We start from the raw sequence: 72,089 nt of genomic DNA on the forward strand, positions 1-72,089 counted from the left end.
ATAAATGGAGGCTGATAAGGATCTACATTCTGCTTCCATAAAAACCTATAGATGCTGTATCTGATGTCTAAATAGTTTCTCACAAGAACACATAAGTCACTCATTCTTCTGCATAAAAGCCGGAAAAGACTGCCTGGATCAGCTGTTGTAGTTAATGTTTGGGAGGGAGGCCTTTGCGCTTTCATTATCAGCAGTCACCATGAAGTGTTGGACAGGGAGGGCTCAGCGGCACAGCAGGAAAAGGGTTTCATATCTGGAAATAATCTTGCAGAAGTCTCTCCTAAGGCTGGAATTCTTGGCAGGAGCCTTTCATCCAAATCCCCTGAGAGAACAAGGCAACAGGCTCTCGTCTTTTGGTAAACTCTGGCAGTTTTTACACATTTTACCGTACTTTTTTTAAAAAGGCATTTCTGATGTTTTTTAAACTCCAAAGACAGTAACCATAAAAATAATAAATACATCTAGACCTTCTTTATTCTTTATGATGAACATAAAGCAGCATATTCCACAAGTGGCGTCTTGAATATTCTTCCTAGAGACAGGTCTGCCTCACATCTTTAGAGTACCTGAAGATTAGAGCTTTAGATACCTAGTTTCCACTCAGTGTGGTCTAATTAGCTACTTAAATATCTCTTCAAATCAAGCCTATTTTGCCTGGATATGTTAATACATTTAAGCTCACAAAATCTCTATGAAGAAGGGATATATTTCAAGGGTTGGGGAACATGGAAAGAGTAACTGAAGGCCACACTTTCTGAAAAGTTTGGAGTGAATCACAGCAGTTTGAAAATCCAGCCCCTGCAATTTGTCCAAACTTCTAGAGAGGTCTGGGGATAAACTCTTATCTCTACCCTCACAGCTTTGACTTCACAGGGCCAAACAGGCATCAGTTAGAGTTTGTTAGTTCAGGAGTCTTTTAATTTTCTATTATTACATGTATTTTTTTCTATTATAAATTTGTCAGGCATTGGGGATGGTTGGGTGGAGAAGACTTACATGCTTCAAACAGGGCTTCACAAAAGGGCTAAAAAAATCCCACAGAACGCCCAAGATAACATTGTCATCCATAATATCAGTAACGTGCCCAAAATGGAACACATTCTTGCTGAGAAACTCTCTGGTTGCTGTTTTGTTTGCTCCTTAATAAGAATTAACAAACAAAACTGTTTGGGTTAATTTTATCATGTGTACTGTGAGTTGCTAAGTAACATGGCTCCACTCTGCCTGAAGTCTGTGTAGTGAGACAACTGAGAGAGACATTAAAGTGCTATAAAATAAATGGGGTGGATCACATCATAGTGTACCAGACCCTGATTTGGTATTTGGAGTATGGATTTTTCTTTCTTTCTTTCTTTGTCTTAAGTGGAGAAAAACTAAAGATACAGAGTCCATTTGATTTCTGAAGAGTGAAGCAAAGCAAAGGCTTTGCTTTTCCCGAGTGGGGAGGTTGTGTGGCTCTTGCTGGGAGCAAATGCTTGCAGATTTCTACCCTTGGCTGAGGTCAGTACTGGGCTCGGGGTGATGTGCAGCAGGACAGCAGACACCAAAAGGGCTGAGAAGCAGAATGAGGAAATTGCCTCTGTTGTCACAAGATCAAGGAGATTTATGCCTGAGATTTATGATCAGAAATAGGCTAGGGGCTAGATGTCTCTGAAAGGGCCTACATGGTGTCCCATCGTACCAGGAATACCACACAACATGGTGTCCTAACCCTGTCAGATGTCCCTACTGCTTTCCCAAGAATATGCACTCCCAGGCAGGTAGGAAAGGAGTCACTAACAAGGCTGACAGAACGCAAGCCAGATTAGACAAGCCTTTAAGAGGAGGACTGGGAGAAGAGAAGAGCTGTATTAAATGGTGACACCATATGACATTCAGAGAAGGAACCACTGATCTTTGAGGGATGACGGAAAGGCAGTGATTTTGGCACAACTGTCAAACGCACGATCCTCTCTTTAAAATGACAAATATCCCTTTCATATGAATGTAAATTGAGGATTATTTCCCGTAGACAGCTACAAAAAGAGGTACTGTGCATAAGGTCTAATTTGATACCAAGCTCAACTAGCAGAGTACAAGACACCTGTCTGAATGCTATAGAGATGGAACATGCGTCTGGGCTGGGAATTACTGGAGAACACTCTCTTAACGGTTTTATCAGGTCTTTTTTGTTTCATTTACAAACATTGTTCAGTCTCTGAAGGAAACCTAACTTGGAGATGAGGATTTCTGTCTTTCAAAGGGATGTTAATTAGCAACAGAGTTTGTCTCTGCTTCAGTCTCTTTCTAAGACAGGCTGCACTCAAGAAAGAGGCATTTGTGTTCTGGTTGATGATCCTAAATGAAGGATCACATACATGCTGCTTAGGACCACTTCTGCTCAAGGACTGGAGTTGCAGTCTGAATATAGCAAATTATTTTAAGAAAGTCTTGCACTAGTCCATTAGGATGGTGAGCCACAATTTTTCAGGGTCTGTCACAGCTTTGGGAGTTATTATTTTGGTGCAAGGACTAGTGATTTCAAGATGCAGTTTTTCAAATGTGAAATTTTCTCTTGAATTCTGTGACTTTAAATAGCAGCAATTGTTTACAAAAGTAAGCAGTGTTGGGGAAAAGGGGAAAGAAACAAAATCCAGGAATATCAATCAGTCAAAGCAGATGCTGGAGGAATGTGAACATTGCAAGTATCAAAGTTCTGGGCTTCACAGATTTCTCAGAGCTAAACTAATACTTGTCAATGTGGTAACAAAAAAAAAAAAAAAGGGGGGGGCACCTCAAAACTGTCTGGTCTTTGATGAAGTGCGGGCAGTAACTGCTGGGGATAGCAATCATATGAGCTCTTCCAGGACATAACTAAAGCTATTTCCTTACAATAACCAGCCAGACTCCAAACCCCTGCAGACAAGGTTTCAGAGCTGGCTGGGGTTCTGGTTAAAAGAAGCAGGTTGGCAATTCCCAAGATCCTAAAAAGAATGTTTTAAAGATAAATGGAGTTCATTTATGACTTCTTCAAGCAAAAGGAGGGTAGGAGGCATTTCATACAGCTTACGTGTAAAACACATACAGATCATGCATATGCATTCTATTTTATTTTGTCTGCAGTGCCTGACATAGTACTGTCTGGCAATGAATCATGCAGATTCAAACAGTTCATAATGCGCTGCAGATTTAAACAAGTAAGTGCCATTTCCTATTGTCCCCGGTCCAAGGGGTTGTTGGAACATCATGTTAAATAATAGGGCTGCTATTAATAAAGCCTGCAGAGTCTGTATTTAGCACCATTACATGACAAAACACATCAGTGATGCAGAAGTTCTCATCTATTGATACAGTGTTGAACAGAAAGCTAAATTCAGGAATGCCTGAGCTACCAACATGATTCTCAGACTTACTGGAGGCTTGTGGAAATGAGACAGAGAAGACAAGACAGAACAATGCAACTAGTGTGAACCAGGAACTGACAAGGCTTCTTAGTAATGCTGTTGTGTGTGTTCCTACTGGTGGAAAGCAGTCTAAATCACTGGCAGTATGTCAGCTAGTTGCCTTAACTTGTATGATGTTGTTATACCAAAGGGATGCCTGCTCTAGGGAATACATAGACACCTTCTTCAAATCCCAGAAGGAGGGGAAATGGGGGACACTGTGATAGTTATTTTGAACAGAAGTGTCTCAGAAAAGTATCAACCACAGCAGGTTGAGACTGTGTGGTGTCAGGGCGTGGACAGCTGACCTGTCACTTCCTGACAGAAGTAGGAAGTGTAAGTGACAAAATGCAGCTCATGAAAATGATTATTTGAACGTTGTTAGTCAAATGAAGGTGTGAGATGGATTGTAGATATTTGCAATTGCGTGTCGTATGAATGCTTTAAAACTAATTATGTTCAGACCTGGAAGAGAAGATTTGGTGTCATGGATTGTGTCTGCCAGGGCTGAGCTTCCCTGAGAGACTCTAGCTATGTGACTGTCAAGCACTTGCTGCTACCAGAAAAAAACCCGAGAACCTGGGACCCAGATTCATTTCCCCATCTATAAGCCAGCTTAGGCACTTAAGTGCCTAATCACCACAGCTTCTTCCAGAGAGAGGTATTTGGAGACATTTAATACCATCTGAATTGTGCTTTGGAGAGATCTGTCTCCTTCTGGACTGACTTAAGCTGTTTAGCATAGGGTGGAATGAATCCAGGCCTTAGTAACCTCTGAGCCCATCATCAGAAAACCTCCTCTCCTCCTCTGGGGAATGAAGTCTTTTCCTCAGCAGTCTTCCTCTGCTACTTTTCTACTCATCTTTATTTTCACTGCATCCTAACCCTGCTGTTTGCTGGAACTCCTCAGCACCCAATCTCCCTCTGAAAATGCAGACTCAGGAATATTAACGCCAAACATTTAAAACTCTGACACTTTGAGATTAGTTTTTCCATCCATGCCCACCACAGAGAAAGAATGAGGAGCTGTCATAGCCCTCTGATTATTCATTTCTCAAGAAAGATAAGCAATCTCCTAGCATTGCTGATCTGCTTGTTCACTCTGTCTTCATCTTTGCTTCTCTCTGCAGGTGGTCCCAGCCTTCTAGTGCAGGTAGGTCACCTAGGCACAAGTCTCTTAAATTAGGGCTTGAACAGTTTTTTAAGTGACATGTAGGCCTCTCAAGGGCCCTTCTGAGCCAAACTGAATTTCAGTTCATTGAGAGAAAAGTTTCTTTCTGAGAAAACAAGAGAGAATTGAATGGAGCTGCGCTCTGCTACAAGGCACTTAGGTTGATATGGCAACAAAGGTTCTAAAAAAGATGAAACTCAAATGATATTCTCCAGCTATATAAATAACTGTGTCAAGTTGTTATGGAAACTGTCAAGTAAACTGGGTTAAGAAGGGCTACATTTTCTCCTCTCTCTTGTCAGGGGATTCTGATACAGTCTGTACCAGCACAGTACAAGAGTGAGGAGCTATGATAACTGGACAATGCATTGATTAGATAGCTTGAAAGTATTAGGTGCAGTAGCGTTACAGTCTCTTGAAAGGCCAGTACTTCAAATGAAGTGCTGTACCTGCTCCATTCCTACAATATACCTGCAGAAGTCATAGTGTGATCTCATAAGCATCCTCAAGATCCAAGGCATAGTGCTTTGTGGAGAAACTTTTGATTCAAGACAGGAGTGGATAGACATCTTTCTGAAGGCCCAGAGCAAACACCTACATAGGTAAATGCCAAGTGGAATTGTAGTCACAGCTGAGCATGCAGCAAAGAGCTTTTGGGGCAGACTGGTGGAAGAGGCTTCTATCATGATTAAAAGTGTAATTCTGTAGGCTTTGAAACCAACATGCCAGCTGTGAATTAAGGGGGGCAACATGTATCCTTTGATGAGAATATGAAAAAGGCGAATATCAAAGCAAAAATGTTGAATTGCAACTTGGGCACTGATCTTTTCTCTTAAAGATCTTCCAAGAGTAGATAGACCCAAAACATCCAAATCCTCTGTGAAGGATTCTGCTATTCTTCAGCAGAGAGAAAATGCTTTGACATCTTGTTTTCAATTCCAGTACCCTTCATGAGATGCACAAAGGCATCACTTAAATTAACCTCTCCTTGAGAGATGCCCACTGTGTTGTATTGTCAGGTAGGCGATTTTGAGATGTGTGCTTGTTCTTGATTCATTTCATATCCTTAGGAATTTTTCAGTAATGAAATGCAACTTGATCTTTTTGAAAGGCAGGTAAATTAACCACTTACTCTGTAATTGCTGTCTTGTTATTGTCACTACTGCTGTCCAAGAACATAAGTCAGGCAATATAACTGTTTATGGTATGCACAGCTTTCTTATCTTTGTTTCCACTGATACAGTTATCTGGCACCCTATCCTTCTCAACACAATCAAGATTAGAGTCAGATGGAATGAGGTTGTTGAAAGGTTTTCCTTTCATATTTCCAAAGACATGACAGCAAAGAAAATTTTAAAAGGGTATTACTGTGTTGAGGTACAGTGGGTATTCAATCCCTATAGAAAGCTCTCTGTCACATATTTGATTCACCTTTCTAGGGCTTAGCAGTCTGCATGCAGAGTTATGCCACAAGGGGTTAGTGGAATGCGCTTTGTTCCCGTATATAAATAGATACCTTTTAATAACAAGCATTCCAAAGTATGCAGAAGTGAACAGGATGTTAAGACTGAGAGATCCTTTTCCTCTGGAGCTGAGTTAAAAAAAAAAAAAAAAAAAAAAGTTTTATGGGTACAGAGTAAGAAAGTAAAACTCACCAGTTTGGCTTGCTGCCAGCATTACAAAAAAGGGGCAAGAAAGGTTGGTAAAAGTGCAACTTTCTCTCTGGGAGCAAATTTTTGCCTTTATCCCTTCAGCCAAGAAAAACTGCCATTTGCTTTGCAAAAGAATAGTATGTATGCACAATGGGGAAAGGCTGCGACCCAGGGGTCAATGGCAAAAATTGTGTCCTGCACATCGGTTCTGAAGATAGAATAGGTACCACCGTGCTCATGCTGGGATGCAGCTCCCATGGCGAAGGAAGTGACTCCTGTGCCGTGCCAGGAGGACAGTGCTGAGGTCAGGCTAGGGAAAGGACTCCTCTGCCTTCTTGGTGCTTGCTTATAAAGTGAGAGATGCTGTTAATGTCACACTCCCTTACATTAAAATAGGCAGAGGAAACCACAGTCAGGGGTAAGCAGGACAATCCTGTGCTCCAGGGGAGGGGTACAGGTGTGGTGTTCAGTGCACCTGCATCCCAGATCTCCATCTACCTTGGCTATTTTGACTGTAAACTCCTCAGAGGATGGGCTATCTCTCTCTATGGGCCTGGCACCATGTTGATACCTTTCTGATTGGGATCTCTGAGCCCTATATCATATAGGTACATAAATAAGTAGTAAAAAGAAAAAGTGATAAGGAAGAGGATCAGATGCAGTGGTGATGGGGCAGCAGTAAAAAGAGCTGAGACAGATTAGTAATGCAAGTATTTCTACTGAGTGGTACATGCCTCAGATGCCAGGAGGAGAGGATAAAACAGGAAAATCAGTCAAGCCACAGAAATGGGAGAAGGAAGGACTCTTGATAAATGGCTCCCAGCTAAGAGAATGTTATGGCAAAGAAAGGAAGAGAATGGTGGTCAGTCACAGGTGGAGCAGTGCTAGGTGACTTTTATATGACAGAATTAGGGGCCTAAGGAAATCAACAGAAGAATTATCAGTCTTTCCATTTTTTGGAAAATGCAGTGTCTGACCTCTTCAGAGGGCTATGGCACTGGCAGGGAGCAGGAGAATTAATGCTTCTCACTGCACCAAGCCTGAAAGGTTTATGGTCACCCTTCTATGGATTTCCAAGGCTGATGGCTGTTCCCTTGTGTCCTGGAAGTAGGATCTGTTTCCCCTCCACTGTGCCTGAGCACAACAGGCTTGTGGCACAGGGCAAGGAGATGAGCATCACACAGCTGCAGCAAAGGACTACATTAAATAGTGTATCAATTTATTCTGTATTTCTTTTGATTTGATTAATGGGCTAGGACAATGATTCTGGATCCAACCCTTACTGACGCTACTATATGACTTCATATTTATCTGCCTTACTTTTCTAGGCTTAGTTCCATGTGGGAATATGGGTGCAAGTGACTCACAACATAAAAAAGCTGGTTTCTTAGCATTTCTAACCTGGTCTTAGAGTGGGAACTGGCAGAAATGAGCTAGGTGATCTTATGCTTCTGAGACCTGAAGAGCCAGGATGAGCTTTGGACTGGGGATCTGCTCTCAGGAGTAGTTATGCTGATTATATGAAGTACCTGCAGGGTTCTGCCCAAAAGATGGGCACTCAGAAGCTCTGTATACCAAGGTTACAATTCCTTTCCATTTCGAAGGAGTCTCACAGTTTGAGAGCTATACCTATCAAAATGTGAAAGACTTAGCAATATCTGCAGATGGAGCAACCTTACTAAGTGCAAAGCAAAGGCAGAACTATTGAATCAAACTGAACACTCATGTTCCATGTGTTTTTCAGCTTGTTTGAGGGATACCTCAGTGGAAGAAGAACTCAGTGACAATTCCTTGGATTTCATTTAGCTCTTAAGGAGCTCCCAGGAAAAGAAACAAACGAAACCCCCTGCATCGTAGGACATGTGCAATGGTTTTCCAGTCCTTTCTAATTGCTTCACATTGTGTGGGCTGAGCAGTGATTGCTCTTGCATTTTGATTGGAAGCTCTTACACTTTGATGCCAAGTTTCAGAAAGATCTTTCTCGATGTCTACTCCACCTTTGTTTCCTCTTTTCCTTGTGGTTTGGGTCCACCCAAACTCAGAAGCCAAAGAAAAGTGGATGGGCTGATTCAATAGACTTTGCACTTGAATGGCTTCAGACATTTTTCATTCATTCCAATCCTCCTTGGAGGCATTTGTAATATTTCTGCTATTTTTTTCCACATCATTACATGTATATACATTGCACCAGGATTCCACTATCAGATAGGATTATAATAAGCATTAAAGAAGGACTGTGCTTGTTCACTTCTTCTAAGACAGAAGCGTAGCCCTCAGCTCACTTCTCCATAGCACAGCAGCTGCTCAGTGACTGCCCATGGCAACATGTCTCTCCTGTTCCCTGGGCTCTGTCCATTTCTTAATTTCATATTCTTTCTGGTATCGTTATTTCTACTTGAGATCTGGATGCATGTCTCAGTTTTGTGCTGCTTTTATTCCCATTCAGCTTGCCTCATTTTAGCATTTTATTTCTGAACTGAAACCATTATTGGGTATGTTCTCAGTGTCATCCCTGAAAATGTGGTGTCCTCTCCTGTAAACCTAGGGAGAGTTGGCCTTAGAGAGTAGAGCCATAATCCTTGCTGTATTATTGCCCGGTGGGAGCAAACATTTCTAGTAAAATCCTCCCAGGAGATACAATACCTTTCAGAAATCTCCTCCCCTTTTTCTTTTACCCAACACTGGAAATGCTTTGCATAGTTTGCAGATGTGTAAGGCTGTTACGTAAAACATCGCGAAGCACATCTTGCAAATAATAAAACTACAGGCCAGTTGAAACTGGCCCCCTTATTTCGTTTTCCTTAATGAAATGTAAATCTACACCCACACAAGCTATGTGTGCTTGGAGCAAAACAGTATTCCACATTCTGCAGCAGGGAGGGAGCCAGCGTCGCTGATGGGCAACTGCCTTGCCACGCGCTTTCTCCATTGAAACACACTTTTGCCATGCCTCATTTCCATATGAGATTTGATCAGCCTGGGCATTGGTACAGGTGCCGGCAGAAGCACTGAGGTGAGGAAGTGGCTTGCCAGTCTGTAACTCATAGGGCAGCCTTCCTTGAGCATCTGGTTGCCTTGGCATCCCTATGAGCCTTGCAGATGTAGGCTGGAAAGCTTTTGGCTTTTTTTTTTTTTTTTTTTTTTTGCCTCGGGCACTCTCTCCTGTGTCCAGGCAAATCTCCTGCTGGATGAACAAATGCTGACATAGGCATCAGTGCAAGGAATAAGAGAAGAGCCTTCGTCCAGCTAACATGTAGCTGGACTGCCTCCATTTCAGCAGCCCAGGCCTTTTGCTCTCCCTGCTAGCACTCACTGGAGTTGTCCCACTTTCATGCTAGGTTGCTTTTCCACTACCCTTGGGTCTAGTTTAAATATAGAATAAGGTAATAATCCTCATACACACACCCAAATAAGGCCTGGCAGTCCAGAAGGAATACCTCAGTGGATATCTCAAAATCACTGCCAAAGTAGTAACAGAGTAACGGGGCAACCTGCAGTATGAGACATTTTTCAATATGATATTCTAAGAAACTGTTTAATGTGACTGACTTAAATCAAATTAATTGTCTATTATTCAATTAAAAATAAGGAAGTAATGAGACAAAGCCTTATTTAAGTTCTTTCTATCATCAGTCTAAGTAATCTGCAGTATAATGAACCTGATGGGTTGTCTTCACATGAATAAAGAATTTTTCCTCAGGCCACCTAATCCAGTCATCACTGAGGGATGGGGAAATCTCAACCCCATTAACAAAAAAGTCCAAAGGTGCTGCTCTGCAGATGGGACAGAACAATTCCCCATTGCTATTAAAGTGTTTTAACTGGAAAAAGCACATTTGGGCTTGCAGAGGGATGGAATACCCTATTTCCTAAGACCAGCAACTTGCTTTTCTTATATATCTTTTGTAACAGTTAATTTCCCCTTCTGTTCCCAAAGGTGACCTCCTTTATATGCAGTCATTTCATAACTTAGTGGAAAGTCTCAGGAACTGCAATGTGGACAAGGTCACATACTAGTGAGAAAACCCTTCCACTGAACACCAAGGCAAAAGGGAAGTCACAGCGTCAACAGACTCCAGTGCTCCCAGACCTGACAGCCACAGCCTTTGTGGGAATCTGTGCTCTCTTCTGCCTTCATTAGCCTTATATAATGTTACCATTGAACTGCAGCTAATGTGACACTAGGTTCTTTGTACAATTATAAGACTTTGACATGTCAGCCGAAATGCAACACTAAGCCAATCAGGATAATAAGCGGCCAACTGTTAACATGCAGTTTCCAAAAGGGGGCTGTATAATATTTCATAAGTTATTAAAAGTGTCTGTTTGTGGCTAGGGTAAGTTAGAGGCAAGGTGGGCTCATCTTGGGGCCAGATGTTCTGCTCACTGGATGCACAGCACTGGCCATACAGCACTGTGAGGAATCAGTGGAGAATTCTCACTTGCCAGCAGGCAGCCTTATACTGGTGGATGATGAGAACTGGTTGCTATAGTTTCTGTTTCCTATGCCTTTACCATCCCCTGTAGCAACCCTGCCTGACTTGATCAATGAGAACCACCATTTTTAGTGGGATATTTTGTAAAGGGGAAGCAGAAGCTGTGGTGATTCAGAGACCTGCTTTTCCCAGGCAAGATATTCAGGTGGGATTTAAAAGCTCCTTTCCCTTGGCAGAAGTCTCCTCCACCACTGTGACTCCCAGAAGGGTAGATCTCTTTTCTGCTGGAGCCTGGGAAGTGCTTCCACTTGAACTTTCAGGATGAGCCTGACCTGATGCATTTAGGGCAGTTGGAGGGAATGGGCTTTTCATATCCCTGATTCAAAAAATAAAACAGAAATAAGACAAAACAAGCAAACAAAAAAAAAAATGGAGGTGAGTGAGGGTTGCTAGTGAGGCCAAGCTCCATATCCTAGGAAAGAGGTCAGAAGATTCCCTGTGAAGCAATCAGAAATTGAGGTAGCAGATGATAAATTGGCCAGTGTTCCTTTAAATCAATGTCCAGGTTCACCCGGCCTCTCAGCCAGCTCTCCGACATTTGAAGCACTGTGCAAATAAAGATAATGTAACATGACATCCTGTTAGGAAACTCACTAATTGGTCGAGGAGCAATCGTAATGAAAAACTGGAAGGGAATTTTTGCATTGGAAGTATGATCAGTGAAGGTAGTCAGCACTGGAGGTGCAGGGTGTCTCAACCTTAGCTTCACTTGCCAAAGATTCAGGTTTTATAGCAGCTGCTGTTGGGGTAGGAAAGCCCTGTCTTTCCACTTGGCCTTCCTGGAGTATTTGTTGTGTGGCTGAGAGGGAGGCACAGCCAAGTCACAGGGAGTGCAGAGGTCTGGGGCTGCTGCAGGAGCAACTGGCGGCTGCTGAGCTGGCCGCTGCCTGGCCACGGAGACTAAGAGGCATATTTCAGTGCAGAACAGCCCGGGATTCGGAGACTTCCTGCTATCCAAGAACAAAACACATTCCCCACAGCCTCTTGCTGTTGATGGTGGCAGCAGTGATTAGGGCTGCAAACTCCTCTGCACATCTGCTGTTGTGTACATCTCTTTTCCAACAGTAGAGTCCCAATTCAGAAACTAGTCTATTTTTAAAGAAAATAGGTATTTAGTCAGAAGCTGAGTTCTCTCAATCCTTTCTGGCACTACATCAAGATGTAACTGATGGGTTCCTCTGTGTGGTGGTGAACAGAATTTTTTGTTTTAAGGCACCTGAGAAACTATTCCCTCATCTTTCAACCAAAAGGGCAGGCTGGTATAAAACTGTAGGTCAAGAAACGCAGCTCCAAACATATGAAACCCTGAAAAAGTTCAATTATTATACCTGACTCCACTGTCAGTCCTCAGCCAAACTTGACACCCAGATTGCAGTACCCCAAGTGGTAGAGTTGAACCAGATATAGGCTGTGCCAAGTCAGATTATTTCTACTTCTTTCCAGTGTGGTATGACTGCAACTACCTACTCTAGCAACCATCTGACTATTGTATTTTGATCTCTAGCATATGACTCCAATTATCTTCTTTGAGTTAAGGTGAGTATTGTAAAATCACAAAATTTTTCTGCATGGGCTAAAAAAAAACATTCTTGATTAGGTATGATTTGACACTTTCTGAATAGAGAGACTACTTGTCTCTTAGTTTGCCCGGTAAGAAATGTACATTATCAGTAAGGCAGCATGACATGTTAAATTATGTTCCATGAGTGGAGCATATTAAAATGCCATTTTTACATCCTAAATTGTATTTCATTATGCAGTCAGTTACAATTTTGACAGTAGCCATGCACAGAGTACATTTCATATGCTAACTAAAATAGATTTTTTTTTTGCTAATTTACTGCAAAAATATTTTAGCATGTCCAGGACATAGTGTTTCTTGGAGAGAAAAGAACTACAGTATCAGGAATGTAGTCTGTGATCTTTGTTTTGGGCACTGATAGTAATCGTATACTACTCTAAAGACCAATTGACAGACATTTTTCTGGGTATTGCTAAAGAAACCTCCCATTTTATGAAATTTTGTCTAATTCCAAGAATTTATACACAACTCAACAAAAATATTTGCTTATCTAGCTTTCACCATAAAAGCAATTTACTAATTTAATAGGTTATTCTCCTAGAAGGTGACACATTTTTTTCCATATGGCTTTTAAAATTCCTAAAAATTTCTTTCAAGAAGGAGAAGACAAGGTGAAACTAGGGTTATAGACTACTCCAAATAGTAAAGAAATGCTTTCTGTCTGGAGAGATAGATGTAGGGCTTAGAAAATGCCATAGCAGAGAACATTTCTCTTGATGAGCACTGGCAAATATGAAACATTGCATTAACTTTATTGTTCTTGAGCTGGACTCATGGCCTATGTTGTTTACTTACTTAGGGAAGGAGGGGTGGACTGCATGGTACGGGCAGCTGTATGGCAAGCTATGGCAGCCGGGAAGTGATCTGTAATTGCCACTTAGTTTATGACCCTGCATTTGCAGTGTGCCAACCAACTCTGCTGCAAGCAGGAATAACTTGCATCCAAATCCAGCACATACTACTTCCCACCTTCGTAAGGGACAAATATCTGGAGCCAGATTGTGCTTCAGATGCTCCCAGATTCTTGTTTCCAATACCATGATCAAACTGCCCTCTAGACCTTCCAGTTAACCAGTTCTGCCTTGACTCTGTCAGAAATGGTTTCCCTGTGCCACCTTAGTGGCCACCAGTCCCTAACTGGCATGAAGACCCTCCAGCATGAACTGGTGTGTCTGTTTTGGGTATACATCAAGCAGTGAATTCCTTGAGCTATTATGTCTCCCAGTGACCTTCTGCTCCCGTTTTTTCAGCAGTGTTTGATCACCTATCAGTAGTGCTGAATGTAGCAAGGCATGGATCAAATCTAGACTTAGTCGTTTAATAAACAGTGGTATATTAACATTTGCCTGACAGGGATGATATGTAGAGTGTAGGGTGTATAATGTGTGTGCTGAGGCTTGGAGAACACCGAAACCCCTGATCTCATCTGTCCACATTCTGCAGCAGAGCGCAGAGATCCCTTCTTCTTGGATATCCGTGCAGCACCTATCAGCAGTGCTGCATTAATATTAGCTCACATTAGGCCAGTAAAACATGATAAGAGATAATTATTAAATTGCAATATTTTATCTTGGTAAGCAGCAATTTCTTCTTTGTATGCTACCTGTGTTGACAATGAGCATTCAGGACAATCTGAACAAAAGTGTTTGCTTTGCTCATGAACAAAAATCTAGACAAAGCTTCCCAGTCCTTAGGCGAGGCAGGATGGGAGATTCTGGCAGCCCTTCAGTTCAGCAGCCCCTGGAAATCTCCCTGGTGAGAAGTTTTGCAGGAAATGGATGCACGCCCTGATTTATCTGCTTTAATCAGGACTGCGCATCAGCAGAGGGCAGTAGCTTAACATGATGCTTCCCCTACTGCAGGCAAATGCTTTTCCCCTCACACCTGTAGCTTTTTCTACAGGTTTTTGTAGCCTCCAGGTAGTTGTTCATGCTATTAATGTCAATCATACATTTTTAAAATAAATCCAAATTTCCTCTGCAGGAGAAGAGTGCTTGCTTGTACCCCATCCTCTTGCAAGGCGCCCACAGGCAGTGGGGAGCTCTGAATGCATTCAGCTGACTCACTGCCACAGGTGGTTTACTGCCTCTCCTACCAGTGAGAGCGGTGGAGGTGGCACAGAGGGATTTAAAGCATGATGTGGGGTGCGTAGGGTGGAGTGGGTATCCTGGGAATTGAGTCTGAGGAGTCAGACTGGCTGTTGTTGCTCATTAGATGCTTTTCTTCAATGAATTTTAATCCTATATGAGAGGCCAACAGGCTGTCTGCACAATGCAAAGAAGGCTTTTGGCAGAACTTATGTGATGGCCCTATGTCCTTGGCCAGTGCTGGCTTCTACAGAGGCCTGGGTATCAGTCTTCAGAATAAAATTAAATGGCTATTTAAAGGTAGTTTCTGACATAGTACACAGCACCCAGACAGTGTTAGAAAACACTAGCAGTGTTAGAAAATACAGTTACAATTCTTTTCCTTGTGGATACTACAGGATGACCCTAAAGCCAAAAACACTTAGGAAGTAGCCTCAGCTAGAAAAATATGTAAAGAAACAAAAATATGTTTTCCCCTGCCAGTGTCAAAAGTCTCCTCAGAGGCTTCAGAAACTCCAGTGAAAAGGAGGGAAATAAATCATGGAAACCTACTATGAACCCCACCCTGAAAATACCAGCAATATACACTGTTGGGGCAGAGAGTAATAAAACCAGTGCACATGCAGCAACATGGCAAGCGGGTGCTCATAGCTACGTTTTGCACAATCTAATGCAGGTATGCAAGCTATTGCCTAGTGCCCTTCTTCCTCTCCGAAATGTATTCAAAGAGCTGCACAAACACGTTGAGGGAGCTGCAGGTTATATCTTTACCTGCTTTGGCAAGCTCAGCTCATCCATTTGCTGGGTGAAAGCTCTGCCCTACAGCTGGTCCTGGGAGCTACAGCTGTCCCAGGCAGGCCTGGTTTGTGTACGCTGGCGCGTAGACTGTTTCCTAACACACTGCTGTAAGCTGTAGCTCGCTCCTACTGCTCCTTGATCTCTGCTGGTGCAAAGCCATGGTACGTGGATGCTGAGGACTGCCACGTTATGCAGGAGTGAGACTCATGAAGAGGGACGGGAGTCTGCAGCACAGAGCAAATCTACACACTGTTCTCAGGAGTAGTTTGTTCCTCTTAAACTCTGCAGCGTCTGGTTACCCTACACAGGCAGCCAGACCCTGACAGGGATGGCACTTCTTGTTAAGTCTCGCGTTTGCCTTGGGGCTGGAGAAATCATGGACTGTTTGTTGTAGCCTCCCAAGAGTCTTGCTTTTCCAGGTCTACAAATGTCTTTACTTTGGTGCCCTGCCACATGTCTGCACACTGAACCTATAACCTTCCACCAGACCTTGGTCTTTCCTGCCCACTGCCATCCAAGGGAGCAAACATAACAGGAAGGAGAAGGCCATCATGCTGGAGTGCTTCCTTCTAACTCCCGCAGGGAAAGACCCGTTAACAGCCTTATCCCAGTGACAAACTTTCCTGTGTTACAATTCCCTCTGCAGCCTAGTTCATACAGTTTGCATGCAGATTTTCCATCTTCACTACATCTTGCACTACATACAGAAATGCAGCATTTATTTTTAACCTAAAGGGAGTCACCAAGGATAGAGTTTCATACAGAGACCCTCAGAGCATTCAGGCTGGATCAGATTTTTAGAGATGTTAGCACGTTATAAATCAATACATTCCCAGTCTGCTTTGTCCAGTTCTGTTAAAAGAGAAGGTCCATCTAGCACTTGAGGTTCCAGACACAGTTTAAATACCATCAGGATTTGTTAAAGGAAAGTTTTTGCAATGTCTACAACACAAGAAGTAAATGAGTTCCTGTCAGTCTCATTGTCTCAAGGGATTTCTTCTCCACCTGTTGGGCCCTAGGCCTGCAAACAGGCACAGGTACATTGTTGTGTGCCCGTCTACTGAAATAGATAGAAAGATTTTGAATCACCCCATAACCTTAACAGGAGAATGGTACAGCTCAACCTTGTCTCAGAAGGCCACTGAGGTGAAGTGACATGGCCAAGAGCATGCAGCAGCTCAATGGCAGAGACTCCAGTTCCCACATGCCATGCTAGGAGCTCTGATGGGTAGAAAAATGTTCCTAGGCAGGTCACTGCTGACACCACAGGAGTATTTTGGTATCTAATGTGGCTGAAAGAGAGAACAGATGAAGCAGGACTATTGTCCAGGTTCAGAGACTGAAAGCGCTAGAGTCTGTGTCTGGAGGATCCTTTATGTGCCATTGGTAAAGCAGAGAACAAGCAATCATTCTCACTAATTCAGTAAGCCAAAGTGAAGATAGACACTGAAGTGATATTGTATCAACAGCAATAGTGACCCTGGTATAGACAGGATTCTGGCATTTTCCCTATGGTGGCCCACAACCCTTCAACTAATTCAAAGAAAAATCAGAGAATCTCCATACTCTGCTTAGGCTATTGCTTTATAACTGCTCCCATAGGCCTGGTACATATCTAAGACACAGGTGGCTGGTGTAGGTGAAGGAGAAGAGTCAAAATATGAAGTGAGAGTGAGGAAGGAAGAGATTCCCTTGCTAGATGACCTAGAAGCTCCTAGTGATGAGACCTTACTCTTGATCTCTGATCAGAAAGCTGGAGATTTGAATCTCCCTTGTATTGAAGCACTGTGACACAGACCTCCAGCAAAGCCATCTGGACAGCCAGCCCTACAGTGATGACTTCAAGGACAGTCTTGGGAGAGAAAACCAGCAGTCTCAGCTGCCAGCAGTTCTTATCTATTGAGCTGGAGAAGATACTGATAACAAGGATTTGAGGAGGAGGATATGGAATTAACTAGCTGTTAATAAGCCCCAGGCATTACCCGTTGTATGCTCTGTAGATGGCAGCACAAGGAAACCAACTAACTTCATGAACTCAGTGCAAGGCAAGTATGTAGATCTGTCATTAATAGGGTCAGTGGAGGGAGTTATTTTATCTGAGACAACAACTGCTTTCATTTTTTTAAAAGCAAGGGTTAGGAAAACAAACAACAACTCAGGGCTGAAAACAAGTAGCAGAAGTACCTTGCAAAGAAAGACAGGTCCTGTGTCATGCAGTGATAGTTTTAAGATCACAAAGAAACCACAATCATTACTACGTAAGTGCAGATCAAGAGAAGAAAGCGACCTGAAGAGACTATGATATTTTGGGCACAAAACTAGTGTTTATTCTACACTTAGATAGTGCCTAGCAAATAGGGACTTGTAGTCCAATATCCAAACATTTCTGCAAAAAAAGACTGGTATGGCAAAATTTATCAAAACACAACATGTTCTGAAGTGCTTGGAATTTCCATTTGAAAAATGTGGGAGGTTAATAGCTCTCGATCATCTTCCTCTGTGTATTTACCCTGAAATCGTTCGATTGCCTTGTGATAAAGCTTGGTTGTGCAATTTAAAACCATAAATATGCTCTCACGTAAAAAACAACAACCAAAAAACAGCTCTTTTGCTTTCCTTTCCATGGGGCACATTTGAGATGGAGCCTAGAGAGACCTTCATCTCTTGAACTCCCAGGGCTGCTATTTCTGAGCACCGATTTCCGACTTGGAATGTAGATCTTGACCTCCATGCCCCCAGCCTACTGGTTTGCATAAACAAAAAAGCATCGCAAAGAAGTTAAAGCCGGATGTACCTACAGCAAATAAATCTCTTCCTTTCTGACAAACAGAGAATGAATTGACCTCTTGCACGTCATGTCTGGTTGTCTGACCAAAACTGTCAGTCACAACTTTCCCTCTGGAAGCCTTGTATGAGACAAGGGATAAAAGGGACATAAAAGTGACATCAGTAAGACTAAAACAATGAATGACAGGATTTCCTCTACCATCTCCATTACTTGACTCCTACAAGTTTTCCAATCACCGCTGGTCTTATCCCAGACAGTATCTGTGAGCATTTGATTAAATCAAAAAGAACCAATAAACCATTGCATGTCACTCCCTCTGTGTTCCAGCTCCATTTTTGCATTCACTTTCTGGAAAGAGTCCAGCCAAAAGGTCACCAGTGTGAACTTTTGTGTTGAACTGAATTTTAAAGCAAACATCAGGAATTTCTGCAAAAAGGAAATCCACTGCACTTCTAGGCTGGAAACATTTGTAGCTGAAAACCAAGTGCTTTTTATGCTCAGGCCATAAGATCCCTGGAAGACACTGTGTGATACACAGATCCAATCAAACCTTTGCAGTTCTCCTCAAATTTCAAATGGTGAATCCTAGAAGCACAACACATAGGAGTCATACCTCAGATTACGACAGAAATTATTATAACATGAGTCATGGGAAATTAATCTGTCAGTGCTGGACATTGCGCCTGGATAATTTGGCTGTGTCTAGACTATGGGGCACATGAACTCTAAGGCAGTGCTAGTCTCCTTTCTGGCTTGTGGAGGCCGCTTTCCCCAGGGAGCTTATCTGTGGAGAAAGCAGAAGGGGAATCATTCATGGCCAGGTCTTGTCCCAGCACAGATTTGGGGCTCAGAAGAAGAGCACTTCTTGGTCCCATGTTGACTTTGTGAGCAAAAATGTGGCTGTGTTTGTTGACTGGATTATTTAGTGCAGGTTATTTACTCAGGTTTACTGACAGAGAGACATACTGCAAAATGTGAAAGACAGCTCCTTCCCAGGAAGATTTTCAGCCTTGCTGCAGAAAGCCATGTTTTCTGATTTACATCTGCTGACCCTGTTGGACCTGCATATATTTTTGCCACCTTAGATATTGGCCCAGTAATCTCAGTAAGCTATACATGTAATATTAATCATATATTTGCTAGAAAGATTTTCAGTTTATAGGGTCAAGATACAGGGCAGTCTGTAATGAGAAGCATCGTCACATGGGTCATGAAATCATTATGTGTATAGAGTTAGAAGCTGCATGTTATCCTGAATACAAGTGCTGTGCTTTGGATATTGGCCAGTCTAGGTGGTTAGAGCACGGGTGAATAGCCCCTCTCCCAGCATTGCCAGTAGTCTTTGAGATGTGAAAATACAGGATAACCTCTTCCATTTAGGCAAACCATAGGACTAGCATCTCCTTGCCAAAGCCTCCTTCCATCGTCACTGCTTGGGCCAGAGTAGAGGGTGGGGGGACGCAGGCATCAGATTGGCTTGGAAAAGTAATACTGCATGTGCTTTTAATAAGGTTCACCGTTTTGAGAGCATAATTTAGAAAAGCCCTAAGTATACAAGACCTCAGTCAACCCTAGCTGACAACATAACTTTTCATCAACACTTTTGAGCACATAAGTCATTGGGGACAGGAAAGCCTTTCAAGAGCGGCCTACACATCATGTGAGTTCAGGCAGGCTATAAAGGAAGAGACTGCCCGATCTGGAGGGATTAATGGTGCAGAAAGGTGACGTAGATGTGTGCAGGCACACAGGCAGGCAGTCACAGACAGAAGGTGGAGGTGGCAGCATCTGCATTTGCGTTGGCCATGGGAGTAACTTTGGTGGTTAAACTTAGCCCAAGAAGAAGTGCTGCTTCCAGACAGTGGGTGTGGTGTGAGGCCGGGGGAGCAGGCTGGCTACTCACACTAGCGGGGAGCGTGAGTGGGCCCTGGGAGGAGAAGAAACTGAGACAACTGATGCTACTGCAGAGCAAAGCGTGGCAGTGGCGCTTCTCCAAGATCTCTTCCTTTCTCTCTTTTATGCTGGGCTATTCCGAGAGGGAGAAGCAGAGTAGCAGAGCAGTGGAGCCCGGCTCCTGGGTATACTCTGAGCTCAGTTTTCACATCTGGGCTGACCTACCACTCTGGGTGTAAATCTAGGCTAATTTTAGCCCTGTCAGTTAATGTGGGAATGATACGTGGAATGCACATCTGCACTGTTTCTGTTTTTGTTTTTTTTTTTTTTTTAAATCTTGTTAAATTCCAGGCTTATGAAGAAATGGCATGTGGGGCAGAAAAGCTCAGCTCTCATCAACCAAAGCAATCAGAAAGTCAGGATGCTGCTGGAGACTAAATTTTCTTCATTTTTCAGATGGCAGTTCAATGCATCCTAGAAAGGAAGGCGCTTTGCTCAGACCTCATGTTTAAACTGAGAACTCCACCTGAAGTTCCTCAGCTCACATCTGAAAACCTCTGTGCCTATGTCTTGAAAGCATATGCCCTTCTGTTTCAGAAGGATTGTTATTCAGATTAGAAGCCGTAAAGACAATGAGACAAGTTAATTCTGATGAACTCAGCTGCTTTATATCAAAGAAGAATGATTGGAGCCCATCCATTTATTTTCACCCTTCCCATTCACCGTGTGCTTCCAAAGGGCCAGTATTTTTCCTTTGGAAACACTGCATGCAAAGCAAACCAAAGCGGTATTCCCTGCAGTGCCTGGTATGGATCTCCAGGGAATTTGAAAAGGAGAGAGGTGCAGGTTGCCATTGAGTTGGTTGCCGAGCATCCCTCCATTTCAGATCTGGAAAAGTGAGAGACGCTCATTAGGAGCAGAACTGAGTATTGCATATAGATGACCCTATAGGCTGCAGTTCTCTAGGCATGTCCAAGGTGCATCCTTTTCACTTGCTTCCTCACATGCAGACTGGTCTCACTCCTTCTGTATTCCAGCCCCTGCTAGGACTTGCTGAAATGGGAGGTGGGGGGGGGGGGATGAGAGGAGGAAAAGAAGGGAAAAATGTAAAGGGATGACAAACACTCCACCCTAATTCCAGCTCAGCTATGTCATCAGTCTTCCATTTTTACGGACCTTGAAAACAAAAATCTGCTCCACCATAAAGGAGGTTTCTGATGCAGCACAACAATACAACAATACAAAGGCTGAACGAGGAACATGGCAAAGAAAGTCTCCTTGTTCCTCTATTTGATCAGTTCAGTGCTCCCATGGAAACTTTCTCTGACAACTATTAGCTCTGGGTAAGAATAAGGAATGCTTCAGATGATCTGGAAGTGTTTTGTTTATGTGGTCGTTTATTTGGTTGTTTTTAGAAGTAGTACAGTCTCTTGTTCTGCTACTCCAGTGAACACCTAATATAGGCCTCAGGTTGACACGTCAGAAATGCTTGTGATTTATACCCTCAGGCATTATGTATTTATGTACACAATATGCCTGTGGGAAGGGAAGTGCTGTTAGCCCTTAAGAAAAAGTAAATTAACAAAAAGGGACCGACATACAGATTAAGGCTCAGAACCTCAAAAGTACTTAGATAAAATCAAAGGGAGGTAAGGAACAAGTTTGTACAACTTTCTGAAGGGTGGCACAGGTGGGACACAAATCCAGGCAACCTGGTGATCCTTGATATATGTTTTGGTCTCCAGACTACCCCCTCTCTATTACATGAACTACTCTGAAAAGACCCTCGAGAAGAACAGCAGACTGGCACACAGGAGATGCCTGCAATTCTCTCATATATCTTAGGATGCAGCTCAGCTAGTATCATATCATGCTGGCTAGAAATCACATTTGCTTGCTGAGTTCCCAAGATAAAGCAGCATATAATATCTCAGTAATTTTCCATCCATCCATTCAGTCTCATACACTCAGCGTTTACTATCAACATTATTGTCTCTTCCAATGCAAACAGTTTCACAGTGCAGGCTTTATCTTTGCTTCCTTATCTCCAGGCTTCCAGGCTGGGGGAGCCCTCTGGAAAAAATGAGATTTTTCTCAAAAGAAACATGATTGCCAGCAGTTCACTTCAGATAGGCCCTAATACATCTCACTCTTGTAGTGGGGAGGCAATCACAGTAGGAGCCCATTTATTTAGGGGGAACAGTTAAACCACTGCTGCTAAAAGTGTGGAAGATTGACATTACTCAAACCAGCAGAAACCAAGGGAACCTTGTGGCCCAGCAGTACAAGCCGTTTCTTGCATTGCCTAGAGTTTATTCTGATTGGGACTTTCTGCTGGGGGTTTTTGTTGATCAGATGCTCCTCTCCTGACTGTGTTACACAAGTCAGCAATCAGAACACAAGGAGACACCTTACATTTCTTCCAGATAAAGTAGACTCCAGGGCACATGGGGCCAGGAAATATTTGTAGCTGCCCAGAAGATACAGGGAAAAAGAGCAGAGTTTCCTCTGGACCTCTGGTGGTAGTGAGGGCTCTGGGGAAGGCCACAGGCACAGCCACCCAGTCCATGCTGAAAGCAAGGCTCACTGAGCTTAACGTTCATGTTACTGAGTTTGCGTCGTTCTGCATGCTGGAAATTGTATCAAGCACTCCATCCACACAATTCAGTTTCTTTAAAAAGCCATTAAAAAGTATTCAGAGCCTGAAAGAAGCCTTGACATGAAAGAGGAAGTGTGGATTGAAATCCTAAATGTTTTCAGTTCTTTAAGTCCACATTTGAAGCATGATTTAAACTGAGATATGTGTTGCCTAACTCAAATGCTTGTAGTGACAGTTACATTAACCTCTTTGGCACCAGAGTAGAGCACATCCCACTAATACTAACTCTAAACAGCAAAATACATGCCCGTTGAAAAGCTAACACGCAAATGGCATTATCTCTGTTTTGATCCAGACTGTGCCAAGAGACTCTTTTTTTATGAAGGTTTGATGCAGCTGAATTTAGGGAAAAAAAAAAAAAACACAGTTCTCAGAGGCTGAGTTCTAGCACTTGGCAAACTGCATATTGGCGAGTATACTTCTCTAAACAGGACACATCTTGTTCATTGGAAAAGCTTAAAAACCAACACCTCGGGGTGCATTATTGCAGGAACTTTTCATCACAAAGGAACAGAGTTTCCTGAAATAACAAGGTAAAAAGGGTATGGGAAGGTAGAGACTTTTTCTTCAATTTTACCCTACTGAAATCTCTATAAAATAAAGATTGCTTACTAGCAGGCTAGACTTTACACTGCACCTCTCTTGTTCTATTAGCATGTAGTATCTGTGAAGCACAACTGAAGTTCAGCCGGCTTTGAGGTGCCAAGGAAGCGAGCCATCTGGTACACTGTTGGAGGGGACACTTTGACCAGGTCTATATTTGAGCAAGGCCATGATTAAGCGAAATTTTAAGGCTGAGTACATCCTCAAGGTCTAAAGTGCAACAAGACCTCTAGGATCAGATTCTGTGGAAAGAGAGTTGCCCTAATACAATGCTGAGAGGTGCTATATAAATATGTCATTTCCAGTGATTCACTCTTCCCACAGATTCTTGTCTGTGCCATGTTTCTATTAGTGTTATAAGCAATTTGTGAGTGAGATGGTGTTTTAGCAGGGACAATATCTGTGATTCAATACTTTCTCCCATTCTCGTATTTTGAGAGCACGTAGAAGGGAGTTCTGGAGACAAGGCACATTTCATAGTTCTTCGGTATGTTGGAGGATGTGATTGTTGAATTATCACTTCCTCGACCCAAACCTTTTTGCTTATTTGTATTACTGCTCTGCCTAAAAGCTCCAACTGAACCTCAGGTTGTTGTTGTGCTAGGTGCTGTATACAAATATGTCGGAGGTTACAACCTTCCAAGAACAGAGACCAGGCTAATGCACATTTGCAAATTCTTCTTCTCTCTCTGCCACACCCCATACTTTTTTGAGATGTCCCCACTGCTTGTCTCCCACACTCCCAAAGCAAAACTATTAAAATTGCCTGGATGTGAAGCTCCCAATGAAGCTGTTGCTCTGAACAAGTACAGACAGACAGAGTGATTGCCATAGCAACAGAAGTTATGTGTGAAAACCCTGGGAACAGTTCCTCCTCCTCCTCTCCCACCCATTCAGGTTCCTTTTCAGATTTCTCTCCTTTTTTTGAGGTGCCAGTACCAATTCACTCCTCGAACTGAACACCTAGGGAGATGCTTTGAAAACAGCCTGTCGGGTTATGATAGCATGCCACCAATTACCACAGTGGCGTCCAACTTTGTGGAGCACCATATTGGACAAATGCATCCTGCTGGGTCTAGGGAAAGTCTTAATAAGGCTAATTGAAAGAGAGCAGATAGTGGGAGGGTTGCTGCCTTCATTTAGGACCGCAGGGGCATATCCCAAATTTGTCCCTGATCAAATCTGTGCTAAACAATTTACTTTTTGAGGTGCTAAGTCAACAGATGTGCATCAAAACAAATTAAAATCATTTAACATCAAGCTGCTAATGGCTAGAACCATGGAAAATAATGCAGGTTATTAACCCCATAATAAGGAGCTCATTAAAATGTGAATTACTAATTAGGTTACTTAGGAGTTCCATTAAGAGAAACACAAGCAACAAAAAAAATGCTGAAAATTCACCAGTTGTTCTGTATAAAATACTGTGACGACCAGTGGCCAGGGAGAGGTGCCCAGCTAGCATAACTTTGCAGAATTGTTAAGGGTTTCAGCACAATAGAACTGATTTTAGCCAGAAGGGGATCAAGTTCAACTATCTCATTGACTCAACTCAGAGCTTGAGAAGAGCAATACTTTATGCAGAGAATGCCTGACATTTCAGCAGTGTTCAGGACCAGAGATACCAGTGTTATTGCTTACATTTGAGTTAAGATTAGCCCTTGCAAGACATTTAACTTCACTTGGCAACCAATGTTACCTCAGATCAAAAGGGATGTGGTTAAAGCCCTCAGAACATGACAATCACCCCCAAACTTGCCAAAACGTATCTGTGTTGTAGCTTCTGACCAGAGGAGCATGTATGGAACAGCTAAGAACAGTATGACCTTGCATGTAGACATCCTCAAATTGCTGTGGAGAAGAGTTTTCCTGCTACAGTCTGTGCCCTGCATTTTATTTTGTCATTCTGCTCTAGAGATTTAAACTATTCTTTCCAGGACTAGCATTTATTTTTCTGTAATTTGGAAGGATCTGATGGTCTCCCAGTGGCTGCCTTGTTATATGTATGTAAAAACGTATTTTCTCCAACATACTTAAATGGCATGCACAAAAGACACATTTAACCTTTATTTTCTTGTTGTTGAAAAACAACACAGTTATGTTGCCATGTCCAGATCCCCACTTCCCAAATGGCTTCCCTCTTGCTTTCCTACTCACCCTTCAGCTGAGGGTTCAACTGTATATAAAGATATAGACAAAAAAAATGTGTATCAGATCTGTTTCATTAGTACAGCTCTCAGCAACCCCAAGTTTTTGTGAGACGAATGGCCCAAATTAAGCTGTAGAGATATCTAAAGAGAGAGAGAGTTCTGACTTTAGAAAAATGCTTTCAGAGATATACTAATTCTTTAGTTTACTTCACATTGATCAGCTAATGCCAAAAAGAAAAATTAAAGCAAGGATAGTGCTCCATTTGGAAGGGCAACTGCTGAGTGGAAAAGGAAAATGGGAGTGACGTCCAGAAAGGATGGCATCTCTAAAGAAAGTTGACCTCTCTGGTTACTTGATGGCTAGGAGTGGGAACATAAGAACTTGTGCTTTCTTTCATCTCCCTTGTACCTGTATCCTGCCTCTGAAGGCAGGGACTGCCACTTCCAGAAAGGTAGACAGTTCTCAGTGGCAGAAGTAAGAAATTAGATGCTTCAGGAAAGGCTGAGTTCATGTCTGGGTGCATGAAGGGTGGGTCTATGGGAGACATGGTTTTCTGAAGCACTCTGAATGAATCCAAAAGGAGCACATCTCCTTAGCAGAGGAGTCAGCATTGAAACTGAGAGGACAGCAGTTGTGATAAAGTCCCTTTTGTTGCATAGCTGAAGAGCTAAACCTCAGCCTCCCAAAACAGAGAACACAGCACTCTGGGACATCCACTGTAGTCTGTCTAAATTGCAGTCTTCCTGCAATGCCAAACTTTCAGGAGAAGGTACGTTTAGTTGAGTGCATCACCTTCCACATTTGACAATACCCCTCTTTGTCCATCCTTCAGCTTCATCCGGCCCACATTTGTATTATATTCTTCTTCAGTCATCCTGGCTTTATTGCAGTAGCTGCTTTTTAAGCATGTTTGCTGTTAACTCAATAAATATAGTAAGTCACAACTCAGCTGAGCAGTTCCCTGTAGCACAAGCTATGGCTGCCTGGGGGGCCAAAGAACAGATACAGATGTCTGCACAACTCCAGAACACAGAGTAACAGCTCCCATACAGCTCAGCTGGGCTGTCCTCTCAAAGCAATCTGAAAGCTCCTGTGCAGTTCCAAGAGTGGTGACATGTCAGGATGTAACTTGCTGTGTATCACTGCAAGTGATACACATGCTGCCTAGCTCCAGGGCAATCTCTGTTAGGAAGGGGTATTTTGCTATGCTGAAATGTCTCTCTCACAGCTGGAGCTGACCTAGGGTTCCCATTGCAGCATATTGATGGAATTCAGGATGGCTTAGTTTCAACCTCCTCATAAACCAGCTTGCAGTCCCCTTGACAGCCCTGATAACTGCGCTCAGTTTCGTTTGCGGTACCCTGCAGCCATCCCAAAGATGCCCTGACAAACTGTACCCACAGTGGGAGAGGACACATAAGAGTTTGTTGGCTACCATATCCCCAAATGTCCATAGTCTCAGAGAGGTCTCCCACAATGTACCAGAGGGAACATCGGGGTGTGGAGGTGACAAAGAGACTGCACAAGGGACTACCAGCACATGCCTACTTCCAACAAGTACAAAGCTCTACCGACACAATGACTAACTAGAAAAGTACTTTACATGGGGATAAGAGAGCAATGTGTATACTTCTTTTTGATATAGTTAGACTGACACTTCAAGGGGAGGAATTATGTCAGCATATCAGTAATATCCTTATGCAGCCCAAGGTGAACATTTCAAAACTATTTAATAGGCAAAACTGTGCTTTGAACAGGCAGCAAATCAGGATCATTTAATTCAAAAAAATCACAACGAACAGCAAAAGTATTAAATCAATTGGGTCATATGTTTATAGTGAAAAATTTAAACAGCCACAGTTTTGAGGCCAACAGGATTTGTTTAAATACTTTTAATTTAGCTCTGTCTTCAGGACCACTTAAAAATGGTAAACTATGTCCTTGTACTCCCCTGGTCATATAGAAACTCAATCTCTCCCTCTGTGACTTTGTAAAGGATATTTGCCTTAAAGATTGAGTGAGAAGAGTGATCCTATTCTCTTTCATCTTCTCCAAGATGTTAACTTTTATCCATATGCTTTAAAGAGGACAGAAACTGAGATAAAACAGATGACTTTGCTAGCATTTTCAGGAAAGCATTAAAAAGATATTAAGTACATTTTAAAGTAGAACTGAACTGCCTTCCCAGCTGGTATGGACTGACATATTTCAAGTGATATGAATGGAGGTGTGCCAATTTACATCAGCTGGCCACAACGTAAGATGTTAAACCAATTGGAAATACTCACCTAGTAGTTAAGAGCAGCATACTGGAGCTGCATACATTCCAGGAAGATAGTCCTTTTAGGATATTTTGAAAACATAAGATAATGTTGTATAGCCACATGTGTGTTTATGGGAAACAAATTTTAAATTAGCCATCAAAAATGCTCCCATTAGCAGGACTTTCTTTTGCAACTCAGTGCGAACTGTTCCTAAAGAATCTATAAAAAATGTAGAGATCTTCATTTAATAGTTTCAGATAGCTAACAAACTTAAAGAAATTAGTATTACACTAGGTAATACAGAAGTAATGCTTGTCAAATAACCCGTTCTTCATGAATTATCCAATCTACCTGTGTGAGTCAAGTACTGAGTGTTAAATCACCCCATATTTAGTAACGTAACCTCAATAGGGCATAAAAATAACATAGAGAACTTTGCTCAGCCAGTTTGTCTTGCCTTTTAAAGCAACGGTGGCTTCCATGAGAGTTCGATCTGCAGTTTTGTTGATGATCAGATATATCAGTGGCACTCTTTGTAGAACAGGCACTATGAAGGATGACACAGACAGCCATGGGAAAAGCGTGTGTTTCCTCACTCTTCCTTGGCAGTAGGTTTAAGAGCACAGGGCACATTTTGTAGTGATTCAGCATTTGACTACTTAAAAAAAAAATCAACATTTCCAACTCTATTTCCCTTGCATCGTTTCACTTCTTGGGTAGAGGCAGTGATGAGAGCCTTACTGTAAAGACAAGAGTGCAAAGTAAAACTGTGATTTTTGCTAGAAAATATGGACCTGTTATTGTTACAGACTTTACGAAGCAGGTTTAAGTTAGTCCCACTGGTAAATTCAATAGGGCATAAGGTTAAAAGCTATTATGTCAATACAGGTAAAGTTAAAGGAGTTCAAAGTCTTGCATGGCTTCTCAGCTTGGTTGAAAGTCACATGCTTTATCATATACCCTGTATCCCTACTCAACAAGCTCATCACAGAATTGATCTGAAGCCAATGGACTTTGCTGAGTTTTATGCCAGATCACCTATGTCTGTTAGAAAGCAACACGTACCAACTATACATTGAAAGTGTCCTATCAGTAACATTACTGAGGAATTCCTGGTTTACAAAGCACTGAGACTCCCCTTTCATGTCATTTGTTAATAAATTTTCACATACGAAGGCATGGGCAAACATACACTGAACCTGAAGTTTTAAACTTTTCTTCCCTATTAGTGTGTAGGAGACGATGGGGGAGAATTAATCTCAAAGATGTTTGCAGCTCAGTCCCTGGAGGAGGCTGAATATGGGGGCACAGCAGATACATAAGCATGTATTTTAGGCTTCTCTTTACAGACTTGAAAGCTGTGTATGACATTGCAGGATGGTTTGAATGAAAGGACCTTGCTTACTCTCAGGCCATTTCCTTTTAACTGCATGAATTCCAGGACAGGTGATGATCAAGAGTGCCAAAAGCTTCTGTTCCTCAGCAGAGACACTGTTTTTGCCCATGGTTAGGAGATGCTGATCGTTGAGTTGAGAGAGCAAGTGCTGCTTCTCTTCCCTGATCCAGAGCTTCTTAGAGGCCTGTGGCAGACTGAGACACTGCACAGAGCAATGGGCACCAGGGGCTTGTTCATGGCCAGCTCCTGAATTTTGAAGGTACAGAACAGTTGTGTGAACTGGGAAAACAGAGTCTGCTCACTGCCATCATAGCACTGACCCAGGCTAGTATGAATGCTGTGCCCTCAGCCTTAGACTGGTAAAAAAGATTAAAGTTAAAAGGCAAATCATATGCATTATGTACAACAAAATGACTGCTTTATACCATTATGTTTTGATTTCCTGAGGAAAACTAAGACAATTAAAGGCAGGAAGGAAGATTATAAATTTGAAAGAAGACAAAGGGATAACAGCTCACCTGAACAGGAAGCTTTAGATAGTCTGCCATTGACTCACCATAGTTTGGAAAACAGTATACCTTAAACTTTTACACTTGCTTGTAAAATGTTAAACAGGTATTATATTATGCATTAAAATACACTTTTGTGGTAATTTGTACCCAGCCTGATCAAATACTTAACATTAGTTTTGTACATACATGTTGCCAATTCATGGTATAGACATACAGTGAATAATAGCTTGCTCCAGGAGCCCTTCCTGAAAAGGAACAGTTGATCTACAACCTTTATATCACAATACATTTCCATTGCAAAGTTTGTTCCCTTTGTTAACCACCCAGCCTCTTACTCCTTGTGCACACCTAAACCAGAGAGACTGTCCCATGTAATCTCTAGTTAGTCTTGCTGTATAATTCTCTCATTTTCTGTAACAGTCTTGCTCTATAGGAGAGAATAGAGTGGGACAGATATCAAGCTGAAATAAATGTAAATAAGAGTGATGCATATTTTAGCAGAGTCCTTACTCAAGATCAGGAGCCCCGCATTTTTATATTAAGGAAGACTCCCATCTTCCTCATTTTTTTTGAAAGACAGAAGAAGAGTAAAGAAAGGTGGTATTATCCTTATCTCCTGATAAGCTACTAATAGACATAAGGGCAGGAGGATTAAGTAATTCAGGCTCAGGAAGCCTGGGCTAGAAATGGGAACTGACCCTAGACTTCTCAGCCTACTGTTTTAACCACAAGACTGCACTTCCTCTCATTTAATAAAACCAAACTTGAGTGCAGTTTGAAGATTAGACAACACAATATTTCCTTTGAAAATATAATATTCATTTTGGGTCCTTGATTACAAGCCCCAAACTTAGGAATTGTTCACGTATCTGAGTATTCCATTTGAAAGCTCTTTGGAACAGAGAGAACTAGCAATTGTTTCTCTGAAACAATACTTATGTAAGCACCATGTTGTCCAGCCAGAATATTAATCCTGTAACCTTGAGATGCCTGTTAAAAGCTATTTTCAACAACATAGTTACTATATATGCGTAACTTTTACCTTTCAACCATGCTCAAAATGCAGCCAATTCACAGCCAGTCTTACAGCAAGATGGAGCCTTACTGTGGCTTCTGAGCAACCAAAACATACTTCTGAAGCTGGTACAAGAACCAGAGATGAGCAGATCCCAAATATTTTGATAGGCACAGCCCGATAAAACATCAAGTTAGAAACTCAGCAGCCCACAGACACCCATGACTTCAGCAGCTGCTTCAACCTGTATCTAAGCAGCAACCCACATGAGTCAAGTGGTGGGAGTGAATTTCTCATTCCCTTCCTGCAGAACTTCCGTTAGCATTGCTACAACCACTGTTACGGGCACTCAAATGATGCGTATGATTATAATGTGCTGTCACCCTCCCAAACATGTAGGCGGATTTCATATTGCTTAGATTACATATAACGAAAGGCTTTCTACCAAGAAGAATTGCCAGAAATTCCTTAGCCCACTCTTAGCAATGCAGCTTGAGCAAAGAGGTGAAGAAACTGCCACTTTCTGATGAAAATCAGATAAGAATGAGGTGTGTCTCTACTGGGTGCAAATTCAAGAGCAAAGGGCCTGCTATAGACACATCCTGCCGTAGGCTCCTGAAAGCCCCACATTAATAAAGGCTCAGAGATAACGCGTGCTAAGGCAAAGAAGAATGTGGCAGATTGACTAACTGAGCCAGGTACATTTTGTGTTTTCTAGATCATAACCTACACTGTGAATCCAAACTGAAAGTTGGTGGGCAGTCAGCACAGTGATACAGGGACATTGGTGAAATGTGTGGTCCAGCTGTTTTGTAAGGAGACAGTTGAATTTGTCAATAGGTCATTTCACCTTTTCCCAGATTTGGTGTCCACAAAGACAGCAGAGACACTGCAAGATGAGAGACAAAACTAGGACTGAAATATAGCATTCATCTCCTGTCTGTAATGAGAGTCTAGACAAGGCTGGGAACCAGCAAGACTTCAGTCCTTGAATTCTGGCAGTGCAGAGTAGCTTTCTTCCAGTTCTCACACTGGAGAATCATGGTGCTGCCACAGGAATATCTAGGAGGAGGTGAGATTTGTTTCTCTTCTGCCCTATGTTGACTATTCTCCAAGGAAGAGGAATAAGTAACTGCTGCAAAGGGCATCTGTAGTCCTTGTGCTTGGACTGTGCTTCTCCTTGAGACACTTTCTGCCCTTTTCTTTGTCTACCACAGGTTTGTCTTGTCCCATCCCCATCTATGCACACCTGCCAGATCTAACCCCATACAGCTGGGATTTTCCACCTCTTTCTGCAGTGGCTTTCCTTCCATTCACACTTTTTCCTGGTGTTTAAGCTCTGTTGATTTTCTTCCATTTTCATCTGCACTGGCCCAGGGAACACTGCTGACAAACACTCTGTAAATATGCTGTGAACTCAGAGGGCACCAACTGGCCATTTCATTTGGATGGAGAACCAAGACAGGACTAAAGTGGTTTATATGGAGGTTTGAAACTTTATTCTTCCAAACAGTGGAGACTCTTCCAAGCCAGTCCTACTAGAGGCCTTATCAAGTCATCAGATTTTTACTCTCCTAAGGTTTGAGTGTGATTCTGTATTTGTAGCCCTACTATTGTTAACTAATGAACCTTCGTTCTCCCTCCCACTCAACAGCATTCTTTCATAGGAAGGTTTGTCTCTATACCAGGCTATACTCTGCAGCCTCCCTGTTTTCCAAGCTATGCCTGTGGTTATTTCCTTTGATCTTGCTAGTAAATAGGTCATTCCTTCCACGCTGTTGTCTATACCAGTTAATCTATAGTATTACCTGTTTGCCTCCACTCTTCTTACTAGGCCCTGCCCCAAGTGGTATTCCTATTAGCACTTCAATAGTGAATGGATTCTTTTTTAATGAATTGTCAGTTGTAGTTTTCCATCAATATTTGCATCCACGGGCCATTTCTGAATTACTGCTCTCCACAGCTTCTGGCTTACTGTTTTGACTAGTGAGACTTTTTATCCTGTGGATGTTTCTGCACCACGGTTTGTACAATTTCTTGCTATTCCCACTTTAATCCTCTCTTCATTTATTGAAATCCCTTTAGGATGGCAGTTCTAATAAATGATTTGCAATTCTCACTCCAGCTGAGTGTTATTTTTGAACTCAATTGATGTATTTTTCTATTCCTTCCCCTGTGCAGCTATAGATGAATAACGTCCAACCTAGCAGAAGTCTCTAAGGAACGCAACAGAACATGACAATATTTACAAGCATACTCCATTTTATATTGTAGGGCTAGATTTTAATCTCTTTCATTGTTATTCTGCAGTATCCACCCTACATCTTTCTTTTTCCACTTTGGGCCAAGTCCAACCACTGTTAAAGTCAGTGGAGTCTGCATGGAATTTTCAGGGATGAGTCAGGATCTACAGGAATATAATATCTTAGAAAACTGAGTAAAATTAGTTACTGAAATCAAGATGTTTAATACCCACTGCAGGAGCTCTCTGTTGTCTTGTCAGTGAATGAGGCTCTTAATAGCAAATTTACTGAGACATCTAAAGGACTATAGGTCCCTTCTCCTCCCAACAGCATCATCCACTGTGGTGTATACTCCAACCCACATGATGGCAAAGCAGCTGCTTATTGTGCCTTCCCCCACCCCCAACCCACACATCCTTTGATTTTCCTCCTCCTATCAACACTGTGGGTATAATCCGGCTGTGCAGTCTATCACTTGGATGCAACTGCTATTCTTAATATGTGATCTGTCTTTGTGTGTAATGCATTTCTGTCTTGTTTTTCCTTCAGAACGTCTACTAATAGTTTCTGATTAGTAGAGACCAAGTTTCACCTGGAAAGGAGGCTAAGTTAATTGATCTGTAATTCCCATTTTGGAAAAGAAGCATGATGTTTTCCCTTTGCTAGTCATCAGGGGCTTCCTCAATTCTTTGGAAGCAGTTGAATATAATGGATAATGGGCCTAAGAGTTTTTCAGCTAATTCCTTTAATACCCTCGGGTATATACCATCTGGCCCTCTGTGCTGATTTGAATGCATTCCTCTCAATATTTCTTTGCTCTTTCTTTAATGATTTGGCTAACTTTGAGGTCTCAGCTTCTTTGCTTTTGTTTGATTGCTCATTACACATATTCTTTATAAAGGAAAAGAGAACTGAACAAGGTGATAAATTCTTCAGCCACTTCCGACTCACTGTGTCCATAGCAGAAATGAATTCATTTTTAAAATATACATTTCTTCAAGAAGCATTGACTCTAAAATTTCTGAGCTGGCAACCATTATCTTTCACCCTATCCAAGCAAGGCTATATCTACAGAACATTTTCTGCTACTTGAAAGGTCCCATACAAGAAAATTTTCTGTTAGTTTTTCTAAGACACTATATACAAGTCTTATCTATTCTTAATACTGGCAGGGAATTTTCCCTTCTTCCTATCACATCCTATTTTCTCTCTCTCCACATACATTTCTCTGACCCTGCCTACATCCTTCAAATACGTGTAGACTCATGTCTGCTATTTTGTTATCTCTTCTCCAGCTTATATCTAAGCATCAGTTAATCTTCAGAAATCAAATCCACACCAAGTAATCTGATCATGTGGCTGCTTTTCTTTGAGGTCTCTGAATTTACACAGTTTGGCAATGGGATGCCAAAAAATTAACAGCTACCTTCCAGATGTAGCTAAGCCAGGCTGGTTAGTGTGATGTCCACTGAGAATGGCACAGGCCTTTTTCAATGCAGGTTAGCTGTCAGAAGTCACATGTAATTTTTCCTACTTTCTCATCTCCCATTTTTTCCCTACATGGCTGCTTTTAAGTGTCCTTCATGGTTATTTTTTCCTGAGTTCCAGTAGCCTACATTATTCCAGTTTCATTATGTTGTTTCCTGGCCACATATTACTAATCTCTGTAGGTGCCACAGGGTAATTTCTCTGTTCAGTAACATTTAAACCTCCTCCCAGTTCAGCATCACCACCATCTTTCCATCCTGTGTACTTCCCCTGCTTATTCACTTGTGACTTACTTTCACTTTTCTCCCACCTTTTCTTCCTCTTCCCCTATGCTCTTCTCAGAATATCTTTTGCTTTAAAAAGACTTCTGTACAATTTCCTTTTCCTTAAAAAACAAACCATTTCTTCTCTTTTTTTCTGCATATACATGTTAGATACAATGGGTTTAGACTGGGCTACATCTAATAAACAGTCTCCTTGAAGTAGCTCTAGACAATAGTGCATCTACCCAAATACAGAAAGATTCACTAAAAGGGTAAGTAAGATTCATTAGCTGAAACAGAAAGTTGGCAGCACATCTACCAGGCCATGTTCCCATGATGGTTTCAGTTTGTGCTGGATGTGGATCATTCTCTGTACAATCTATAGAAGATGGAGGGGAACAGTCTCCTTATTTATTACTTTTATGTGGAGCAAGATGAAGAAGCTGCTTTGTCAGCTCAGGACAGACTGGCTAGAAGGGCTATACTGGAGCTGTTCTGTGTTCCTAATTTCCCTCAGCTCCAATATTGCTGGGAAGGCAAGGAGCACATCAGATCACCATCCGGAACCCTGTCCTTTGATGATGTTGGTACTGTCTGTAAAGGCTATTCTCCAGGTTTCTCTCAAGACCAGACTTGCTTCCTGTCTACATTGCAAGCTCCCAAGCACAGCCAGAGAGTTCCTTAGAGGAGGCCACAAGGGTCCATGTTCTTCTGCAGCCCCAAAACTTTAGGGTCTTGGCAAATATACTCCCCCAGGGAGCCCCTACAACCTATGTGAGACATCTGTCAGGTGACCCTTGGGCAGCAGTCAGCTTGGATATACAGGCCTCTCCAGAGGGTGCTTTCAGTGTGGGACAGACACCAACTTTAAGCCCAGTAATTGTGGCTGCCTTCTCTTCACTCTGACTTTGGAGAATTGTCATGTCATGGTCTCCGGCACTTGACTCCCTCTGCCCATGCAGCCTTCCAGTGAGGCAGTGTCTGGATACAGACGAGTTTGTGCCTGTTAAAATGTTGGATGGGAGGCAGAGAATGAAGGGAGGCTGGAAAGCTTCCCTGAGCCTTCAGGCTCCAAAGAGCTGACCACTTTATTTCTTGTGAAAAATCAAAGAATTACAAAGACAATAAACAAAGGGCTGCATTAAAACCTCTGTTTGCAGGGGAACATTAAGATTTCTGTCATATTTTACTCCCTTGCAGGAGGAGGGATTAAGAGTGTTACAGGACAAACTTACAAACCCTGGAGAAAGTATCCAACGGAAATCTTTGGCAATCATCTTCCCTTTCTCTTCTGGGTCTCACCCTGACTTCTGGTAACACTTAGAACAAAACCACCAGCTCTTGCTCGTTTTAATATGTTCTCTACCGTGCCCTGAACCCAAATGAAATATCAAAGGTCTAGCTGGAGTACTTGCAAGTAAGAATAGCTCTAAAGCCAATATATTTAAGACCCTAAATGATATCTCCAAAATAATTAGTCCTAAGCCCGTGAGAGGACAAATGGTGGTGTTTGTTAAAGGAATGGGCATTGTGCTGATAGTGGGCAGTGAGTGATACTACCAAATGAAAGGAAAGATCAGGTGTGAGAGAAGTAATATGAAGGACTGCAGTAATGTATTGTGAAAGAGGAGTAAAATGTGTTAAGATAAAGACCAATTCCAGGCTGCCATTATTTTGTCTTCCAGTCTGATTCTTCTGTGCCCTTCTTAGAAACTTAGATCTGAAAGTGTACTTCTTGGTACATGGGAGTATGGTACATCCTAATACATCTACAGTTCATGAGAGCATGACTCTTCCTCTCACAAGATAGTACTACAATTTGTTTATTGCTGTCCAATTCTCTGTGATTCTTGCCCATTTTTGAAGTAAGAAAATCAAGACAATGAAAGCATCAGTAACATCTCCTTTAGTCTCTTCATGTCATACTTTTGTCTCTGCATGTGCTTTGAATGAAACAGGATGCTTTTGACACTGTTATTACAAACTTCTGTCTTGAATCCCTCTGCTTCCTAGTGTAAGTAATTTTCATCTTCTATTAATAAGGAAAATCCAGGTTTATAGTCATTATTCCTTTGTGCATTTATGACTGCTTCCTGACTGAGCTCCAGAAACTTAGACAAGGATAGCTCATGCAAATGCAATAGTATTGCCAGGAGAGATTTTCTGAAAGAGAACAGTGTAAGTCCATTCTATCTGATGTTTTTCATTCCTGTGTTTCAACAAATGATTTCCAAATGTAACGTTTCTAATTAGTCTGTCTCAAATACGATCCAGGGATGCCCAGTATTCCACAAACTTCTACCTGTCTTGACAGACAATTTAGGAAATATCTTGAATTGTGAAGGATACTCTCTTTTATAGGATGGTAGTCTCAAGATGTTGGAAAGTATATTTCATTTTAAGCACAGACAGGCATCTTTCAAATACTGCTGCACAGAGAAACCCGCTGATGTCAACATAGCCTTATGGTACTGGTGAGGAACATGAACATGGCCACATGGAAGAGATGCAGATTTCAAGCCAGTATCTGTGAGCAATGCAACACAAGAGTCCCACTAGTTGAGCCAGAGAGGAGGAGAATAATGGATCAAAAATGCCCGAATATGAAGGGACAAATACTAGAGGGAGTGAAAAAGAACAGACCTATGCATATAGCCCTCAAGGTCAACCTACGAACATGAGAGCTTGCTGCATTTATTTAAGCAGGATGAACTAGATAAAAAGAACTTTTTGGTGTTGAATGCTGAAGCAGTGTTTAAGACATCCCTGACTCACAGCTCACAAGCTGGGACTCGTTTTGCAAGTTCAGTCTGTGTTCAGATAGGATCAAGGAATGTCTCTGGGCTGGATTGTGAAGGAAGCAGTCTTGCCAAATATTCTCTGCCCACAGCACCGTCCAGACCCGTCAGATGATATTTCTTCTAATTTTACTAATGTATGCTTGGCCCTGATTCCATGCTACCTGAGGCTACAGCGGTAATAAAAACAGGGCGCACATGCTGTGGGTGGGTGCATGCAGCTAGTGGGAGTTGAGGCACGTGAAAGACGAAAAACACAACCCTTTCTTAATTGTAGTATAGAAATCAAGAAATAATCCCCTTCGGATTTGCTGCCTTCTCTCTCTCTCTCTCTCTCTCTCTCTCTCTCTCTGTGTGGCACACCCTTACCCATAGTCCTGCCAGTTGCCAGAGATGACACAGGTTTCCTCTATACATAGGTTGTTCTGTAGCCTGAGCAATACTTAGATTTTTCAGGCAGAAGTGGGCTTGTATGCCATATATAGCTTGAGTTCAAGTGTGGTTCCTGTGCTAGGACCATCCCATGTTCCAACCTTATGGGTTGTACTGGTGCATGGGATGTTGCTGATTTGATGCAGGAGAATGACACCAGAAGGGCACTGTCCTGACACAGTCTTGCAGTACATCAAGTAAATCAGCTCCAGGGAAGGAGTGAAAGAGCCCTCAGGAGACACTGTTGTCTCCTACAAGTGAGTTCTTTGAGTGTGAAATTTTTGTCCTGGAAAATTTGAGACTTAAATGGAGTTGCAGAAGTTTCAAGCTTCTGAAATTAGACAGGATCCTTACTCCCAAGCTTACAGTGAGCATTGGAAATTTGAGATATTTTTTCAGTCTAATAATTTACATTCATCACACATAGCGCATCTATTGTCGCTGATTTGGAACAACAACATTTTATTTACTGAAAGCTTTTGTGCTGGCTGATGTTTAGCAACTCCACCTGCTGATGCCCAACCCTTCAGGATGATATGCAAGTAAAAATGATGCAAGAAATAGAAAATGGTTACTTCCTCTTCCACTTCTTATTCTGACTTATTCCACACATTTGGTATCAGGTAATGATTGCTTTTCTTCAGTGGTTTATGCTGTGATTTGTCTCAGATGCCTTACAAATATTTGCCCAAGAAATGCACTGTCATATCAGAAGGAGTTTCTTTTCCTGACTCTTCCTGGGAGAACACCTACCCTTCACAGGGCAAAATACAAGAGATGTTAAGGCTTAAAATTTATGGAGACTGTTTTAAAAGCCAGGAGTTCTACTGGTCTCAAGGGAAGGGAAATGACCCTTGGCTTATTTTGCAGTGACTCCTTTTCAGAGAAGGAATAAGACCTCACTTGAGATACAACAGTATAAGACAGATAAAGGCCAAAAAGTAAGCGTAATTGCTGTGACTGGGAATAAATAGGAGCCAAGGAGGACACATGAGACGTTTGCTTTGTAAGTGGTGCTCTGCAAGCGATACAAATCAGCAGACATGCTAAGGTCTGAGGTGGGAGCTACTGAGCGTCTGTAACTGTCCATAGGGAGTTGCCTACCCACTAAAACCACTTCAGCCAGAGAGCATAGCAGGAGTCAGATTGTGAGGAAGGCTCCACAGCTGCAGTGGGAGAGGAGATAGAAGGGAGCAGCAGGAAAAACAGAAGTGTAAAAACCACCACAGATATTGATAAGAATTAGATGTGCAGAGGGAACTCATCCAGAAGTACGTTGCACACCCAGCAGATACGTGAGCATTCAGTCAGTTTGAGAACAACTCTTAAACCCAGTCACACTAAGTAAGGCAGAGCTGAAAGGAAACCTAAGGTGAGATTTTAAAGAACAACATCCTCAGGCACCTATTTCCCCTACCCCATTCCCCTAATTTTGAAGGTCCTCCTGCAGATATCCATATCTGCTTAATGTCTTTTCCCCTGAGGTTCCTCTAACTCCTTTAAGCTTCAGACAAGTCTCCCAGCAGTCATTCCTTCATTACAATTAAATGGATCCTCTCCCAACAATGAAAGCCTTCCCTAAAATGAAATCATGTGAGTACTTGGCTAGTGCATTTGTTCCTGGTCTCAAAACAGGCACAGCATCCCTGTTAGCCCAGGGAGAAGGACCCTCAGAATTGCTCCTGGAGCAGTGCTGTGGAGCAGAGCAGTTTGTTACCACTGCACCCGGGCACCTTCCCCTCTTGGCTAGGCTTCCCAGCAGTCCCACAATGTGGGCCCCATCTCTGCTGGGAGAGAGGGGAGAGGAACAATAACCCTTTCCTCACCCTCCCCAGATGGGAACTGCACGCTTGGTTGTGCCACCTTCAAGATAGTGGTTAACCTCCCTCTATTTAACCCTGAGGGGAGGCAAGGTGCCCCTTGCAAGCATCCAAACAGCGGCCACGATCCAGGTCTTGCATGGCACCACGCACACATAGCAACATCGATCCGATGTTTGATGCAGCTTAAAAACAGAAGGGGCCATTAGAACGTCTTACCTGATTTGCTAATCACAGACCATCAGATTTCACATGAATATTGGGTCCAGTGACTTTGTTAGGCAAAATATCTCAGTCCTCTTAAGAGCATAGTGTCTTGGTCAAAAGACCAGGCTCAGGATAGACCGATCCTGTCATTGTACGGTGCTTCTCCAGTGGCAGAGAATAGATTTGGTAAGCTGTGCCCCTGTGACGCCAGCAAGCAACTTGCAACCCGCAACTGCAGAGGAATGCAACCAGATTCAAGGTCCATGCTGTCTGATCTGAGGAAAAACTGGTTTTGGACCTCAAACTCAGAAATCACTTTGACCCTCAGCAAGTGAGAATCAAGAGGCAAAGGGGATGTGGCAACACCACCATGTACAACTATTGCACCATTCTTTTTTTTTTTTTTCCTGCACTTCCACTTAACTCTTTGCTCCAGCATGGCCCACAACCCTTTTCACCAGGATTTGCCAGTGTTATACCAAATCAAAGCTCAGAGTGGTGGTGTGTAAAATTCTGATTAGTAGCTGTTTATAGTTCCCAGACAACTTACAAAGTGAATGTTCAATAATTTCTTAATAAAAGATTTGAGGTACACAAAAATTTGTGCACTATAAATACTATACTTTGAATACTATAAATAGCTTTAAGAAAATCAGTATCAGCCAGTAAATCCTGAAGCCTTAAACAATGCATCCTTTTGTGTTCCCCGTTTATTTTGCTTTTTTTTGTTGTTACTTACTGTGAATTTTTAGAAGAGGTTTTACTCTCATGTATGTGTCTATAACCCATTCCTCCAGATCTTTCAGAAATGATACCCCTCTGTAGTGACCTCCTCTTTAAAGAATGAAAGAATGGCAGCATTTTAGCTTTCCCTAACACACCACAGCAAACAATTAATCTTTCCTTTGCCAGATATTTTCTCCACGTAGCGCTCAGCTGCTGGGGAAAGCCAATGCTTGCTTTCTAAGGGGCATGTGCAGTGACATCCAGCTGTCCTGGGGGACAAATTGACCAAACTGAGTCCACAAGGCAGACCTACTAAAACACAATTCTCTGTATCTGCATCCTGATTTACTGAGTGTGACTGCGTGCAACCTGCCAGCTCAACTGCTTACGCTAAAGCTCTGTTCCATGAAAATGACACCTGAGTATTTCCTGTAAGTGCTACATCCTTTCACCAGCTACTTCTGGGAACTCCTAACTGAATCACCCAGGCCTCAGCATACATACACGCACTTCCTGCTACATCTCTGTAGGAATCAATTCATGTGCACCTTTTTAAAGCATGTGAGGTACACAAGCAAAACCAGTCAGACAGCTATCAGACAACCAGAGGAGTAGTCAGGCCTACTTCAATCTGTAGGCTAGCCACTTCTGCTGTCATACTGCAAATTGGAAGCAACCTGAGCCTTCAGAAGAATATACTGAAAGAACAGAAAATAAAATTTTTAAATGCATCTGATTTGTTGTGTTTTGGGTAAATAAATTCCTTCCTGACTCCTGTAGGCAGTCACCTCAAGTCCAGAAGCATAAGCTTGTATTACCATTAAATTCGTAAGACAGAGCCACTTGAATGATAACTGTATTGAGAACAATTGTGATTTGCCTTCTTCTCCTTAAGGTTTAGAAACAGGAAGAATGGGATGCAGATTCAGAGGGAAGAGCAGCAGACTGCACTATGCAGTCTGGCCTATTACACATGTTCGCCAAGGGGTGATTAAAGCATATCATGCAGAAAGAACATCCTTTCTTGTTACAATGATGCAGGAAGGTGAGAAGTTCCAACATTGGGTTCCCCACTGCAAGGCTGGATTCACCAGACTTCACAATGCTTGATCATGTTATGCCTTAATCAGTAAGACTGAAAAAGTATCTCTAGTTACCTTCCATCAGATTTCTTCTAGGTGGAATCACATACCCGCAGAAATTAAGTCATCTCTCAGCTTGCTGCCTGAGAAGCAAAAGGCATCATGGTACTCCCACCACAAAGCTATTTTTCCAGCTGCTGCCTCACTTCAGTGATCCTCCTTTATACTCTGTAGTATGTTCATATCCTTTTGCCTCCCTGCCCCATGAGGCATCCTTGTAACAGAAGAAAGACTACTTTCCTAATTGCATAAATCATTCCACTTTCCATAGGTCTGTGAAGAAAATGAATTAAACTCTCCTTGTCACCACACTGCATGGAAAGCGTCTCTTGAGGCCATTGGCAGCACTTCTCAAAACAATATCCCATCCTGTAGGTAGACTTGGAGTTTGTCTGAAATGGAGAGCTTGTGCCAGGATTTCCAGAGAGCATTTGTCAGAGCACCTATACTTGTTCAAGCAAACAGAAATCAAGAGAACAGGCTGACTGTCCCTACATCTTGCTAGAAAATTCTGCAGATTTCCCAGTAAAATTCCCAAAAGAGGTCAAGGCATTCAACTCATTATCATCACAGAGTTCCTCCCAGACTGAAGGATGTCCAGACAGATGACAAACACTATATCTACGTAATATGGGTCACTAAATCTGCTGCTGCAACACAGCTGTGTTGGACTGGAACACAGCAGCTCTCCCAAGCCAGGAGTGTTACACAACAGTCACTTAGAAAGAAGGAAATCAACAAAACTTCTCCAGTTGAAATCACACTTGAAAATTAAATACATTAAAACTAGGCTTAGCCAATGACACTCAGACACCCTCCCTGGGAATCACAGATCCTGACGGTTCTAGTGACTGCATGCCCCCAATGAAGTTAAGAGTAGCTTTCTATTTGGGAGGTTGCATGCCAGCAACACTATGGCCCCTGCTAGCAGTGCATTAGTTCTAGGTCAGCCCAGGCTGACAGCACTTCCTGCAACATCTGGATTTTCTTTGGATGTCTCTGCCAAGTTGCAACTTGTTCCAAGCCTGTTGAGTTCATGAGACCTGAAAACACACAGCTGGCTAAGAGCTGATGGGATCAAAGACTAAGAATTGTGCTAGGAATCTGGTTATCCATTTGCTGGCAATTACGTGGACATCTGCACAGGGCAGGCACCAACTGCCAGTGACAATCTGGGTTTCATTCACAGTAGCGTTTCTCCTGTTCTGTGGCAAAGGCAGAATTGCACTTGGATTAACAGACAGCTCTCCTCGGGATGACTGCACATTCAGAGAAGCCTACCTTCAAGCAAGCTCCAACAGGAACAACTTGCAGAGAGGGATTTGCCCTCCATTACACAAGCAGAGAGTGAGTCATGGCACGAGGGAGGGTGGCTGAACAAACAGAGCTCCTACCGGGGAGAGATGCATCTCCATCTTTCAGGCAAGATGCTCAAATTGCCCATTCTCTTTAGCCCTTGGGGCTAAGATTATCCACGGGCACAAACTCAGGTCGCATATTCCTATCTCTTTTGCAGTCTTTCAACCAAGCAGGTGCTTTTATGTATATATCCAAATAAAATTGTGGATTGTGCCTCATTGAACGGATTCTTCCCTCTACATCCCATAAGGTATACTCATTTTAACAAAACAATAGATCAGGTTCACAAATTGCCTAGAAAAGCAACCTCCTTTGGCCTATCAGGGTGCTCCTATAGGCACCATGGGCCACAGTAGCCAGAGGTAGAGTCACATGAAGAGAAGAACAAGTGCTCCCGTCCCCAGGAGTACCAAAGGCAGTGGGTCATTAGGGCTGTCAGAGCTAGTCGAGGTGACAGTGCTATTGGGGGCATAGTGGATGGCACACATTACAGGTGTTTCCTCAGTGACGTGGCTGCTCCAGCTGAGCTGAATTTCTGAAGAAGAAAGCAAAGCCCTGGTGGAGTGTTTTTGTGCACGTGGAGGGTGTGCCGTGGAGCCAGAGTGTCTGGGACTGCCGCGGTCAGAGGAAGTCGTTGCGGCTGCTCGCAGAGGAGGAAGTCGGTGTCCCAAGGCTGGAGGCAGGGCAGGCGCTGATCTTTCCTGGAGAGGAGGGGAGCTGGCAGAGGGGAGTCAGAAAAGAGAGACTGGCCTAAGAAAAGAGCACGGAAGGAAGAGGCTCAGAGAGCACACTGCTGATGTAATCACAGCACAGAGGGCTGGGAAAGGAGTTTGTTCCTACAACTTTCTTCTTAGCAAACGAGGAGGATGCAGCTTTTGCGAGATGTGGGAGAAAGGGCTGAGGCTTTGAGTTTGAGGGTAAAGAAGGACCATGGATGTGTTGGGGATACACATCTGGGTGAGGTGGAAAAGTGCTTCTAAATAGAAAATAATCCAGGAAATGGCAACTGGAACTGGAGGGTGGAAACTGAATGGACTAGGATAGAGGTAAAATGTCACTAGGGACCAGAAATCGTCATTCAGTGCTGTCTTAAAGGCCCAAACTGAAATGTGTGTGAACTGAGAGATGTCCTGGAACAGCCAAAGTGAATAACAAAAACCGAAACTTTGCACTCAGGTAATCTGTCGGAAACATGTGACATTCTTCCACACAGTCACTTTTGCTTTCCATGCTCATTGCTTCATTTCACCATCATAATTTTTGTTTTCCTCCATTAAGAGCCTCAAGTTTTACCTGGCATCATTTAAATCCAAAGAAAGCAAGCACAACAGCATATATTTTTTGTTAGAAAATCACCATGTGTCTATACACAAGCAAAGAGCAGGTCAGAGAGACAAATTCAGAACAGGCCAGAAATACCTAGAGGTACATGGGGCAGGTCACCAACATGCACCATAGGCATCTCCTCACCTATGCTGATAGGCAGAAGCACAGAAACTTCTGCATCTTTGCTGTCTGAGAGCCAAGGCAGCAAAACTCAAGAGTATGCAGCCCCCCAGCATAACAACAACTAGCAGTGAGGCAAGGTCAGAGCAGGATTTCCAGGGAACTGGGGTAGGAGGAGAGCTCTATGAGCTGCTGCAAGCAGAGCTCACAAAGAAAGAGTCAGAGAATGGTGCTTTTGAGGTATAGATTTTAGTCGTCTGCTCTGCCAAACCAGACCCAAAATGCTTCCTGCTTAGCTCAGCTCCAGATTAAAAACTGTGCTTGGTACTGGGTCTTACTGCTTATAGCCATCTGAACCTACCCTAGAGATGTCCTAATCGGTTAGCAGTTGAGTAAACTCCTCATCTAAGGGGCAGTGTTGCATTTAGCAGCATCCAGGATCTTTCCTCTCTGACAAGGCTCTTTCTTTAGTGCTTGGCAATCCATTGGTTTATTCTGCTCAGTCTCTGGCACTCACTGCAGTTGAGGGCCTTGTAAAAATCATCTAATGCGCAATGAGAGACCCCTGAAAGCTCAGCAATGTCAAGATGGATCTGCAGAAACTTTGCATTTAACTCAAACTGGCTGCAGTTCATTGAGGAAAAGGCTAAAGTGAAGAAGTGTGTCTTGTTGATGTGGTTCATAAAATGTGGGCTGCAGGCTGAGTTTCTTGTGTTGGTATCTGATGTGTACCCAGAACGTTTTTTAAATAAGTAGTTCCTAAAGAAGCAGAACCAAGCTGCCCAGGTCTTTGTATCTTGTGACTGGAGACTTCAGTCTCCAGTAAAACACGAGATTTTGCTGTGGCAGGGCCTTATAACATCTTCTGTAGCCACCCTTTGTGCCTGCTTTGGTTGAGGTCATTTTGTAGATTTTCCCTGCAGACTAATGAGATTTTTCTCTCCTTAAAGTGCAGACAAGAATTCACAAAACTTTTAAGAATATAATGTATCTGAGAGCCCTTCCCTTCATGTTTGTTGCAAGTGGCCAAAATGATCAAAAGTTAATCTGGTGGGGAAAAGGAAGATATAAACACACTCAGAAATCCAGTATAAAGAAACTGCATGAAACAAAGCTACCGAATTGTATTTTTTTTAATTAAGTAGAGTTTTATTAAGGAGTGGTGTGTATTCAGGCTATCAGATACAGAATCTGGATATATTAAATATTTCTAAAATTATATGGCATGCTGTTGTGTGTTATTAAGTGCCTATTTAGAGTCTTTACCTGCAACAGCCCTGACAATTATAATTGTATAATGCTTGCTAAAATATGCTGCAAAGACAGAATTGTGGTCTGTGCTTCAGCAAACAGAAAAGCCTAGGTCCATGAAGAACAACTTACCAAGCTGTAAAAACGTAGTATCTGCGTCCTCCCATCACACATGGGAGAAAAGATACTGCTTTTTCACCTCGTAGCATCTTTCCTTAGACTGTCTGCAATACCTGCTCTGAATACCAACAGTCTGCGAAGGAGGTGCCCAGGTAATCTGGAATAAGTCCTCCGCACATGAGTAGTCTGTAATACATAGAACCGGTAACAGAAAGTGTCCAAAAATGGCTACCTACCAACAAGATCTCCTTATGAGCAACACCCTAGGCAGTTCTGGATGTTTTCTTGATTTTTACATCCCACTTAGAGCATGTTAATATTAATTAAGAGTAACTAGAGCTTTGCAGGATCTGCTGACTTGAATGGAAAAGCAAAATATATCCTGTCTTGTTTCATGATTCAACCCCATAATTGGTGGTTTCAGTTCTGATGGTAAAATCATCGTACTAGTAGAGATGCAGTAATAGCAAGCCGCTGTTCAGCCTGATCTGTATTGTTTGAGTAGTAAATCTGAAACTTTTACACAATAATAACTGTATCATCTTTCTTAGCAGACAGGGAATTTATAGAGCACATTATATAATTACCCCATGACATATTCCTTTAGGAAGAGTAAAGTATTTCATTAGAACTTTCCATTCAGCATTTGGCATGTATAGATGTGTACAGATACGTATACATGTGTGTATATATATATATTTATACATGCACACTTACATACAAACACACATACATATTTCAGTGAGCTAGCCATTTCTCACTGCAAGAGCTGTCTGTTAGTGCTGCGTGCAGGTGTTTGCTTGCCAAAAATAGTACATATGATGTTCAGACAATAGTTCTTATCAGTCCTGCCTGCCAGTGGCTGGATCCCGCCAAGTATTACTGAGCTTATAGGATGTGTCTGAACAGCTGAAAATTAAAACCTAATTAAGAAAACTCAAGCTGACCAGTTTGGTCTTAGGCACCTTTTTCCCTGCTTTGATTCTATAATCTACTTTCTATGAAACGGGAAGGAAAAATCCAAATGAGAAACCGGTGAAGGACAAGGAATGCGCTCAATACAGAGATCCAAAGGAAAATAAAAATATGGCTCATGTTTCATCTTTAAACAAGAGATAAGAGCATGGCCATAAAATACCTCAGATAGAGACATTATCAAAACTTGAACTGTGTTTTCTCTTAAAACAGCCTTTGTTATGGGAATCTGACAGTAGGTCTAGAAATCAGAGTGATATTGAATATATACCAGGAGGGGATTTTATCTCTTTATAGTCAATGCATGGAATAACAGTGAGTACCTATACATGTTGGACATCTATAGGTTTAAAAATATGGAAAGAGTTGGTGAGGGTGTAAGAGAGAATTATAGAAATGAGCAGTGGATCATGGAGTGAATGATGCAAAAAGCATGTTCTGTTTCCACCAAGGAAAAGCAAGTGGTGATTCAGTGAATAAATACATTTGCAGGGAAAAGGGGCTGGTGGTCTGCTAAAGGCATATTTATAATGTGTAAGCCCAACAGCTCAAATGTGGAAGCCGTAGTGGGACAGCACATCCATTTCTGGCCGGGACCCTGCTGCAGCAAGCTGGGTTTGATGCCTGGGCAGGACTCGTTAGTGGAGAAAAGCTTAGCAGCCTCTGCTTGAAATCATCAAGGCTGATGACTTCAGATCAGCAACAAGATTTATGCCTCACCAGTGAAAGTGTTTATTCACTAAAACAAACTAGACAGGGAGTTGGTAACATCCACCTCTTTGGTCTAACTGGAAGCTTTGCTGTAGCTTCAGTGCAAGCTATAGGGCTCATTTCAGAGGTCACTGGATGAAACACCATGACCTATAACATGCAGGAGGTCAGTCTAGGTGACCTAACAGTCCCCTTTGGCCTTACGCTCTATGAATACTCCTGTACGACCAACTGCCTTAATCCCTTACCAAAGAGATGGATGGATACTGATCTTCTCTCGTAAGACTTTCCATCTCCATTACGGTGCACACTCTCAAGCAGCTCACGTTCACCCATATGGTCAAGCACATACTTTGCATTTGTCTTCTGCTCTAGTGTTAATGATCCTACCAGATGCATTCACATATGACTGCAGGAAATTCACCCAGCATGTGCAGTCACTTTGGAATAGTGCATCGTGTAAGAGATACCGGCATTTGGGGAGTGAACAGGGGGAGCTTGTATCGACTCATTGCAACAAATTTCAGAGAATGAGAGATAAAAAGGTGAATTCTCTCCAATCTGGCAAAGTTTTCTGCTACCTAGACAAGTGTCTATTCAAACAAAGGATTTTCCCCCTCCTCAGATGTCCTCAGACACTGAATTTGTAATATCTGATAACACATATTTCCATAGCAACAAACAGTGATGACCCAAACACAGGATTATGTGACTTCACTCAGAGTTGAGCAGAATATTAACAAGGATACTGATAGCTAATACTTTCCACTTCTATGATACCTCCCTGCAGAGGATTTCAGAAGACTTTACGTGCATCATCCCCAATTTGCAGTTGGAGAAATGGAGAAAAGGTAAGTGACTGGCTCTGTGAAAAAAGCGGAGCTCAGAGCACCCAAGAGGGAGGAGGATAAAGGTGACAAAGACCAGTTCTTCTGGACTGTGAGCAGCATGAGGCTTGTGGAGCTGATAAGTTCCTTCTCTCTGTGTCTGTAAAATCTGCTGTCTTTTGGATAGCATATCCACCTAGCTGCTTCCTATTCCCTCTCCTTATTCCCTCACTATGGACAAACACATGGAGTCCTCTAGGGTAGTACGGCTTTTGTAGGCCCAGCTGCCCTCTATTAGCAGGCAGTGGGCCTATATTATCCCTCCTAGTTACCCACAGGCTGTTAAGTTGCTGTGACTGGGCTCAAAGGAATGAAGGTTTCATTCATTCAAAGTGATTTACCTTAGGTGATGTGAAAGGCTCAGGCAGAGTCACTTAACAAACCTAAGGTGACTGGCCTTAGACCTGAAATGTAAGAGATGCAAATTCAGGAGATTAAAATTCAGCAAAGAGACATTAAGAAAACAACTGAGTGAACAATGTACCTTGCAATGTGCTCTGCTGGAGTTGAGGGAGGGGGAAGAAATGCCAGTGTCTGAACTTAAAAACCTAACATGGAAAACAATCTATATCTCACTGACGGCAAGTTGAAAAGACATCTTCAGAACCTCAAGGAGTCTTTTAATTTCAAAAGAAATTTAATGAAAATGATGAAAGGTAATATATCCCCATCTCTCCTCCCTCAGATAATTGGGTGTAAATACCAGCTTCTTTTCAAGCATCAAACCTTTTATCTGTAATTAGAATTAGCTTCATCCAGAGTCACTGGTATCCCATGCAAAGAGAGTTCCAATGGTGCAATAATATGCCATGTGATTATTTATTTGTTGTTATAATATTTGTCAGAATAACTTCCAGTGATTCGCCTGGGTTTAACAATGAAGCTCTGAAAGGCTGTTCTAAAACTGAATCCCAAGAATAGGTCCTTTTGCGTGTCTTGTGATATTGCATTATCATGGTTGTCTGTTCCTCACGTTCAAAGAACTGGAGAATTTATTCAACAAAGCTCTTAGGCATGTGTTTGCCTCCAATTATTATAGTAAGTACCTTCAGAAACCGGGTAAAATCAACCATATGTTTAAAGCACGTTTGAAACAGCTTGTTTTTTTGGCTTCCTGGGAGTTCCAGAAAACCGAGAAAGTTCCAGAATGCAATCAAATAAAACATTTCAGTCAACTCTAATAATCCCTTTCACCTGGGAAGGGCCAGAGTCTCAGAGGTCTTTGGCAGTGTTTGTAAGCTGGAGAAGCAGGTACTAGATGCCACCTTGATCCTGTAGCCCAGTGAGTAAGATGTTCACCTACTACATTGGCCTCCCATAGGCTGCGCTAGGAGAAACGCAGAAAACTCAGGTGGAATGAAGACTAGCTGTTTGGGTCCCTCCCAGAAAGTTAAAGGTTGTGGGGGAAGGGGACTGTCAGAAATCCATGTGACGTGACCTCCATTCTGAAACAAGTAAGTGGTTTCTTATGTTAGTAATACTGAGACAGGTATAATGGGGGAAAGTTTTTTCTTTTCTTTTTTTTTTTTTTTCCCCCAGACCTGCAGATATGTCACATATTATGAGAATATTGGAGAAAAGCATCCTATATTCAGTCTGCTGCTTCTCACCAGGAATAAGCCTTCCATCACCTTTTCTCCTTTCTCTTCTCCTCTTGAATTAGGTCTGGGTTTAAAAAAATATTCAGTTACTATCATGGCCATTTAGAAGGAACTAATAATATTCTGTGACAAAAGACCTGATGGGAGCTGGGGTGGAATTTCCAAGCAGCAGAACTCTCTGGGGATTTGAGGCAATCCCGTATCCAGTTGCTGTCCTGGTTCAGGAAATGCTGTCTATGCATAACAAAAAAAGGTGCAGCATAAACCAACCAAGTGTTAATGTTCTAAGCAAGCTCATAAATTAACATCCACTCTGAAAGAAAATACGTGTACGTTACTGTGCACATTTACTGCACATCTCTGCTGAGAACAGCTGCAAAATCCCTGAGTAGCTACTGAAGCCACAATCCCCACTATCCAGCTCAAAGAGATTTTAAGCTATGGCTTATATATCCACTGGAAAGTCAAAGTGAGCTTGGGAGAAAAAAAAACAAACCATCTTGGACTTCTAGCATTTGACTTAAGCAATCAGTCTGTCAAAAGGCAATTGCTTTTTTCAAATTGTTAGTTTGAAAGCACATTTTCTTGTGGCTCTTTCTAAAGAGGAGACGATTGTTATTCTTGTAAGATACAAGGTGTTAGAACTTGTGAAACATTATGATAATGATGGAAAGCCAACTTCTTTTTTAACCCTGTGTCTGGAACAATGTGGACAAACAATGCTGTGTCCAACACAGATTTTATGATATTTGTCCCTGGATACTAAAATATCTCCAGCCTTCAAGGGAATTTAACACAAGAGACATTTTGTACAGCAAGTTTTTCCTGTCAGTTTTGTGGTACCTAGTGCCTGCCACACACTTCTTACTAACAATGCCCTAAAAAAAAGGGCTTGGAGATTTTGTAGTAGTTAGTGAGCTACCTAAAAATTGCAGATCAAAACTGTAGAGACAAAAAGAGCATCTTCCAAACAAATTAAACCTGTCAGTTAGAAGTGCCTTAGAAACCACATTGTGGTAGGTGGATGCCAAAAGCAAGCTGTAGGAGGTAGTGCGTCCCACTGAAGTCTAGAGGAATGGTTATATCCTAAGCTGGTTGCACTGGCCATGCAAGGTCCTCCAGCTGCGAGTAGTCCAGTTACAAGCAAGAGGCCTCTCTAGAAGGCCAAGTCCATCTCTTCGTCCTCTGATACATCCAGATATGTGGACAAAAGAAGCCTTCTTGAATCTGAGAGCAAGAGAAACCTTGGCCATATCCTCTTGGACTTTGGGTCCTGCAGTAACCCCACAGTGCATTAGGCCCTGGTTGGCAGATTGGTCACTCATTGTTTTCTTCAAATAAAAAGCAGGATATGACGAGCTAAATTTTGCCCTGAAATCTATGGATAGGATGACTCAGAGACTGGGATATTTCAGGGGGAAATGAAACTGGACTGTTTTCTTGCTGGGAGAAGGAAGGTCTTTGTAATAAGGAAGTTGATGCAATTAGCCCTTGCAGTTACAGAGCCCGGGTAACCTGCATTGGCACAGTGTTGGCAGCCAAATACTTCTGCTCTTGACCAAGTCACCGCTAACGTTTCTCCAGCTAAGTCAGTGAAGAAACACTGGTCGGGAAGTGAGTCTGATGTTAACTGCAGGCAATAATATGTAAACCAGCCCGTGCCTCATACTGTTCCTAGGTGACTTGCTTTTTGTGCATTCTCAGGTCAGGGTGGACTGTATCTGGATATTATACAGGGACACAAAGGAATCTTAACGCAGCGGATTTATGCGTAACAGAGGGAGGGACTAGATCCTCGGATGCTTCCTCCCCACCCTGTCCCAAAAGTGTCATGCACATATATCGCTTCTTCTCCTTCTAAAGAACACAGCCTTTTCTGCCTCTAGGCAGTGCTCCGCAAGGATTCAGCACCAGTCTGACTACCATGCACCAGTCTTAATTTTTGCCACTTACTTATTCTATTATATAGAATATTTCTTATTCATAATTCTTGATGAGATGGAAAAGATAAGGAAAAAACAATAATCTTGAAAAACCCAGAGAATTTAGACCTCCTGAAAAGAAGGTGTTTAATTTATTTCCAAATGATCTAAGCAAAAAAAAAAAAAAAAAAAAAAAAAAAAAAAAAAAAAAGGAAGAAAGAAAGGAGGAGACTGTTACAAGATGATGAAATTCAGATGAAAAATAGTGTTTCCAAAGAAAATATTAAAATAAGGAAAATTTCAAAATGTTGATATCTATTTTGAGCTTTTGAGCATCCTTAACCCTTTGCATGCACACAGTCCCTCCCCTCCCTGCCCCCACAAATGTTTGTGTCTGGCTTGTCCAGAAGTTTTGGCAAATTCCATCTGCCTTCATGGATAGTGTCCATCTCTCAAAATCTCCATGTTTATGGATTTGTTGAATGGACTGGTTTGCACAGAAACCCAATCTAGCTCTAACACTTAAGTCAGCAGGAAGCTAGGAAAAAAAAAAAAATCCTAAAGAGATTATTAAAGCCTTTTTCTGTCAAAAAAGAGAGAAGCAGAACCTAAGGAAAGTCTCAAATATGGGCTAAGCTGTAACATCATTATTGCTCAGCAGGGAGGTTTGACCTCAAGGTAACTTGCACTGGATAAGTTTGTTTTCCATAAAAACAAACACTCCTATAGTAACCTGCCCTGTGCAGAATGACCCATGCCAGCAAGTCTAATAATTCATTGCAGTCAAAAAACTGCAGGGCACAGGTACCCAAAATGCCTTTAAATGACTCGTTTTGGAGAAGCATATTGTTCTGTGTGAGCTATTTTTCCAAGCTGGTCTCACTATTTCCAAACTCCTTGTCCGCATTCTGTCTCAGACATTGCTAGTTGTACTTCTCGCAGCTCCTCATATTGAGGATTTCTCCTTTCCTCATCTTTTCCATTATTTCCTGAGCCAGTCCACAATGGCTCCCAGTTTCATTCTTCTTGGAGTCTTCACCCAAGCTCAATATTTTTCTTACCTTGTTGTCTCAGGTGGTATCACTGGTTATGTCATATTCTGCCTTATACCAGAGCTCTTCCTCAGATATGCCTGCTTTGCATTTTTGCCACCTTTTGTCATTTCATGGCCTTTTACAGCATCCTTGCCCACACAGTTGCTCTCTCCTCAGCCTCTAGAAAGCATCTTTGCCCAGTCAGAACAAATGTAACCTCCAACCCCCTGCTGCAAGGGCTCACTGCCTCTCTCTCTATCATCCCAGTGTCAGTTCCATCCTCACACTCTTTATTCGTGTACTTCTTTCTGGCAGTCATTGCCATGGGGTGTTAGAGAGGCCACAGGTTTTCATGGATTCAAGACCACCTCACAATAGAAGAAATTATTAAGGGCTACATGGATACAAGCACTGGCCCAGGAAGTAAGTGTGCCACATAGTCCTAGAGACGAGCAGTATTCCAATAACCTATATGACTGTTGTATTCTTATCTGTTTCTAAGTATCACAACCTAAGAGAGGTCACAGCCTAAGAGAGGTTTCTGGGCAAGATGAATCTGATAACAGCAGTGTTACAACCATTCTTCTGTTTAGATATACTCCTGCTCCACATGTCCCCTTCCAGAGGCAGCTCTCAACCCCCCAACACTGACGTCAGATGTTCCCTCCTTTGTGCCACCTGTGTCCAACAGATAAGAGAGGGAGAAGGCCAAGCGAGATGAATTCCCTGCTGCAAGTTGGAATGCATGTACCTGAAATAGCCCAAATTATCTGCAAACCTGAAAATGCTGGGGAAGTCCTGCCCAGTGTGCACATGGCATCTTTCCAGAAGACTAAGCAGTCTATTTCTATTCTATTATGTGCAAACAGAAACATTTCCAAGAGTTGTTACTTGACTTCATTTGGCTGGATAATCACAAAGAGAGCTAAGATACCCTTCTGATATGAAGGGTAGTGCCAGTCCAAATTCCAAGTCCTTTCTTCAGCTCATGATCATGACAGAACTTGCATATGTGAAAGCCATCAAATCTCTGTATAACGAGATGTTTTCTCTAGAAATATTCTTAAAAAGGACTGAATTGTTTTGGTTGAGCTTTTCAAGAAATAATGCAAATGTGATGCATAAGAAGATCAGATGCAAGTCTTCAGGCTTTTGTGAGCTGTAGGCACTGAAAACACAAATTTAGAATAAGAAGTGACTGACAACTGTCATAAGATGTGCCAGTAAAACATCTTATGTGAGTGTAATGTGAAATTTTTCCGCTTCTCAGTTAAGAAACGCAAGTATCCTTATCAGCCACTTCATAGGACAATGTGTGGGCTCTGTGTTGGAGAAACTCTGGATCCCAGCTTGTTCAGACCTTTCCTTGGCTGTTTTGCTTTCCTAATCACCATGCTCACCTGTCCATGGCTTCTGTGTTTGTCTTTGTGCTCTCTCAATTTTTTAAGTCTCTGTCATTTCCCGTTCTATTGATCTTCGCATCTGCTGAGAATTTCCACAAAGGCACAGAACTTTGTGGAACTAGGGAATGGGTGGATGGGCTCCTCCACAATCTACCACCCACTTGGTAGCATAGCTCAGCTGGTGACAGATGACAATTTGCTCCTGGCATCAGTCTCTAGTGAATTATGACAGGAGCAAGAAGGGAAGCAGAGAGATTGCTGAGGACACAACTGCTTCCCTTGATGCATACCAGCTGCAGACAGTGACTCAGACATGCTGTGGCCCAAGGAGATCTCTTTACGTGGTGCAAGCTAAGGAGTCAGGGCCAGGGTTCTGTCTGTGGTGGACGTTTGGGCGGCTACACAGGCATTTTGGTATTAGAAACAGCCTTTTTCCAAAGTCTCTTGAATTCTCTTCACTCAAGCTGCATGTTACAGAACAGCATTGCTGCACTTGGGTCATGACATATCATGCCTGGAAAGAGTCCAAAAGGCAGGGATGAACATGATATAGGTGCAAGCAAACACAAAGGAAGTGGTTTAACTCTTCACAGAAGTGAGCTTCAAGGTGCAGCTATGTGCATCCTTTGTACAAAAACAGGACGGAAGCTTTTTGATATTCAGGGATCTGCTATTCCTGTGAATGAGTTTGAACTCTCCTCTCCTATTCCCCCTCAACCTTTCTGAACCAGAAATTATGAGTGTGCATGCAGCAACTGTGAAGTGAAATTCTATAACCTTTCTAAATGATCAGAAAGTTTTTGGGCTGATCTTTTGCAGTGCAGCCTCTGTATGAGAAACTTGCCCTCACTCACTGCTTCTCCAGTCTGTTTGTATTTAGCTTCATAGCTCTACATGAGCAGGAAAAGATACATTTATCTAAAATAAAATTCAGACTTCGGAGTTTTCTTGGCTTGTGAAGTTCAGTCAGATCCGCTTTTACTTTATGTGATTTAAATATATATATGTATCTGTACATACATACACACACTCATGCATACACAAATACATATAGTGTCAGAGACTGAATATTGGCCATTTCTAATGTTTTCCAGGTGGTTTTCAGTTCCTACAACTGAGCTATTTTTTTCTGTCTGAAGTACTAAATGAATAAATATTGCCATTTAAAAAATAAACTTCCTCAAAATTGTCCTTTCTGTTCTGAAAGATCATCTTGTTCTTTACGTATTTTATGAAATCAATCTGTAACTACATGTGTATTCTTCAGAGTATTCAGCAAACAAGAGGTGAGTGTTTGAAATACATCAGGACAAGAAGAAGCACAAAATATTAAACCAGTCTCCCTGTTGTGATATGGACACTTGAAATTCAGTGTCTTCTTTCCCATTAATATATCTCACATTCTAATTTCCTCTTTGTATAGACATAAACAAGCTTTGTCATACCACCTAGAACAAGGTATTTGTTGTGCAGAGACCAAAAACTGTTTAACCTTGATGCATCCTCCACTCTTTCAGACCATGCAGCATGCGGGCCTAGCTTGTGGCAAAACCACTTCTTTTTCTGAGTGAATGTTTATCTGATGCCCAGCCAAAGACAACCTAAAGTAGCCTGGTTCTACCAGACCCTTTCAGACTTCCTATATGTACAGGTGGCAATGTGAGGGCTCCATTCAGGTGCAGCCTACATGTCTGATTAATACTAGGAATTTGATGCATCATGAGCATGGAATCCACCGTTCGGTGGCAGAGTTGGGCCAGCTATTTCCCAGGCCTGGAGTAATGTTAAATCTCATTTGTGTGAGAGTGTTGTGAACCTGCAGCTTGAGGAAACCAGTCTGGCAGTGTTTGTTTCAATGAGCTGGGATTAGAAAATCCTCACAGAGAAGAGTGAAGAAAGGAGACTTAAAGGTCATGAGGCCTGGGAGTATTATGGGGATCCTGATGACTATAGCCTGAGCAACATTGGGCAAAAGGGGAGAGCAAACCTATCTACCTGCAAGACCAGCTGTGTAGGGAGAAAGCTAGCCATATGAGGAAAGAGTCGTGAAAGAGTTCATAACTGAAAGAGAAAACCCTGTGGGACTTTCCCTCTCACCTTTGAACATCCCAATGTAAAAGCTTAACTTCTTGGAAAATGTGTCATTAAAACGTTTTGAATGCTTAGAGGGAGACCTGGATGGGGAGACCTTGGATGGGGACTGGGAAGGTGGGCTGCAGGTGCTCCTGGAGACGGTGCTCCTGAAAGGATGCTGAAAGGGCAAAGGGTAGGAGACTGTCCAAGTCGAGGGGTGAGTAGTAAGAGGGCACAGCCTCAGTGTGTTGAGACCACAGCAGCCTGGGGACAGCACAACAGGAGCATGGCATAGATATGTGACAGCTCAACATAGTTTCTCCAGTCACCTTGCAAATAGAGAACTGGGAAAGGATGGGTGATGGGTCCCAGACAAAACATCTTATTCATGCTGGCTGCTGGCATGTAGTGATGGAGAAAGTACAAGGGGATAGGCAGAAAGCGATGATAAAAAAACTCCCAAAATGCAGTGCTTCTTATGAATGAGGTGGAGTTACAGGAAAGGATCGTGCATGGCTTACAGCCCTCTGCTGAGAAGGGTAAACAGGCTTTGGATAATCTGTCCCTGGACTGGCTGGGCACATTGCCACTGTGCCCTTCATTCTGAGATTCTAGTAACCAGCAGCAAGTGCCTTGGGAGCAAGTTGAAGCAGCAGACGAAGTATTCGCTGCGAGCTGGTGCCAGCATCCCTCTGTGCATGCTCTGCTCTTAGTGCCCTTCTCTGATAAAACAGTTCCCACTGTTGTGCCATCCTATCTGGCACCATGCTAGTATTTAGGGGAGGTCAAGCTGTTGTGCAGGCTGCAAACAGAACCCATCCTTCCCTAGGGCCGAGCCATGTCAGTGGGAATGGGGGTAGTCCACCTCTGCCCTCCAATTGCCTGATTGACATAAAGGGGGTTTGCACAACTAGATACTAGAGCTACTGCTGCTTTTGGTTCCATGATGATGTCTGTGTTTCAGGAGGGCTCCTCTGGGCTGCTTCAGTGGATGCTTTACTGGAAGAATCACAGCTGGTTAACGCTGTCTTGGGTCGAGTAAGGTCTGTGGTCCATCTAGCCCTGGACTGTGTTTCTGACTGTGGCAAAAAGAGATATTGCCTGACCACTTTCTGTAATCTACTCCCCTCATACTGTCCTGCACTCAGAGTTACAGAATCATAGAAAAACTTAGTTTGGAAGGGACCTCTGAGGTCATCCAATCCAGCTCAAATTAGGTCTGATCAGATTAGCTTGCTCAGGGACCTGACCAGTTCAGTCTTGAACACCTGCAATGACTGGTGGTCCCAGAGCCGCTCTGAATGACTTGTTCTGGTATTTGACCATCCGTATGGTAATGTTTTTATATATAGTTAATTGGAATTTTCCATGCTCCAACTTGCGACATTAGAGGGTACATCTTTGCTTCTTTTGTTTATTCATGAATTTGTCTAATCCCCCTTGACCCAGCTGACACTCTCTCCACAGCCTCCTAGGGCAAAAGCTCCAGAAGTGCACTACCAGCAGTGCAAGAATGGTCCTGGCTTAAAGGCTGATTCTGGAGTCTAAGCCAAGAATGGCCTTCAAGTGGTCATGGGGAGCTGGGACAGCTAACTCCCTCTTTATACACTTTCACCCTCTGTTAATATTCATTTTCCCATCACAATCTATTTTCCAGGTTGCAGCTTAAGGACAAACAGTTCTTTGAACATTTAATTTGCCTGAAGAATATTGTAAAGGTTATTAATTTCACCAGTGACTGATTTGCATAAATTTGTTCAGCCAGCAGTACAATAGCTCTTTCTGGGCAAGACTGAATGAAGTACATATGTAGTATAATACGTCTCACATACATTATATATGTATTACCTACTTGCACGTGTACGCACACATACATTCATCACCTTGATACATCTTTTTCTGTCAGGTATGTGAATTATTTTGTTTATAAGAAACAAAGTAACCTTCCTGTGCCAGGACTAAGAAGACCTGCATTCCTTTCCCCTGGCTTCCTGTGTTATCTGGCCAAATCATTTCATGTCTCTGTGCCTCTACCTTTGATCAGGAAAACAGGGGCAGCACTTCCGAAGAAACACTAGGATTTACTTTCTTAGTGGCTGTAAAGCACTCTGAGACGCTGAGCTGGAAGAACGGCAGTATGTGTCATTATTAACTGAACAAAACCAGTTCTGACATCCTTATTGCCATAACAATATGAATATTCAAAAGTAGCAGAGTCTGTGTTAGAGATCCTGATTAATTGGTGATTAATATCACTGTCATTTCCTGTAAGCTGAGAATAATCTGTGCTGTGTTCTTATCTAAAGAAGAGGAAAAGAGAGACAGAGGGAAAGATAGTGCCTTAACACACTGGTAGATACACTTCAATCATATCTATAAGCAAAGACAAGAGACTTGCTTATGCAAAATCATTGGTTCCCAAATTGGCCTTATTCCTGTGACATGTATGCTGTTCAGGTTCATGTACTTAACACTCAACTCCAGTAACCCTCCCTTATTCTTAAGTGGTGCTGGTGCAACGTGTCAAATCCACCAAACTCCAGAATGACAATTACATGCTGTAGCTATTTTCATCTTTCTCTTGTGAATATATTGCACTCCTCAGCTGATCTAACTTGGCAAAATTCCCCTTGGAGCCCCAGAGCACATGAAAGAGCTATGTTACACCTTGCCATAGTATCTGTCATTGAAAAAATGTTTCAACAGGAGTCCCTTTTTGAAGAACATACACATTCTAATGGAAAACTAAAATTTCAAACAGGGTATTTGAATTTTTTCCATTTCACTGAAATGTCTTAAGCTAGCTTTACCACCAAAGTCAATTTATCATGTAGTTACATCCAAACAACTGGCTATGGTATGTCTGTATGTTTTGCCCCCATGATGTGGCCTAGTCAGAAGAATTTTGCCCTCAAATTCTTTTTCTGCACATATATAACATGTATTTTTGCATTAAACAAAGCTTAATTGTATACAATTGTAGAACGATGAAATTGATCTCTAGGACTTGTCTACAAAGCACATTCAGAAACCTTATAAATGCAAAATAGATCCAAAAAGACAAGTTCTTCACTTTCACCCAGGAAAAACATAGAATCTGCTTAATTATAAGAAAATATGGGCAAGTGTGCTGACGTTTCTTCAGAAGAGGTCCAGATTTGACAGACAGACATGCCCACTCAATCACTGAACTAAGAAAAGAATTCAGTCCAGTATCTACAATAATCAAATGATAGAAGGAGCTGGGGAGCAAATTTCATTCATACCTAAAGCCTGTAAATTAAGTTGCATATGAAGATGTGTGTTTCTAAGAGGACACTTAAGCAAAGATAAACAGTTAAGTACTCACAGCTTTGCTTGTGTCAATGTTATCAGTATACGTTCTTTTTCCATAACACTTTGAGTGAGTTTTTAATGTATAGATAACACCTTCCTTAAATGTATCCCATATACATGCACTGTGAATGATTATAGCATTAATAATGGAATTTTGTATACTTTAATAGAAAATTATCCCTTGGAGGATTCTTCATTCTGATTTAATTTGACGCAATCTCTTTAAACACACTGAACTGAGTATTTCAGCAATGGCTTTCACTATCTGTCTTAGACTTCCCTGTTTGCTAAGAAAGGTGAAGGCTCTGTTTTAGTAGTTTTCAAAAAGAGTAGTGATGTGAGCTATATGGGAAGAGATTTTAAAGTTTAAGCAAATGCAAACTTTGTTTTTGTATTACAGATAGAGGCAGATCTTTCTGAATTTTCCAGCTCATGAAGGTACTGGTGTTGGAGGGAAATTCCATGTCTTGGTCACCCTTGTTTTTCCTCATGAAGACTCCTTTTCAGCCATAGCCAAAGTTTAACTCCCTCTTTTCCTTTTCAGTCCAGTCTTTTTCATCTTCCTTCACCACTCTTGGCAAAATCTCCATCTCTCCTATCCTTGGTGGTCTACTGACCACAGTCCCTTCAGGTTTTCCTGTACAATCTCTCCACAACCCTACTCTGTTGCTTGCTCTTCTGTAAACTTAGCTTTGAAGTCCATCTCAGCTCCAGCTTTCTCTAAACCATGCTTGCTTCCCTTATCTATGGTGAAAAATATTGCCAGAATCATCTCCTTCATTTCACCTGTTTCTCAGAGTTCCTCCTCTAGCAGATTGGAGAAGTCTCCAGAGCACACACAAACAGCCCTTTCCTCAGCAGCATGCAGAGGGAGTCTCCCAGGAGTTGTGGCTGATATATGAAGTGGTGGCACAGCCCATGACCTACATTGAGACCACATCCGCTAGCTGCAAGGTGCCTCAGTTTTCCAATGTGGGGAGCCAGTAGTACCTTGCAGGAGAATCTTGGGGCCAGACTACTGTACGCGGTTCTACAGCATCGAGGCCACCTGTAACACCCTTCTGGCCCAGCTCATTTCAACCAGGGACACCCGGAGGGTTGGGTAGGGAGTGTTATGGGCTCGGGGCTGAGCTGCAGGGGGTTGCTTTCCCTGCTGCTAGGGAGTGTGGAGGAATAGTACACATTTCTGAGCCTCTAAATAAGGCATCAGACACATTTCAATCCTCCCTGCTAGAGAAGGAGACACCCAGCTAGTAACAGAGACATAATCTGACAGTCCTTTTCTTTAGCAAGATTCTCCTGTTCCAAGTATTAAATCGCACTTGTGTGTAACTCAAGGGTGTTCCCCTTCTTCCCCCTTGTCAGCTGTGTCTCCTACCTGCAGCCAAGCAGTAGTTCACATCACGGACAGTTTTCACCATAACTGGTGCTAGCTGAGTGGCCTTTGCAGGCTGCAGGCTAAACAAATATGTATAATGAGTCTAAATAATCTCAAATATTGTAGGGATGAAACCAACTGTGACATTTTATTTACTCAGTTATATTGCTTTCAGAATCTACAGTCTTCATCAAGATTTGCGCTAGGCTCTGGGTGAAGATGCATAGTTTGTTAAAGCAGAAGAAATAAAAAGTTCGTACCCTACGGTAGCATGTCAGATGTAGAAACTTGTAAAATTGAAAATTGAAAATTGAAAGCTTGTAAAATTGAAAATGTAGATGAGGGTTATTATCTAGTAGTAGAAATTTGTAGATTTTGCCAAATGCTAATTTAAAATTGTCTGTTTTAAAGTGCTTAGGAAAAGAAATCATATTCTCAGTCTTAAGCATTGTCGCAAATTTAGTCCAATGGAGTTAAACTGGCAATGTTTGCAATCCAGGATTTAAATGTCAGTGCTTTATCAGATTTCCAGAGACATATAATGTCTCTTTCTGCTGCCAGTAAAACCAAATGCAGAAGTATCTTTGTGTGTTTATTTAGCACAAGGCTGTTAATGCCTGGGAGTAGCATACACTGGGGTGTGGCTTCCATGTCTTGCACATAAAAATCAGCACTAAGAGACTAGAATTAAAACAGACTAAAGCAGAAGTGCAGCCGACTGACCTTGGAGCCAGCAGACTGGGAAAAAAGATTATGAAAACCTAGACACAGCAGCAGGGTCATGGCTAATTTTTATCCCTTGAAATTCAAAAGTGCTTGATATAAAGCATTACTATAAGAGAATGAGTTCTCTGCTTTCCATTTCCTTAAGGAAACAAATTTTCAGGCTGCAGGCAATCCTTTTCATCTCAGCATGAAGGGAAAAAAGAAAAACTTGTGTTGGCTCATGCCTTTTCAGGGAAGAACTTTTTGCATATCTTCATTAAGACAAACAAGAGGCTATCATCAAGGAAGAGACTGAACAAACCTCTAAACCCAATCCCCATTTCAATTGCTAACCCTGATTTTCTAGCGGGCTGGAGACAGTATTCCCCACTGCGTCTACATGGCTCAGTTTGTGTCTGTGCAGCATGGGTTATAAACCCATGTCTTGCACCTGCTGTGTTAATATCAGGCAAAAAGGGGTGTTGCTCTGAGAGGTCTTTGGTGGAAAATGGGTGACTCTGGTCTCAGGGGGATTACTTCCTCTCCCATCTGCACAAAGGTCTTCATCAGCAAAAGTCAATGCACCCTGGGTTATCCCATAACACACAGCCTGAAGGGACCAAAACACCCACAACAGAAGTGTAGTTGAGTTGTCCCATTTACAGCGCTCTACATTTTGGTCTGCTTCAGCGCTAGGAAGGGAACCACGTGCTGAAGTCAGTCTTTGGCTGAGAGAAACAGTATGATTGTCTCTGACCACAACTACAATGCAGTTCTAACCTTGCTGAGGGCTGAAACCAAGGTTAAATCCAGATGTATGGGTAAATAGTTGAGAATTAGAGAGTCTATTCCAGAGCAGGATGGAAGCAGACCAGAGCAAATTCTGGAAAAATGGGGGAAAAAAAAAAAAAAAAAAAAACACCTTATTTGCACAGAAAATGCCTATATCCAGCAAAGTCAGCATCCTTACCAGAGATAGTGATGTTTAAAGCAAACTCCCCCCCACACACACACTCTTCCTCTGAAAAATAACCAACAATCTCTGATAAATGGGAGGAGACGAGAGGAGCATGCTACGTTCTCATGGATTGTTTGGCTCATTCTAACATTGTTTGATTAACTGGGAGCAAGATTTATGTGCTATGAAGTGCTTTGGGGAGGTTGCAGATATCAAAACTCTGCACCTGGTTTTTGAACACATCTCTAAAGTGATGAGAATAATTGTATATTCTCATCTAGGAAAAGAAGAAAATCCCCAAACCCTAAAATGACTACTGCTTTTTGGCAGGAGAATGGAAGAGCGCACTTTTACCTAAGAGGGAGATTTGCAAAGATACCAACAACCTCTGAACATCCCAGTCCCACAGATAAGTTTGGATTCTTCCATTTGAGGTGCATAAGGAAGATTAAAGAAATACAACATTAAATGACTTGAGGATTGTTATTGTTTTTTTAATCTTAAATTATTCTGCCGAGTGTAATCGGGTGTAATCCCATAGAAATTTGCTCCAGAACACAAAGGAGCTTAGTGTCTCATAATGGTTAGTGGAGTCACATTCTTGTAAGACATCTGCCTTTAATACGATTACTTGAGAATAAGCACACCAGTGGGAATAGCAATGTAACCAGGAATGTTATCAGCCTCTCAGCAGACTTGGAAATTAATTTTCATCACGTATTGTTTAAAATTGTATTGTGCTGAGCATTTAAATTGGCCTGTGTTAGAAATAATTATGCTGAGCTGATGATGTTTTCAACCCCTTCTAGAAACCATCAGCAGTCTTCACTATCTGGGTGTTGTGCAGTCTTTGTCTGGAAGTCATATCCAGACCAAATGATTTCTGCAAGCTCTAAGCAAAAGAAGGTTTTCAAGGGGATGTATTAGCTCCAATTCCTCTTGTGTGAGGTTTCTTGCAGAAATGCTCTGCTACTTCCAGTCAGTTCATGCCCCATTTAGTCAGAGTCAAGCTTTGATCCCTGTTTCAATGCCAAGCACTATGACCTGGGTTCAATGCTAAGGTCTGCAAGAGCTGTGATTGCTTCAGACCTCTGAGCAATGGGATGGGAAGGGAAAAGAGGTGTCTGCACCTCAAGGAATGTGGGAGAAACAGCAGAAGAAAAGCGATGTTGATGAGGGGAATCTGAGACAAACAGGATGCCCTGGCTCATCTTGTCTCTGTCACCACTCAGACAAAGACTGACAACTTCAAGAAGCCAATGGCTTTAGCAGCAAAAGCAGAGGGGGAAGAGGAGACTTTTTAAAGGAAAAGATGCAGAATGCCTCCTTTCAACAGGATCAGGTTCGTCTCTGCAGGGATGGAGGAGGGGACAGCTCTGTCTTTGCCTGCTGCTCCTTGCATAGGAGAAACAGTTGAGATCTGAAAGTGTCAGAAAACACTTCTGAAGGCTCTAGAGGTTTCTTTACCCTGCCTGTCACCTCTCTACCCCCATTGCCTCCATGCTAGTGTTCAGCAGTGCTACTTTAGCAGTTTCTTGCCAGGCAGCCATGGCGCAGTGTTACCTGCTCACAGGGGCGTCTGGGCTCACAGCTCAGGGTTTAGTCCTTGTCTGCTCCTGGCTGCTGGAGTGAGGACTGGTCCCAAGGAGGTGGTAGTTTAGAGGCAGAGCATATGGGAGAGGGACAGAGTTTGGGATGTGGGAGGATGCAGTAGAAGGAGTTGAGAGTTTTTGAATTTGGAGTAGAAAACAAAATTGTTTTTTTTTAAATAATTTGGGGTCTTACTTCTGACCCACACTTGTGGGCCTGAAATGTCTGAGGCAGTCCTTGCACATTGGCAACAAATTCTGAATGACAAGTACCAAGATTTTCATCTTCTTTTCATAGCAAGATGCTGCCATTACTTGCTATTGACCCCCTGGACAAGCAAGATGCTGCCATTACTTGCTATTGACCCCCTGGACAAAGACAGACTTTACTTTTGAGCAATATCCTCTGTACCTCTCACAGCTCTATTTATGCCAAGCCCTTCAACTGCACAAGGTACAAGCAAAAAATGTGTATTCAGTCTTTGAAACAAAAAGAGTATATCAAGGACTTCACTAGGCTTTCAGACCCTTTCTGTCGGATAGAATGCTCTGAAGGAATGAAAGAAAATAAGAGTTGTTTTGTTCAACTTCCTAAGAAGTCAAGAGCTGTTTAGCTAGTTCCCACTTGATCCTTCTAATTACTCAGCACGGTACAAATCTAGAGAGGACTTAAGGAAAAGAGAAGCTATGCTTTTGCGTGCAAACTGAAGAAACTGTCAATTTAAATCAAGTGGTATTTGACTCGAAAAAGTCGTCATGGTGATATGGCTGGTCTGTGAACATTGGCAGTGCCTGTCAGGTTTCTGGATGTTCAGGCTCCCTGGGACTCAATGTTCAGGTGAACAATGAGTACACAGATTCTTCAGATGCCAGGGATTTGCTGGCATGTACATGTACTGGATGCCTTATACTTAAGCAAAGCTTTGTACCTAATAGATGCTTCTGCCTTTGGAAATGTCTGCTACTGTCTCCAGACTATTCTCTGAAGTCCTCATGGTCACCTCACCTCTCATCTGCAAGCTTTCCACAGAGAAGTGGGTCACCAGTGTTCATAGTCAGGATGGAGGAGAAAGGCAAACCAGGTTTACCTTCAATAGCACTAGACCTTTTCAAGCTGTTCTTTTGGCGATGGTGCTCAGCCGGCATCAGTACAAGTGCTGGTAGATGCCATGGAAATAACCCTGGTGTTGCTAGCAGAGACACTTCTATTTTGTTTTTTCCAAAGAAGATTGCAAGTACAGAGTTTTTTCAGTAGTTTTCCGAGGCATTACCTGGCCTTCTTCTGCTAGGCCAATAATATAGTCTGGGCCTATGATACTCCAGTCAACTTTTTGGCCATAAAATGGTATCTAGACGCGTATACATACTTGAACATATATATGTATGTAAATTAGTCTCCTCATTGGGAGAGGCCTATCTCCTTCCATTTGGGCCACTAAATGAAATGTTGGGACTACCTAAAAATGAGACATAATGCCTACTGAACAGTGCAGGGATTTTATTTGGAAGCTAATCTGTAAAATGTTCACATGTTTAAATTAGATGCAGTTCTTACCTTTTTCAAAATGGATCTTCAGCTAGGGGCAGGCTATAGTGGTACTGTCAATTGGAGCGGAGCTACAACAGCACAGATTGGCCAAGAATTCAACCCATATAGAACAATATGAGCATCAGTTCATCTGTTTTCTTGCTTCCTCTTGAGCACCGATGTGATTCCTCTCTCTGATGAAGTGGCAAGCCACTATCTTCCCGGACACCAGCTGAAGTGATATAAGTCTTGACGGCATTCTCCCTTGATGGTAGCTTATGACACAAGAAAGGGTTTAACCTTTGCTGGAGACCTTTATTTTTTGAATCTCAAATCGAATCTCCATGTGTGCAGAGCAGAGAGGCTATAAATAATTCCTGTAATGTTTTATAAACTACTTTAAATAGCAAACATCATCTGTTAACTTTATTTGCAATTAGTACATGCAGCTAAGGGAAACACATGATCTGCTGCTGAATTCATTTGCAGCTCATCCAGAAACTTTTTTGCGCTGTGTCTGGAACACTTCCAGACAACAGAGCAGCTGGCATGTAAAAAGTGGGTGGCTTCCTAGGAAAGGAGGTTGGCTTTTTTTCTTTAATTTGTTTACAAAAATATCCACCTATGGTCAGACTAAGCTCTGCCAACCTGCCTGGAGTAGCCCATTTTAAAGGGAGCATGTTGAGTCAGACTGGTCTTTGCCTATTGCTGGTGGAGGGCTAAGAGCCTCCAGCTAACAGTCCTTTCTTCTCAATACCACCCTTAGGATGAGACTTGCTCCCTGAGGTGTCTGCCTCGCATCTCTACTGCAGACAGGACCTGAACAACTCCCTTAAACTAAGCACTTATGTTTTTCATGGTTCCTTGGAGAACAAAAAGATTGCATGGTATTTTTCAGGGGTTGCCTGTGGCTGAAGGCCAGGTTGGCCTCAGTCTGTTCCCTTTCCCTTGGGAAAGGCAGAACTCTGTCATAGTTACAGGCAATTTCTGTTGAGGGGAGAACTTTATAGATAAATCTCCCTTTTTTCTAGGAACCAGCCCAATTTCATATGGCAGCTGCTACACTGTGTTTGGGGTTATTTTCTGAGGTAAGCAGGTAGAAAACTCTCTTGACATATGGAGGCAGAGCTTAGAAGTACCTAGCTGAGCCCTGATGTTGGGACACCAGACAGCAGGCAGACCAGGCAGACCATGTGAAAGCACAACAGAGACACTGCAAAGAATTTTCTAAAACATTCCCTACCAAAAACACTTCTTCCAAAAACACGACTACTGAAAATGCTCCTTCCTCTGTTTTATAAGAGTTTGTTTATTTTTTCTGATCCAGGCCCCCCACTGCGTATATTGTAAGATGTGGCCCTGAGCCCTTCTGCTTCCATGGCCCTGAGCTATCTCTTGCTACAGTGGTAATAATAACATTGCTCATAAGAATAATGACAGTGGAGCTGTAAGAGTATATCTGATGTTTGCACAGGTGATGTAACTTGTCTTGATATGGAGATATTGCTCAAAACCCTTCAGCTATACTTTTTTATTATACTCCACTTTCTTTTATCTTTTTTCTTTCAATACTCTTCTGATTCTCATATAAAACATCTCACACGCACATATGCAGATAGACAACAAAATTCTACAAGTAATTAAAACTTTGGGTACAGACACCAGTATTCTATAGATGACATTTCTTTTGAAAAAGGAAGGAAACACAATGGGAAATAAATTAAGTTCTAGAACAACAACAAAAGCTCGAAATCATTTCCTAGAAGAGAAAGCAATTAAAGCCAAATCACCACATTAAGTAAAATACAAATCCTTCGCCAGTAATAAAAATCAAACAAAATATCTAGAAAACCCTAGGAGGCAAAAACAGACCCTCAGCTGTGTGGGTGATGAAGATGGCACATTAGGGGAAAAAAAGAAGTACACTTGCCATGTGTAATTCCCTGCCGGTGCCAAGGTGCACCGTAGTATTGCTGTTCAGGCTGCTTGAAAATATGTCAGGCTAAGTTGCGATCTCAGCTGCAGTGGCACAGAGTTGGAGCAACTCCACTAACTTCAGCTGTAAGTACTACTACAAATTTTCTTGTGCGTGTGGATGCCGAGAGCTGGGGCCATTTAACTGGGAATCCGCCCCACAGACGTGTCATTTGCCCTCCTCGCGGAAGCGTGCGCTGCGTCGTTACAACAAATTACACGCCGCCTTTAAAGACGCAAGAGAGAAATTGCAGCTTATGGTTAATGTCCAAATTGAATGTTCGTGGGAATGTTCATCAGTTTTTGTGATCACATGAATTTGAAACTTATTCTGGCACCTAGGTATGAAAGGCTCATGATTTGGGATTTTTGCGCTCGAAAAGCAAAATGAAGCAAGTTCTTTAGTCTTCAGCCTATGCTCTGGTAAAGGAAATAGGCTCCCGAGGATTTGTCAGAGGGCATAACGCAGTGGCATCCAGGTGCAGTCCTGAAACGGCCCCGTGGACAGCGACGGAATCGACCCGATTTGCACGGGATGGAGGGGAGCAGGCTCTGAGCCGGAAGCTGCCCGAGACCCCACCAGGAGAGGCTCTCGGAGGGGAAAGCCTGCTCCCCGCCTCGCTCCTTCATGCCTCGTCTGGGCTGTGCCGCGCCACCCTTGAGGAGCCCCCCAGAGATCTCGCTCTCCGTTCAGCGTCCGTTTGGCAGGAAGCGCTGGAGACGGCCCTCCGCCCACGGAGCGCCGTGCAGGAACCGGGCCCCAGGAGGCTGGTGGCACTCACGGGCACGCTCCTGCCGGTGCCCCGCCAGCACCGGGGCGGCACCCAAAAGCACCAGCGCCAAGAGAGAGCCTGCAGGAGCCAAGAGCGAATACCAAAGGTGTGAATCGTGCCATAACAGCTCTGGGTTTTGCAGAGCTTAATTAAAATGATAAAACGCCTGCAAGGCTAGGCAGGCCCACTGGCAGGAGGCTGGCGGTGGCAGTGGCGGGGGATCTGCCTGGCTTGGTGCTCGCTGTCGCGGGGCACTTCGGAAAGGAGCAGATCTCACAAGGAGGGAGCTGAGATCACACAGATCTCCAGAGCTCTCCACAGCAAACTCACCCCTGTCGTGGAGCACAAGGCATTCAAAGCAGTTGCCTTTTGGGGAAAAGAGGAAGCAAAAATGGCATAATCCACCTGTGCTGGGCCAGCTGCAGGAGGAGGGGATACTAATCAGGAAAACAGCTACAGAGAGAGTTTGGAGAGAGAGATTTAACCCCCTTCCTCCTTACTTTCCATCCGTCTCCTGATGGATAGTCTCCTCCATCCTGGTTGTACCACTCTGGTCTCTCATTGCCCATTCAGCCCCACCAGCTGCATTCACTAGCTGAATCAGTCCCTGGAGGGATTCAGCCTTGGTGCAGAGATGCCTCAAGAGCCACCTCTTCCCTTCACCCAAACCTGCCTGCTGCCACCCTGACTTGCTGTACCTCCTACCCCCATGAGACAGCCCTTTTCTGTCCATGGCCTCCACAGCCAAGAGCAACTCCTCTAAAGTTTGATGTCCCTCCTACTCCCTGTCTTTAAACTCACAGCTGGCTGCATGCACAAATACGCATCTCCACGCAAAATGCCCTCAAAGTGGTCTCAAGGCTGAGAACCCTTTTGCAGATCTCATTATACACCACTGCCAGGCTAAGGTGCTCGTCTTCCACCTTTCCCACAAGACCTCCCCTACCCTTTCTCTTTTGTGGGTTTAGAAAGCCAGGAGTCAAGACAATACAAAGCACATTCACATGGCCAGAATAGCTCCATGAGCCCTTAGCGGCTCCTCTCTTTGCTGCCTGTCCATAGTAATAAATGCTAACGAAATGCGGGTGCTTCGCAAAGGGCTTGTATTCTTACTCATTTTCTGTTTGGATATGTTCCTAAATGACAAAAAATGGCTATTTTTTCCAACATCTAGCAAGTCATTTTAATGTCATGTGGACTAAAAAAAGTCTAAGACAAATATTTCTGTTTTCTGGAGCTTGCCAGCTCTTACACAGTGCCCTCAGATAGTCTCACTGCTCTTCCTCTTCATGGGCATAGCTGAGCTGCTTCAAGGACAAATATTCCAATTATAGATAAAAGAGAGGGGTCTTGGAGGCAAGTGTTAACATTTAGCTTACAGCTCCAGCATTTCCAGTGCTTCTTTCAAGGTTTCTAGGTGGCAGATATAATTCCCTCCACTTCCCTTTCTGTCCACAGGTCTCAAAGTGCTTTGTGAGTGTCCATTACTTTCACCTCCCAGCAAAATGGGAAACATCAGACTGACACCTCTGCAACATGAGAAAGGGAATGGAGATCTGACAGGCATGCGGAGCTCCCCGAATTCACAGGACAGCACAGGTGCTCTCCCCAAAATCAGACCACAGCCAAACTAAGAATAGAACTGTAAATTTGTGGGAATGGGAGTAGTAGCCAGGGGTTTTGTTCTTCATCCCCTGCTCTAACCATTGGAGAACATTCCTGTGGCACCAGCCTCTGCTCTGACACAAATGAGATGAAACACTGAATATATCACTTCTGCGTATGGGACAACTCTTGGCCATAAACAATAGACCAGGGTATCCATCACCTGAGTGTACTGGCACACTGCAACAGGTAAACACATTCCAGTCACCCTGGAGGTTGCCTGCATACGTTATATTACACACGGCACATTAAAATTAATCTATTTTACTGAACTGCTTAGCACTCACCACTGAGAAATTCACCACTTAATGCAGAAAGTTTCTCTGAGAAGAGAGGACACTGAAATGCAAAGGGAAGGACACTTTCTTGAAAGGCTGTCCCCGACCCGAGATTGCACAGGAATGATAACTTGATAGCATCTCCAGCAAACAGCAGCTGTATAAGTTATCTCAGCGTATGCTACACTTTAAGTTGACTTTTGCTGCTTTATTGTCAACTGCCTTTCGAATCAGGATCTATACCCAGTACTGTTGGAGGGAGTCTACTCTCTCATGCACATAAGGTCCCATTTCTCAGTGGCAGAAGGAGAGAATGAAAATGAGATCAAAGACAATCAACTTCTTTTCTTGGAGAAGTCTGAGGATTATCTTCTCTGAAAAAAACTATTTCTGCAAATAAGCGGACAAGTAAAAGCCCCTCAAATTTGTCAGGGATATTCTGTACTACTGTATTTTCCAGTTAGCTTTTCCAAAGCTAGGAGAGACAGAACATCAGAACTTAGTGGACAAAGTATCAGACAGAGAATTGGATATTAGGAGAGCTAGTCCTGGTTTTAATGCTGTGACCTTGGGCAAGTCACTTCTCTGCACCTCCTTTTATCTCTCTACACACTTTGTCTATCTTGTTTATCCAGACTGCAAATGTTTTGAGATAGACACCATCTCTTAAAATGTGTTCGCAATAATTCTCCTTAGAGGGTACTGAAGAACATAATAAGTGCTTAGTACACCATAAAAACATTTGGTAAGTAACAGGCAGTTGTGAGTCACTGCCCTGTAACTCCATGTCTGGTTCTTGGTAGGTATTTTTATACACAACCAAGAAATGTAAGTACCTACACCCCATCTTCAAAAGCAGTAACCTAAGGGTCTTGACTCATACGGAGTTAAAAATGCAGTGCCTGAGGCAGACAGACATCCTGTTCAGCCTTCTCTGCAGCGGAGGCATCTCTCTCTAGGATGAGAGAGCATGAAAAGGACAGCTGGAAGTAGTCACTGACTTCAGCTGTCCCATGATATAGCGGCATTGTATAGTGGCAACCACAAGTCCCTTAATTCCCATTATCTCAAGCCTTTGAATCGCTTCTGAAAACACAGCTTCACTTCTTGGCACTAAAGAATTTAGCAGTCTCTTGACACTACAGTATGCATTTATTTTGTGTTTGTGTTGCCTTGGGTCTTAACCAATCTCTGAGCAGGACTTCATCTTTACAGTCAACTTGTTTCACGATTTAAAATGCTTTGTTGAAGAACAGTCATGAATCAGCACTGGTCTGCGGTGCGTGTGCAAAGCACCTGGCCTGGGGACAGCTTGGTCTGCAAACACATGGCTGAGGGTTGTGTCCCGTTGCCCCTTTCTTTCTCCACCTGTTGCTTCTTTTCTTTGTTCATTCAACTACTTGCTGCTTTCCCTTCTTTTTACAGGGTCATGTGGCTGTACGATGGTACAAACCACAGGGGAGGTTCGGCTGGTACAGTGACCCTGAGCACAGCCTGAGCACAGTGACCCTAACG

The sequence above is a fragment of the Rhea pennata genome, chromosome 5 (genome assembly GCF_028389875.1).
Source record: "Rhea pennata isolate bPtePen1 chromosome 5, bPtePen1.pri, whole genome shotgun sequence".
Taxonomy (NCBI): domain Eukaryota; kingdom Metazoa; phylum Chordata; class Aves; order Rheiformes; family Rheidae; genus Rhea; species Rhea pennata.